Here is a 72,089-nt window from a genome sequence, read left to right on the forward strand (position 1 = left end):
TACATGATAATGTTTTCACTGCCTGGCCCTGTCAATCAAAGTTCAGAAAGCATGACAGTTTCAGAGATAGCTAAGTAATGGCTACGCCCTCCATTGCTCCTAGAGGCTAATTTGCATATATTAAAATAGTTTTTCTTAGCAATGCGGTCACATATGAACATGGGACCAACATAGATTCCATCAGCTGCCAAGCGCACATACAACAGGTCAGCCAGTTTCATTGGTACAAATCTCCTCACAGATGCTCTTTAAGATATCCTACAAAATTCTCGCTACCAATTCTCCCTTTATTATTATCTCTAGGTTGGAAGATATTAAACGACTTCAGAGGAAATAAAAAATCTGCAGACTGGCTTGAAGCTGACTGGGAATAGCAGCAGTAAATTGGAGAGCATGCAAGTGTGCTTTAATCTAAAGCAGGGATGCCCAACCAGAGGCCCTCCAGCTGTTGCAGAACTACAACTGTCAATATGCACTGATAGCTGTAGGCTTTTCAGGCATGCTGGGAGTTGTAGTTTTGCAACAGCTGGAGGCCTGCAGTTTGGGCATCCCTGATCTAAAATGTGTTTTGTCTTAGGAGTGTGATTTGATATTAAGTGATTTTAGATTCAAGGACTTTTTTGGGGCGTAATCTGGTAAATCTGGGGTAATCTGGTGGAGTATGTGCTCCATGATTTACAATGCAGTTAAGTGCACATGCTATGCATTGTATGCAGTCCTGGAACAGCAATTTGAGGGTGCATATTGCTGTGTAAAATGTGAGCAAATTGCACATTTACATAGAAGCATGTATCCTGTATCTAAATGAGTTAATTGCAACCCTGGGATACCTTGAGAGTATAGAAAGGGGTTTGCTTCCAGGGGCGGATTGGCCATAGACCTCATAGGGAAATTTCCCGGTGGGCCGATGGCCAGGGGGCTGCCTGGGCCCGCCTCACGGCCGACCAGTGGAAGTTTTTGAGGATGTATTTTGTGCTGCTGGCAGTATTTTGTGATGCAATATGATATTTTATTTGGCTCAGTTGGGTGGTATAATGTGCCACACTATGGGATTGCTGGCCCTGCCTTCCATCAATTCTAATCCAACTACAAAACTGGAACACTTTTAGTACATTTTCCAGGGCCACTTTAAAGGGGTATTCCCATTGCTACTTCATCCTCAATTGCTGCCAGCTAGCTGTTCACTTCCTGGTTTTCTGCTGCTAAGGCTGGACGGGCTTAGGCAGCTAGAGTGAAGGCCGGCCACACCTCCTTCTGACATCACACTGAGAACTCAGTCCTTGCATGCTCTTTCATCTGAAGAGTATGAGTCATTAGTCTGGCAGCCTGCAGTGTCTGTGAGGCCCCTCCCCTGCTGGGGAATCATCAGAGAGCCATGTGAAGTGAACTCAATGTACAGTAACACGTGGTTGTTCTGCACAGTTTTACACATAAACTCTCAGTCTGATCTTTTAGAAACCCATTCTGTGCATCAAAAACTATAATTCCATATTATACATAAGCTCAAAAGCTTTACCAACCCCCACCCACCAGCACGGATGCAGATTTGTTTCCATTACAGCTATAATCCAGTTGTGTATAAACCTTACACTATGTATCTTTATAGATACATATACAGCTCGGCGACATGTGTCTTCCAATCCCCTAACATCACTTTGGCTGAATGGCTTCCTATACAGCACTGCTACATCTTTATTCTACTCCCCCACTAGCACTGTGTCTGAAAAGCGTCATATACAGCTCTGCTACATCTGTCTGTTTATCTCTTCAACCATCACTGTCAGAACAGCCGCATATTCAGCTCTGCTACATCTGTTTCTCTCTTCCATCAGCATTGATGCTGACCCGCCACATATTCAGCTCTGCTACATCTGTTTCTCTCTTCCATCAGCATTGATGCTGACCCGCCACATATACAGCTCTGCTACATCAGTTTCTCTCTTCCAACAGAATTGATGCTGACCCGCCACATATACAGCTTTGCTACATCTGTTTCTCTCTTACACCAGCATTGATGCTGACCCGCCACATATACAGCTTTGCTACATCAGTTTCTCTCTTACACCAGCATTGATGCTGACCCACCACATAAACAGCTCTGCTACATCTGTCTATTCCCTTCCCCACTAGAACTATGGCTGAAAAGCAGCATATTCAGCTCTGCTACATCCATCAGCCCCCATCAGCCTCCATCAGCCCCCATATGCCTCAAATAGCCCCCATATGCCGCAAACAGCCCCCATCAGCCTCAATCAACTCCCACCAGCCTCAAACAGCCCCATCAGACTACATATGCCTCAAAAAGCCCCATATACATCAAATTGCCCCCATATGCCTCAAACAGCCCCATCAGCCTCATACAGCCCCCATTACACCCTTCATCAGCCTCATACAGCCCCCATCAGCCCCCATATGCCTCAAATAGCCCCCCATATGCCGCAAACAGCCCCCTAATGCCTCAAATAGCCCCCCATATGCCTCAAACAGCCCCCATCAGCCTCATACAGCCCCCATCACCCTCATACAGCCCCCATATGCCTCAAATAGCCCCCCATCAGCCTCCATCAGCCTCCATATGCCTCAAATAGCCCCCCATATGCCTCAAACAGCCCCCATCAGCTTCATACAGCCCCCATCAGCCTCATACAGCCTCATCACCCTCCATCAGCCCCCATCAGCCTCATACAGCCCCATCAGCCCCCATATACCTCAAATAGCCCCCCATATGCCTCAAACCGCCCCCCTCAGCCTTATCAGACCCCCCATATGCCTCAAATAGCCCCACATATGCCTACAGTCGCCCAAGTTCCTCAATCTGCCCCCAAAGTGCCTCCATCTGCGCCCCAAGTACTTCCATCAGCCCCCCAAGTGCCTCCATCAGCCTCCATTCGTTGGTGGAATTGGTGGTGCATGTAAAAAAAAATACTCACCCCTTCTGAAGTACTGTCCCGGTTCTCCGCTGTCTCTTAAACAATGTCCGGACTCTTCTCTTCCTCTCACGAACTGTTTGGGCGGCCGCGCATGTGCGGCTCTATATTAGACACGGCTCAAAGGAAAATAGATCAGCGCATGCGCGACCGGCCGGCGACATGCGCAATCACGGATAGAAGAATGGAGGCCGGCCACTAGATCACCAGGGAAAGATCTGCGCAAGCGCGGCCCATGGATGCGGCCGGTGAGTTGTGGCCGTATCCATGGGCAGCGCCAATCAACAAAGAATTGGAATTATAAGAATTTAAAGAGAATAGTAGTTTTTTTAAAGATATATATTTGGGAATAAGTTTATTGGGGGGTATTTGATTTAATAAATTAAGACGAAGAAGATGGTTATACCCCTTTAAGTTCCCAGTCTGCCCCTGTTTGCTGCTCATGGAACAGACACTAGATGGAGTAGATGAGGGGTGGTGGTGTGGAGGAACAGGAAAGTGAGGTAGCTAGCTGGGTAACAGAAGGCAGTAGAGGGGTAGAGGGAAGAGTGCCAGGGAGGTTCGCACTGATCTGACACACCCCAACAGGTTTTCAAAGTTGTTAGATGAGGGAAGTGTCAGTTCAAGGATAGCACTGCTGCAGCAAGTGTAGCAGGCGCAACACTGTGAAGTGCCTTTTGCGCTGTGGCATCAGAAGAATTCTGATATCTCTGACTTTTTAGTCTATCCAGACTGTCTATTACTCTGTAATTCCTCTAGCACCGTTCTATGGAAACAGTAGGTTTAAAGAGCACACCAAATGCTTTAAATATCTTCTTTATTAACTTCAACTTTTCTTTATATATAACACTGCCTCCTTCAAACCAGATAGTCCATGTACATTACACGTTTTGAAAGGATATCACAAAATGGCGGTATGCATAAGATGGTGGTTAAAATGTTCAATCTTGTCATTCAACATAAAATGGTGGATATATTTCTCTCTTCAGAATCTGTACTCTCACTTTAAGTTATATAAGCACTTTATGATCTCTCTGAGAGGTATATCTGAGGTCTAACTAATAGTTCTACTTGCTGAATCTGGTTGCAATTTGCAGTATTCAGTTAGCAGTAACTATTTGCAGATTGGTTAAGTATGATCTGGTATAGTTGTATGTAATTTGGATTGCAATATGGAATTTGAATTTGGATTGTGAACCTATAGTTTGCAGTTCTATGGTGGAACTATTTTGGCCTCTCTGCTTTCATAAAACACAGCTCTTAGTGCAGTGATGTCTGTTCAGCTCCTCTCCTCTGGTGTAATGACTCTGGGAATTTCCCACACAGGCTGTGCGTGAGGCTGGCTGTTATTGGTCAAAACTCTTGCTGTTTGTGAGGCTGGCTGTGATTGGTTAAGACTAGTGTTGAGCGAGCATACTCGGCCAAACTGCTGTTAGGCTCGAGCATCACTCTGCTTGGCACATAGCGGTACTCAGCTGAGTATCACATGTGCTCAAGCGCCATGCACGAGTCTCCTATGCAGCCAATAAACGTGCAGGTAAGTACTGCCATCACTGTAATGCCGTAGCCTTGTTGGTTACTGGCATTGCAGTAATTGGCTTGCCGAAACACGTGATCGGTTGCTATATAGCACCTGATGGCGCGTGTTCGGCTCATTATTAGTCAGGGAGAACTACGCTTAGAAACAGACAGATAGTATAGGGAGTGTGATCGCAATCTATTTAGTTGAAAAACGTTTCCAAGAACCAAAAGTCCTTTTAAGGACTATTATCTGTGGTGGCAGACTGGCAGCAATATAATATAGCCATATTTTTTCCCCCCATACTTTTCCATACTTTTTCTATAGAGGATGTCTGCAGTGACTTGGGACATCTGTGCAATACCTTGTATGTGTCAGGGCCAGAGATAGAAAAAAATATAAGTGAAATCTAGTATATTTATCCATACTTTTACATACTTTTCCTATAGAAGGGTGACTGCAGTAACTTCTGACATCTTTGCAATACCTTCTATGTGTCAGGGCCAGAGATAGAAAAAATAGAAATCTAGTATATTTTTTCCATACTTTTATGTACTTTTCCTATAGAAAGGTGTCTACAGTGACTTCTGAAATCTGTGCAATACCTTGTGTGTGTCAGGGCCAGAGATAGAAATAATATAAGTGAAATCTAGTATATTGTTTCCAGACTTTTACATACTTTTCCTATAGAAAGGTGTAACGGACCGTTTCAGCAGACAAGAGGTTAAAATCCGTTTAGGCGATATGCCCCTTTCTGAGAGACAGGCACAGCTACTGCAGAACACCAAACTCCCGAACTGGATACAAGATAGCACTCCAAATTGGAACCTTGCGAATAACTGCTAGCAGACGAACGGGAAAAGCATACAATCAGCTTACACTCCTGGCAATCAGTTTCTAACAGCATACATGGAATCCCCCCCAAATAACGAGACAAGGCTCCGTGTTGAGGGTCAAGCAGTGGTCTGACTGTACTTCAAGCGCAGCCTCTTTTTATTCACAAACCACAAACATAGTACTGCCCACAGGGTTTTAAAATACAACCAATCAGTATATTACAACACATACAATGTAAGTACAGCAACCAATCGTTCACGCCCCCAGAGGACCAGAAGGGAGACTGCGACACAGGACAGATACAACATATCCCCACAATGCATCATGGTTTCCTCCTCTCTGTCCCGGAGACAACCGAGGAGCAATCCAATTATCTCTCAGGACAAAGGGAAATCACCAATACACAAGTGGAGACAACAGGACAGACATCACCATTTAAACACACAATGGAACAATAGAGACACACCCAGCATATTCCTCCCCTCTGTCTATCCACCCACTATCTCCCAAGCTAACAAGTTACACTTATTATAAATTGTTACAACTTTGTGAGTTTACATTGTCCATACATATAACTGTCACAACCAGACAGCTGAGAAGCTCTGACAGAGGCCTTTCAGAACCTCCTCCTTGAGTTTTCTTTGTTGTGGTATTCAGTTCCTTATCTCGTTAGCCTCTCTCAGCTGTCATGTAGTTGGACTGATTGCTTCCCTTTAAATTCCTCCCCATAATGCTTTACTGGGCGGCTTATACTTCTTCCTGGAGTGTGTGTGCATGCTGATCCTGTTTCCCAGTCTGCTACAAAGTTAAGTGCTGTACATTTATCTGTTATTTTCTGTTTGCTGGATCCCAGGTGACCCTGACTCCCTCCGTGTCTGGTGTAGGGAGCCAGTGGTCGTGTCCCCTCACTATTGTAGGGTGTTCAGGGGTTATATAGTCGAGGTACGTGGATATGCAACCATCCACCTTTGGGATCTTTGCATAAGCTGAGCAGCCAGGGAAAGTGCTAGGTCTTGTGCAGGGGTCTCCCTTTTGGTTCCTTAGCTTTGGATCCAGTGAGTCATATATGCATGTTGCTTTGTCTTGCTTCCTGTACACCGTCCGTGACATTATAAGCCGCCAAAACCGTCTCAAGCATGGATACGGTTTCACTTTTGGCTGAACGCCTTCAGGGTCTTTCATTGGAGGTAGCTGATCTCCGCAGGACTTTTTCTCAGCTTCAAGTGACCGGTTCAACTGGCATTCATGGAGTTTGTTCTGAGCCTAAGATCTCGCTCCCGGATATGTTTTCCGGGGGTAGTGAGAATTTTGTGCGTTTTAAAGAGGCTTGCAAACTTCATTTTCGCCTTCTTCCCCATTCCTCTGGTGATGAGGAACGGAGGGTGGGGATCATTATATCGCTGCTCAGGGGTAACGCTCAGTCCTGGGCCTTTTCGCTGCCGGAGGAGGCACAGCCCCTCCGTTCAGTGGAGGAATTCTTTTTAGCCCTGGGTCAGATATATGATGATCCGGATTGTATTGCTCTGGCTGAGTCTAGACTACGTCTATTATGCCAGGGAAAACAATCCGCAGAGATATACTGCTCAGAATTTCGGAGATGGGCAGCTGATACTGGTTGGAATGATGCTGCACTCCAAAGTCAATTTTGCCATGGTCTTTCAGAGGGATTGAAAGATGCATTTGCCTTTCATGAAAGGCCTATTTCCTTGGACTATGCTATGTCTCAGGCCGTTCGTATTGACAGGCGTCTTAGAGAGAGAGGAGAGATCACTCCTTCCTGTCATACTCAATCCCAGGACAGTGCAGAGGTCCCATTCTGTGCGCAGGGGTCTCAGTCACTGTCAGCCCCTTCTGAGCAGGAGCCCATGCAGCTGGGGTTGATTGCTTCTGACAATAGAAGATTCAGCCCGCATGGGAGGGTTTGTTTTTGTTGTGGAGGTATAAATCATTTGGCAAATGTTTGTCCCTCTAGGAGATTCAGGCAGTTCTCTGGGAGTAATAAAAAAACAAAGAGGAAAAAATCTTTTAAAAATTATCCGTCTGTTACTATTGGCAGGGTTGAGGCGGAAATTGAAGGTTTTCCGTTTGCTTGTAGTTCTCGTTTTGTCCTGCCTGCTAGGGTGGCGCTAGAGAGCAAGAACATTTTTTTTGAGATTTTTGTGGATCGTGGAACAGCGGTCAATCTCATTGATCTCAATTTGCAATAACTCATGGTTTCCAGGTGTGCACTTTGGGAAAAGATATTCCTGTTTTTGCTATTGATTCCGCTCCACTTTCTCAGAAATCATTAAAGGGCATAGTTCACAATATCCGTTTAATTGTGATTGATGCTCATGTTGAGGATGTGTCATGTTTCGTCCTTAGCGGTTTGCCTACTCCTCTAGTGTTGGGGCTACCCTGGCTCACTAAACATAATCCCACCATTGATTGGCAAGCGAGGCAAATAAATGGTTGGAGTGACTTTTGCAGAGAGAATTGCCTCACGACATCTGTTTCTGAGGTTGCTACTAAGACTGTACCATCTTTTCTCTCTGAATTTTCGGATGTCTTCTCTGAGAGTGGAGTTCAGGATTTGCCCCCGCACAGGGAGTACGATTGCCCTATTAATCTCATCCCAGGCGCCAAGCTGCCTAAATCTCGTTTATACAATCTTTCCTAACCTGAAAGGATCGCTATGCGTGCTTATATCTCTGAGAGTCTGAGAAAAGGACACATACGACCCTCGAAGTCACCTGTTGCCGCTGTTTTTTTCTTTGTTAAGAAAAAAGATGGTTCTTTAAGACCTTGTCTGGATTTCAGGGAGCTGAACAGTATCACTATTCGTGACCCTTATCCGCTTCCCCTAATCCTGGACCTGTTTAACCAGGTTGTTGGGGCTAAAGTCTTTTCCAAATTAGATCTAAGAGGGGCATACAACCTGGTCAGGGTCAGAGAAGGAGACGAATAGAAGACGGCCTTCAATACCCCTGAGGGCCATTTTGAAAATTTGGTTATGCCTTTTGGTTTGATGAATGCCCCAGCCGTTTTTCAGCATTTCGTGAACAGCATTTTTTATCATTTGATGGGAAAATTTGTATTAGTGTATTTGGATGACATTTTGATTTTTTCTCCTGATTTCAAAACTCATAAGGAACATTTACGTCAGGTCTTGCTCATTCTGCGGGAGAATAAATTATATGCGAAACTGGAAAAATGTGTGTTTGCGGTTCCAGAAATTCAATTTCTGGGGTTTCTTCTCTCCGCTTCTGGTTTTCGCATGGACCCCGAGAAGGTCCGCACTGTGCTTGAGTGGGAGCTTCCTGAGAATCAGAAGGCGCTGATGCGTTTTTTGGGCTTTGCCAATTATTACAGGAAGTTTATTTTGAATTATTCCTCTATTGTTAAACCACTCACTGATATGACCAGAAAGGGGGTAGATTTTTCTTCTTGGTCGGTAGAGGCGCGTAAGGCTTTTTCTAATATCAAGGAGAGTTTTGCTTCCGCTCCCATCTTGGTGCAACCTGATATTTCTTTACCCTTCATAGTTGAGGTTGATGCTTCTGAGGTGGGTGTGGGTGCGGTCTTGTCTCAGGGTTCCTCTCCTGCCAAATGGCGACCGTGTGCCTTTTTCTCGAAAAAACTCTCCTCCGCAGAGAGAAATTACGATGTGGGAAATAGGGAATTGTTGGCCATCAAGTTGGCTTTTGAGGAATGGCGCCATTGGCTGGAGGGAGCCAGACACCCTATTACCGTGTTTACTGACCATAAAAATCTGGCCTACTTGGAGTCAGCCAAGTGTCTGAACCCGAGACAGGCCAGATGGTCTTTGTTCTTTTCGAGATTTAATTTTGTTGTCACGTTCCGCCCTGGAGTTAAGAATGTGAAGGCAGATGCCCTGTCACGTTGTTTTCCGGGAGGCGGGAATTTTGAAGACCCGGGTCCCATTTTGGCTGAAGGTGTGGTGGTCGCTGCTCTTTTTTCTGAATTGGAGGCAGAGGTGCAGGCAGCCCAGTCAGAGGCTCCTGATCTTTGTCCTCCTGGGAGGTTGTTTGTGCCTCTCGCTTTAAGACACAAGATTTTTAAGGAACACCACGATACGGTCCTTGCTGGGCACCCGGGGGCAAGAGCCACACTGGATCTCATCGCTCGGAGATTCTGGTGGCCTGCGCTTCGTAAGTCGGTTGAGGATTTTGTGGCAGCCTACGAGACTTGCGCTCGTGCCAAAGTCCCTCATTTACGGCCATCAGGTCCTCTCCTTCCCTTACCCGTTCCTTCCCGTCCTTGGACACATCTGTCCATGGACTTCATAACGGACCTGCCTCGTTCCTCGGGGAAGACTGTGATTCTGGTGGTGGTGGACCATTTTAGCAAAATGGTGCATTTCATCCCTTTTCCTGGTTTGCCCAATGCTAAGACGCTGGCGCAGGCATTTATTGATCACATTGTCAAATTGAACGGTATTCCTTCAGACATAGTCTCTGATAGGGGCACGCAGTTTGTTTCCAGATTCTGGAAGGCTTTCTGTTCTCGCTTGGGGGTTCGGTTGTCATTCTCTTCTGCTTTCCACCCGCAGTCGAATGGCCAGACAGAGCGCGTCAATCAGAATCTGGAGACATATCTGCGCTGTTTTGTGGCGGAGAATCAAGAGGATTGGTGTTCTTTTTTGTCCCTTGCTGAGTTTGCTTTAAATAACCGTCGTCAGGAGTCCTCTGATAAGTCACCATTTTTTGGTGCATATGGGTTTCATCCGCAGTTTGGGACTTTCTCGGGAGAGGGGTCTTCTGGTTTACCTGATGAGGACAGATTCTCCTCGTCTTTGTCATCTATTTGGCAAAAGATTCAGGATAATCTAAAGAGCATGAGTGAGAGATATAAGCGTGTCACAGATAAGAGACGTGTGCTTGGTCCGGACCTGAATGTTGGTGATCTGTTGTGGTTGTCTACCAAGAATATCAAATTGAAGGTTCCCTCCTGGAAGTTGGGTCCTAGGTTTATTGGGCCTTACAAAATCCTGTCTGTCATCAATCCTGTTGCCTACCGTCTTGATCTTCCTCAGACTTGGAAGATTCATAATGTTTTTCATAAGTCCTTATTGAAACCTTATGTTCAACCCATTGTACCCTCGCCTTTGTCTCCTCCTCCGATTATGGTTGATGGGAATCTTGAATTTCAGGTCTCTAGGATTGTGGATTCTCGTCTTGTCCGCGGTTCTCTTCAGTACCTTGTTCATTGGGAGGGTTATGGTCCTGAGGAGAGGATGCGGGTCCCAGTGACGGACATTAAGGTCTCTCGTCTCATCAGGGCTTTCCATAGGTCCCATCCTGAGAAGGTGGGTTCTGAGTGTCCGGAGTCCACTCGTAGAGGGGGGGGTACTGTCACAACCAGACAGCTGAGAAGCTCTGACAGAGGCCTTTCAGAACCTCCTCCTTGAGTTTTCTTTGTTGTGGTATTCAGTTCCTCATCTCGTTAGCCTCTCTCAGCTGTCATGTAGTTGGACTGATTGCTTCCCTTTAAATTCCTCCCCATAATGCTTTACTGGGCGGCTTATACTTCTTCCTGGAGTGTGTGTGCATGCTGATCCTGTTTCCCAGTCTGCTACAAAGTTAAGTGCTGTACATTTACATGTCTGGTGTAGGGAGCCGGTGGTCGTGTCCCCTCACTATTGTAGGGTGTTCAGGGGTTATATAGTCGAGGTACGTGGATATGCAACCATCCACCTTTGGGATCTTTTCATAAGCAGAGCAGCCAGGGAAAGTGCTAGGTCTTGTGCAGGGGTCTCCCTTTTGGTTCCTTAGCTTTGGATCAATAACTTACATCAATTTAAACAGTATAACTTGGGGACAAACCTATCCAAAATTCACTTGAATAGGTTCAGGGGTTTAAAAGTTAGTATGGGCCATAATCCTGGGGCAAGAGGCTTTTAAACAGGCCTCGCCAAAACCCAGTGGCGAGGTTGGTTTCACCACAAAAGGTATCTGCAATGACTTCTGACATCTGTGCAATACCTTGTGTGTGTCAGGGCCAGAGATAGAAAAAAATATATGTGAAATCTAGTATATTTTTTCCATACTTTTACGTACTTTTCCTATAGAAGGGTGTCTGCAGTGACTTCTGACATCTGTGCAATACCTTTTGTGTGTTAGGGCCAGAGATAGGAAAAATTTAAGTGAAGTGAAACTGCAGGCCCTCACATATAATGTTTTCCAGGGTCAGCTCACCTTATGATGATGACAGCAAAGTTTTGCCTGTTGGTACTCTGGCACGCATGGCTGACTTCATACGACCCGCGTGTTATACGCATTTTAGACAACTCGGATTACTGGTTGTTCACCCTTCTCGACCCCCGCTACAAAGAGATCTCATCTCTCATTCCTCTGGTGGAAAGGACAAGCAAAACTGTGCTATACCAGAAGGTCCTTGTTGAAAAATTGCTCCAAAGTTGATAGGGAAGACATCCAAATGGATCGTCACCATCACTGGGATGTGTGATTGCCTAGAAGTGATCTAGAGTCAACAAAGCGTCAGCAGGCACTCACCTACAAGCCCAGTCTCAGTAGCCAAGAGTCTGGTCAAAACAATCCTTACCATGACAGCGCACTGGGTGAACGTTGTGGAGGCCGGGAGCAAGTCGGCTGCCCTCCAATAGCTCCTCATTAACGGAAAGTGTACTCATTCCAATAACAGGGCATCTAAAGAGTACTGTATTGTTATTTATTGTCACTACCTCCCCGAGTCGGGAGTGGGTAATTGCCGCGCACCTGCTGCCTTCCTTGGACGCTTGTGCTTTAATAACTTGTCCCACCCACTCTGGGTGGTTCACAATTAGGAAAAAAAGGGGCAAGGCAATAACAGCCAATCAGATTTCACCTTGGATGTGGTAGCCATTTCTCAGGCTCCCTCTCTGGCATCGAACCCTGATTTTCCGTTACCCGAGATCACCATGGTAGGCGCAGAAAAGAACATCGAAAGTTGATGGTGCAGACATCTGAATGGATCGTCGCTGTCACTGGAACGTGCAATCCAAGAGGTTATCTAGAGTTACTAATGCGGCAGCAGGCCTCGCCCCCTAATGTTTTAGATGGTCAGATCATCAGGCCCTTGCTCCAAATGTTTTTGAGGGTCACCAGCAGGCTATCAATCATAATTTTTCAAGGGTGTGTATGATGCCCTCCTTTATGTGTAACAAAGGGTGTTTTGGAGTGCCAGTTCCTTGTCATTTTTGGCAGCCCTTTCACTTAGTGTATAGGCTTTATGAGGGTAGGAGTTCCACTACCTGAACAATTGTACTGAAATGTGAATGAGGCCGTCCATTATGTGATATACAGGTTGTATCGGAGTACCTCTTCCTTGTAATTTTTGGCAGTACTTGCACTTTATATATAAGTAAATATACAGGAAAGAATGTTTCTTAACAATTTTTCCTCAATTTTTTTTTCCGGTTTTGTGCGTATTATTGTCATTCTGTAAAAGTGGCGTACTACTTGGACAACATGGTTCCCAGCATTGACCTTGTAATCCAAGATGCATCCAGACATCCCCCATGGTTTCCGAACCATTTCAGTGGTGTTTACATCAATTTCTGAACTTTTCCTATGAACCAGGCACCCTCCCCTCTTCAGAGCAGGGGGTGCCTGGTTTAATGTTCGGGTTCTCCCATTGACTTCCATTATACTCGGTTGCTCGGTAGAGCACCCGAGCAACCCGATGTGTTCGGCCAGAGCACCTGAGCACCGGAGCACTTTGGTGCTCGATCAACACTCGTCAAGACTCCTGCCCAGCAACAACAGTTTAACTGATGTTTCCGCTGTGTCATTGAGCTTACCTTACATTATATAATGATTCTTAAAGGCATATTACCTTTTTTGCTTCTGTGAACACAATATACAGTATAACAGTTTTATGACATCCAAACATGAAGTCACTGTAAACAACTCTGCTTTTGTCTTTAACACACAAACATAGGAACTGTATTAAGGTTTTTACTTTTTCTTTATCAATCTCTTTTAGAGCTTTCTTCAATTCATTCTTCACTCCGACAAAATTAGATCCTTAGTCATATCTAAGCTTCTGATAGCACCTCTAATGACTATGAAACATCTCAAGGCGTTGATGAATGCGTCAGTTGAAATCCCTTCTATAATTTCCAGGTGAATTGCTCTGTAGCTTAGACATGTAAATATTAGTCCATATCTTTTGTTCTCCTTGCGGTTCTGTTTGGTGATGAATGGGTTAAAATAATCCATTCCGCTATAAAGAAATGGTGCTGATGGGTTTGCACGATCTGCCTGTAAATCTGCCAGTCTTTGTTCTTTGGTAGGTCTACGTGCCTTTCTGCAGACTACACATTTACTTATATACTGTGCAATAACTTTGCTTCTTTTCACTATCCAGTAACCACCTTCTCTCAATCAGTTTTGGGTAAAGCTTCTTCGTTAATGCAAGAATTTGTTGTGGTAGTGATCAATAATCAATCTTGTGAAGGTAGAGTTTTTGGATAGAATTGCTGGATGCTTCACTCTGCCAGCTGAAAATGATTTTCCAGTCTCCCTCCCATCTTCAGTATACCACCCTGAAGAACAAGATTAAGCTTGAACAATGGGTGGTTGTTTGGAAGCCTTTTAGGTTCTTGACTAAGTCTCTTCAACTTTTCACTGTAAAATCTCTGTTGAATGAGTCTTATAACTGTTTCTTCAGATTTCATTCTTTCTTCTACATTCAACAATTCCTTCTATCAGATTCCCTATGCCAAACGTTGAATTTGAGCTACTACATTTAAGACCGTATTCCATTTTGAACATCTGGCTAGTCTTCCAAGTATGTCATCTTGACACTTGGCAGCAGTGCTCAATGTTTATACGACTTTTACTTCTTGATCACCCATAGACAATTCTGTGTAACCTTTACAGGGTGTGACTTCCTTTTTCCAAAGGAACTCTGGGCCTGTGAACCAATTAGAATTTTTCAATTCTGTTACATTCAGGCGTCTTGAAGCATGATCGGCTTGGTTATGCTTTGTCCCAAATAACTGCAAAAAATGCACCAAAATGATACGCAACTGACAATACTAGCTAATTCCTCAGGCCGATGTTAAAAGCTGAGAAATTTGCCAATATCTTCCAGTCAGGAACATATCGGAGCCCCTCATGCACCACGTCACGGTGTCTCAGCACGCATGGGGTCCTATCACTCAACTGCCCGTGGTGTGTGAACAGGGTCTGAACAGTGCTAGAAACCAACTCACAGCCAAACTCTCACATGCCTCCATAGTTGTATCGCCAATGCACTGTGAGGTAGGCTAAAGCTGTGAGCCGCACCCACAACAGACCATGTCACACAGAAGCTACCAGGTGCAATAGAATGTTACCAACAAAATAAAGTGGCACATTCCATACACATATAGACTCACTGAAAAAAGTGGCCTAAACTGGTGAAAATGCTCCAAATCCAGATGGAATATGCCACTTTATTTTGTTTTTAACATTATTTTGCTCATGGTAGCTTCTGTGTCACATGGTCTGTTGTGGGTGCAGCTCACAGCTTTATCCTACCTCAAGGGGCATTGGTGATACCACTATGGAGGCATGTGAGAGTCTGGCTGTGAGTTGGTTTCTACACATTTTTTGCTGGGGATTGCCGTTGTCTGCGGACCGCATGCAGAGGAATTGCTCCCCCGGTTATAGACACGCTACAGTGTCTGGGTTTGGAGCATTTTCACCCGTTTAGGCCATTTTTTTTTTCAGTGAGTTTTTGGTTATGCTTTGTGTCAATGTGATGCCAATGTTACGGATTTGTTATTTCCAGAATTTTCTCAACTCTGTTGGCGACAAAGATATGGAATCTTTGCCCTTCGTTGTTTATATATCCTAGGACAACTTGTGAGTCTGTCCAAAAATATTCTTCATCTATTTTTAATTCCATTTCTTCTCTCAGAAACTTGCCTACTGATGCTGAAACAGCAGCTGTCAGTTCAAGTCTTGGTATTATCTGAATACTGGTAGGTGCAACTCTGGCCTTTCCCATAACCAGGGAACAGTGTATCCTTTCTACATCTATCACTCTAATGGAGGTGCACGGACCAGAACCATAACTACTGGCATCTGAAAAGTGATAAAGTTATATTTTCTTGCACTTTCCGAAATCATGAGGTACAAAACATCTGGGTATCCAAACTTCTCTCAAGTTTTGCAGGTCTCTTATGCAACTCTCCCACCTTTGCAACTCTCCCACCTTGGCCTCACATTTTCAGGTATGGGCTCATCCCATCTTCTGTCTGCATAATTCTTTATTTATTTATTTTGCTCTAAGGATTACTGGGGCCAAGAATCACAATGGATCATATATTGAAGCCACTGTGGAAATGGCCAATGGCCAATGGTTATATGTATATTATAGAGGAATAGGCATCCTCTTTGGAACTTAGCACTCCCCGCGCACCACCTGGTGCTTTTAATCAGAGTAACAATGGAGCTGGACACTCTGTGTTACAGTAGGTCCCATCTGCTGAGAGGCTACCTTGACGTCTGGTAGATGGGCCCAACATATTTTTGATCAATTATATGCGCTAAGAGCTTCTTCTCTGCTTAATAGTATTGGCATCATGTATTTGACCCTGTTCACACATTCGCCTGTTCACCCATTCTTAGTGCATTTAGCAGTGTGCTGCTACTTTTTTTGTTTTTCTACATTGTTGCTTGCACCTGCGATTGTCCCTTGAGGTGCTGTTCCGTTTTTCTTTTATTTGGAACTGTCCCTTGTATTGATTACATAGAGTCTAGAGACAATACACTTCATTTCCTTTGAAATGCAGTGTTCAAGAATGCTCTTAATTATAGCATGTAAACACATCCCACACCCTACCAGGTGTTGACACTATAAAGAAGACAGACAGGTATCACTTCAAAATAAACTAGCACCACTCTGTTGCCCTCTGATCTCTGATTAGAGATTACACCAAATAACTAGGATGAAAGGAACCTTGCATACATGATTGCAAACGGTAACTAAGCAACTAACTTAGCTAATATGTAAAGAATCCTTCCATGTATGCAAACAGATTGTATTGTCTAAAAAAGCTGTTTAACACAGTTTCATCTGGAGTTTCCCGCCATGATGTCTCATAAATGCATGTGCTATTGAATAAAGAAATTAGATGTTTGACCATACAAGCTTCAGTGCAGAGTGGTTGAATATCTCCCAGCTGGAAGAGAGAATATTCACTGTAAGGGTCCATTCACACGTCCACAATTTCATTCCGCAATTTGCGGAACAGAATTGCGGTCCGCATTTCCGTTCCCGAAAAAAATAGAACATGTCCTATTCTTGTCCGCAATTGCAGACAAGAATAGGCATATTCTATTAGTGCCGGCGATGTGCGGTCTGCAAAATGCGGAACACACATTGCCGGTGTCCGTGTTTTATGGATCCATGGATCCACAAAACACAGTACGGACATGTGAATGGACCCTTAGGGAGTGAAAGTTCACGGGTGGAGGTCTGGGATCTCAGTGTGGAGCTATCTCAAAGCCACCTCAGATGCGAACAAGCTTTCAGGCAATCCTTTTCATTCTGATTGGCCAGGTACTTCATACCATAATTGGCACAACCTGGAGACAATGCTGTTCCAAACAAGTGTACTTTCATTCTGTATTCTGCTGGCTCTGTTTCTGTATGTTCGTTCTCCCACCATAGGAACCTCAGGAAGTCTCTATCTTCATTCTTCACTATTGATGAACGGCAGGGGCAATATTCAAATTTGTGATATTTTGCAAATATTTGGGCGAATATTCAGCATATATTCGCAAATTCGAGAATTCGTTATCTCCAGTCATTATTTTCTTGATTGCGGAAATCGGCAATTTAAAAATGTGCAATAAAAATTTGCATTATGAAAATTCGCAATCAACACTACTCCTAAAGTCAAAGATATTGCAGCCTTCTCATTGGCCCATAAGCTGGAAGCAGGGAGGGATAATGTGTACTGATTGTAAAAAATCTTGAAAATTCAAAATTATGAATATATATCACTATATTCTAAATATTCGCTAATTCTTGAAGTGGCAATATTTGAGATAAAAAAATTGCAATTCGAATATACGTGATCAACACTATTCTTCACATGAAACTGGAGAAACATCTTTTCAACGTCACACATGACCGCTTCAGGATACTTTCTGAATCTACAGAGTACTCCAGGCAGAGTGTTTGTAAGAGCTGGTCCTTTTAGTAGATGATTATTCAATGCAACATCTGGGATGGCATTGCTGCATGCTTGCAGGAAGTCACCATACTCTTGGAGTCTTAAATTTTCTTTAGGACCTATTTTAGGACAGTTATTCAATTTCTCTCTAAAAGCTCTTTGTACTAAGAAAGGATGACCATTTCTTGCCTTTTATTTTTGCCAACCTTGCTTGTAGGCTTCACGTCTTTTCTATAGAAGTTACCTTCAAGAACTTTCTTTGCTTCCCAACAACATATCTCTGAAGGTAGAATAACTTGTTGACTGGACTGAAGCAATGATGCTCAATGATCATTTCAAAACTTGCCTTCCACTCTATGAACTTCAGTATGTCTCCTGAAAATATAGTAGGTTCTGGAACGAGGAAGTATAGCTAGGACTGTTCTCTGTGGACTTGCTGGGACAATGGTTTTAACATTCTCCTGAGCATTGCCGTGGCATCTAGAAATAGAATCATCCGGACTTCCAGGTCACTGCTGGGAACGATGTTGTCCGAGTAGTACGCCACTTTTACAGACTGACAATAATACGCACAAAACCGAAGATAAAATCGATTTTATAGGAAACATTGTTAGGAAACAAGAGTGCCACCATCCATATTCATGTTCACGCTGTCAACTGTTACTCCATGTGAGTCTGCCCCTGAATGTAACTCTGCAACCAATAAAGAAGTGTGAACATGAATTTAGATGGTGAGTGCGATGTACCTTTATGATCTTGCTTCCAATTGTATCCTGCTTTATCTTCGCACCCCGTTTTCTTGTATGGTCGGAAGAGGCCAGGACTGTGTTCCCTGATAATTCAGGTGACAGGACGGTGCCCTCAATATCTCTCGCTATATATTATATTGTTAGGAAACATTCTTCCCTTATATTTACTACTATATAAAGTGCTGCCAAAAATTACAAGGAAGAGGCACTCCGATACAACCTATATATCACATAAAGGAGGGCTTATTCACATTGTGGTACAATTGTTCAGGTATTAGGACTCCTACACTCATAAAGCCTATGCACTAAGTGAAAGAGCTGCCAAAAATTACAAGAAACAGGCACTCCACCCTTTGTTACACATAAAGGAGGGCATCATACACAGCTTTGAAAAATGATGATTGATGGCCTGCTAGTGACCCTGAAAAACATTTGGAGCAAGTGCCTGATGATCTGACCATCTAAAACATTATGGGCGAGGGCATGCTGCCGCTTTGGTAACTCTAGATAATTTTGGGCCAATCACACGTACCTGTGACGGCGACGATCCATTCGGATGTCTGCCCTATCAACTGTTATTTTAAGCGCCAACCACTGTGACCACGGGTAAGGGAGAATCAGTGTTCGATTCCGAAGAGAGAGCCTGAGAAACGGCTACGGTTACCACATCCAGGCAAGGCAGAATGCGGTCAAATTACCTATTAGGTATAATTAGGTGAGGGCCTACAGGTGAGCTGACCCTGTAAAAGATTGTAGGTGAGGGCCTGCTGGTGAGCTGACACTCTAAAAGATTGTAGGTGAGAGCCTACAGGAGAGGTGACCCTCTAAAACATTATATGCGAGGGACTGCAGGTGATCTGACCTTCTAAAAAAATATATGCGAGGGCCTGCTGCTTAGCTGACCCTATGAAACATTATGGTTGATGGCCTGCTGCTGAGCTGACCTCTTAAAAAATTATGGGAGAGTGCCTGCTGCTTAGCTGACCATTGAAAAAAATTACAGTGTTCAAAGCAGGCCGGGTCAACTGAATACTTCTATGGAAAAATGACAATGTATGTCACAGATAAATTTTTGAAGCGCACTCGTTACACTGCAAATGTGGCCCTGGTATGGTCACTGTCATAAGTGAACACCGTCTACGGAAAAATTATATTGTATGTCACAGATACATTTTTGAAGCGCACACGTTAGACTGAAGATTTAGCCCTGGTAAGGTCACTGTCAGAAGCGGACACCGTCTACGGAAAAATTACATTGTATGTCACAGATAAATTTTTTAAGCGCACACATGACACTGTAGATGTGGCCCTTGTATGGTCACTGTCAGAAGCAGATACCATCTACGGAAAAATTGCATGTATGTCACAGATAAATTTTTGAAACACACACGTTACACTGCAGATGTGGCCCTGGTATGGTCACTGTCATAAGTGGACACCGTCTACGGAAAAATTACATTGTATGTCACAGATACATTTTTGAAGCGCACACGTTACACTGAAGATTTAGCCCTGGTAAGGTCACTGTCAGAGGCGGACACCATCTACAGAAAAAAACACACTGTATGTCACAGTGTGACACTGCAGATGTGGTCCTGGTAAGGTCACTGTCAGAAGCAGACACCGCTACGGAAAAATTACAATGTATGTCACATATGCATTTTTGAAGCGCACACGTTACACTGTAGATGTGGCCCTGGTATGGTTACTGTCAGGAGCGGACACCGTCTACGGAAAAATTGCAATGTATGTCACAGATACATTTTTGAAGCGCGCGCGTTACACTGCAGATTTGGAACTGGTATGGTCACTGTCAGAAGTTGACACCATCTACGGAAAAATTACATTGTATGTCACATATACATTTTTGAAGCGCACACAATACACTGCAAATGTGGCCCTGGCAAGGTCACTGTCAGAAGCGGACACCATCTACAGAAAAAAACACACTGTATGTCACAGATAAATTTTTGAAGTGCACATGTTACACTGCAGATGTGGCCCTGGTATGGTCACTGTCAGAAGTGGACACCATCTACGGAAAAATTACAATGTATGTCACAGAAATTTTTGGGAAGCGCACATGTTACACTGCAGATGTGGCCCTGGTAAGGTCACTGTCAGAAACGGACATGCAGATGTGGCCCTGGTAAGGTCACTGTCAGAAGCGGACACCATCTATGGAAAAAATCACACTGTATGTCACAGATAAACTTTTGAAGTGCACATGTTACACTGCAGATGTGGCCCTGGTATGGTCACTGTCAGAAGTGGACACCATCTATGGAAAAATTACAATGTATGTCACAGAATTTTTTTTGAAGCGCACATGTTACACTGCAGATGTGGCCCTGGTAAGGTCACTGTCCTCAGCGGACACCGTCTATTGAAAAAGTACACTGGATATCGCAGATATTTTTGGGATGCTCACACTTTACACTAGAGATGTGGAGCGGAAAATGTAACTGTCCACAGCGGACACCGTCTATTGATAAAGTAAACTGGATGTCACTGATATTTTAGGGATGCACACACTTTACACAGGAGATGTGGCGTGGATAATTTAACTGTCTGCAGCGGACACTGTCTATGGAAAAGTACACTGGATGTCACTGATATTTTAGGGATGATCACACTTTACACAGCAGATGTGGCACAAATAATTTAACTGTCCACAGCAGACACCGTCTATGGAAAAAGTACACTGGATGTCACAGATATTTTTGGGATGCGCACACTTTACATAGGAGATGTGGTGCGGATAATTTAACTGTCCGCAGTGGGCTATTAGACGATATTTAGCGCAGGATGCGCTAAAAAATATATATTGCTGCTGTCACACACAATAGTCCTTAAAAGGACTTTTGGGTCTCTGAAAAATCATTTTTGCATAAAAATCTTCCTATTTCACTCCCTACACTGTTTGTCCCTTCCTATGCACAGCTTTCCCTAACACTGAGTAATTTAGCGCAGGTTGCGCTACAAACATATATTGCTGCTGTCACACACAATAGTCCTTACAATGATTTTTGGGTCTCTGAAACATTTTTGTATTAAAAAAAAAAATATTCAAATACACTCTCTATGCTCAGCTCTACCTGACTACGAATGAGCCGAACATGTGTCATCGGGTGGTATATAGCACCCGATGACGCGTTTGGGCCAACCAATCACTGTAATGCCAGTAGCCAACATGGCTACTGGCATTACAGCGAGGGCAGTACTTACCTGAATGTTTATTGGCTGTGTAGTTGGCAACAAACGTGCAGGGAGGAAACTCGAGCCTGGCGCTCGAGCACATGGGGTACTCGGCCGAGTACCGTCATGTGCCGAGCATTGAGCTTCTCGAGACGAACAGGTGTTCGGCCGAGCATGCTCGATCATCACTAGTGAGTGGTTTGCCTTTATGTAAAGTCCTGTTTAAAACCCACAGGATGATATAAATGAGGGAGTGAGGGTAATAAGCATACCTACCCTCCTCATGTGGAAAAAAAAAATATGCTCTATTATATAACCAAGAGTATTCAAATCTGAAAATAGGTTCCGTATATAGGATGATACTTGGAACTCTTGGCTTAATGTTCTTGACCCAGAAGATAGAAGTAATCATGGGCTCCAGTGTTCCACATTAAAATATATACTATTTTACTTTGGCTACATTTACCATGGCTATTGGGCAGGGGGTAGGGCGGATGGCAAAGGTAGGTACTGGAGGATTTTAAATTGATTGAATAGTTTTTTTTTTTTTTGTCTTACATAGTTTTTCTTATATATATATATATATATATATAACAGTACAGACCAAAAGTTTGGACACGCCTTTTCTTTATTTTCATGACTATGAAAATTGTAGATTCAAACTGAAGGCATCAAAACTATGAATTAACACATGTGGAATTATATACATAACAAAAAAGTGTGAAACAACTGAAAATATGTCATATTCTAGGTTCTTCAAAGTAGCCACCTTTTGCTTTGATTACTGCTTTGCACACTCTTGGCATTCTCTTGATGAGCTTCAAGAGGTAGTCACCTGAAATGGTTTTCACTTCACAGGTGTGCCCTGTCAGGTTTAGTAAGTGGGACTTCTTGCCTTATAAATGGGGTTGGGACCATCAGTTGCGTTGTGGAGAAGTCAAGTGGCTACATGGCTGATAGTCCTACTGAATAGACTGCTAGAATTTGCATTATGGCAAGAAAAAAGCAGCTAAGTAAAGAAAAACGAGTGGCCATCATTACTTTAAGAAATGAAGGTCAGTCAGTCCGAAAAATTGGGAAAACTTTGAAAGTGTCCCCAAGTGCAGTCACAAAAACCATCAAGCGCTACAAAGAAACTGGCTCACATGCGGACCGCCCCAGGAAAGGAAGACCAAGAATCACCTCTGCTGCAGAGAATAAGTTCATCCGAGTCACCAGCCTCAGAAATCGCAGGTTAACAACAGCTCAGATTAGAGACCAGGTCAATGCCACACAGAGTTCTAGCAGCAGACACATCTCTAGAACAACTGTAAATAGGAGACTGTGTGAATCAGGCCTTCATGGTAGAATATCTGCTAGGAAACCACTGCTACGGACAGGCAACAAGCAGAAGAGATTTTTTTGGGCTAAAGAACACAAGGAATGGACATTAGACCAGTGGAAATCTGTGCTTTGGTCTGATGAGTCCAAATTTGAGATCTTTGGTTCCAACCACTGTGTCTTTGTGCGACGCAGAAAAGGTGAACGGATGGAGTCTACATGCCTGGTTCCCACCATGAAGCATGGAGGAGGAGGTGTGATGGTGCTTTGCTGGTAACACTGTTGGGGATTTATTCAAAATTGAAGGCATTCTGAACCAGCATGGCTACCACAGCATCTTGCAGTCGCATGCTATTCCATCCGGTTTGCGTTTAGTTGGACCATCATTTATTTTTCAACAGGACAATGACCACAAACACACCTCCAGGCTGTGTAAGGGCTATTTGACCATGAAAGAGAGTGATGGGGGGCTGCGCCAGATGACCTGGCCTCCACAGTCACCGGACCTGAACCCAATCGAGATGGTTTGGGGTGAGCTGGACCGCAGAGTGAAGGCAAAAGGGCCAACAAGTGCTAAGCATCTCTGGGAACTCCTTCAAGACTGTTGGAAGACCATTTCAGGTGACTACCTCTTGAAGCTCATCAAGAGAATGCGAATAGTGTGCAAAGCAGTAATCAAAGCAAAAGGTGACTACTTTGAAGAACCTAGAATATGACATATTTTCCGTTGTTTCACACTTTTTTGTTATGTATATAATTCCACATGCGTTAATTCATAGTGTTGATGCCTTCAGTGTGAATCTACAATTTTCATAGTCATGAAAATAAAGAAAACTCTTTGAATGAGAAGGTGTGTCCAAACTTTTGGTCTGTACTGTATATATATATATATATATATATATATATATATTTATATATTTCTTTTGTAATGATGAAATGGAAATAAAAAAAGTAGTAAAATAAAATAAAAATACTGAACAATGTGTTTCCATGGTAAAAAAAAAAAAAATATAATATATATATATATATATATATATGCACAGGAAAAATGGCGGCACTGGAACACAATCAAAGAAAAAGAGGGTGCACGTCTCCAGGGGAACAGGCTCCTTACCCCAATGTGTAATCCAGAAAAGTAGGCGGCACTCCAAGAAAGATGACAAGTGAACTTTATTCACCCAGGTGGTGCAACGTTTCGGTTCCTCACTAGAACCTTTTTCAAGCAAAGTAACAACTGTATATAATGCTGTGACTTGAGTTGTTACTTTGCTTGAAAAAGGTTCTAGTGAGGAACCGAAACGTTGCACCACCTGGGTGAATAAAGTTCACTTGTCATCTTTCTTGGAGTGCCGCCTACTTTTCTGGATTATATATATATATATGTATATATAAATAAATATATCTTGATTTCGGAGTGAAAATCCTCTGTTTCCTACTTTTTACTAACATAGATTCAGTATGTTAAGAAGAAATAGGGGAAAAGGGAACAAAGTGTCACTTGCAGGATCAGATTACAAGATTACACAGCATTTAACATAGTAACATAGTACATAAGGCCGAAAAAAGACATTTGTCCTCCAGTTCGGCCTGTTATCCTGCAAGTTGATCCAGAGGAAGACAAAACAAAACCTGTGAGGTAGAAGCCAATTTTCCCCACTTTAGGGGAATAACAAATTCCTTCCTGACTCCAATCAGGCAATCAAAATAACTCCCTGGATCAACAACCCCTCTCTAGTAGCTATAGCCTGTAATATTATTACACTCCAGAAATATATCCGGGCCCCTCTTGAATTTCTTTTCCAACTACAGTAAATGAAGGAGTCATACTGGACAAAAAATTGCGAGATCTTGGTTATGTACTGGAGTCAATCCATGACAGTGCGTAATGATAATCAGTCATCTCTATTTCATGAAGCAGAAAATGTACATTTCTTTTTTTTTTTTTTTTATCATTTAAGGAAAGTAACGTAACAAGGTACATGCAAAGTAGCTTATGCGTCTGTCAGGACGCTGTAAGTGAAAGAGATGTTATACATTCTGATAATACATATGACATTGGTAGGGATGGTACATAAGACATATCCACAAACATACATTGAAATATGTATACAATCTGTTGTTGTAGAATATGATTTATAGCTCCCTAAGATTTGAGGTAAGATATTAAGTGGTTTGCTAGTTAGAGTAAAAATATGCATATTATACCATACGTGTTATTATAGGTACATAGATACAACCTGTAAGGTTAGTTAGGGTGTCTAAATTCGTGCCATAATCGCCATTGTTTTACGAACTTTTGGTGGTTGCGGGCTTCCCAAGAGGAAAGTTTCTCAAAGCGGTATAGTTGGTCAATTTTCTGCTTCCATTGTTCTAAGAGTGGAGTGGATAGCCAATATTTTGGCACTAATAGGCGAGCAGCTGTAAGCAGTTGTCTAAAGAGGAAAGGAAGGGGATGTGACTCGGTTGCATCATCTAAATTGAGTAGAGCCTTACAAGGGGACATCTGCACCGTTGTGTGGCAAATCTGGTTACTAATGTGAAAGATTTCTATCCATCAATTATTGATAAGAGAACAGTCCCACCAAATATGGAGGAAGGTTCTTCTATTGCTGAGATATCTCCAGCATCTGTCTGAGGCTGTGGTAGAGAAGAGGAAAGTTATTTCTGGTGTTTTATACCATCTAGTCAAGAGTTTGTATCCATTCTCCTGTATGCGGACACATCGAGACAATTTATGGGGAGATAAAAGTATGTCTGGCAATGTTGAGATAGAGAATTCCCGACCCAAGTCCCGTTCCCATTGCCGGATGAAGGCGGGTTTAACGAGTATGGAAGGTGTGTTTAATCTGTTATATAATTGTGAGATAAGCTTTTTTGGAGGATTTGGGTTAACAATGAGTGATTCAAGCAATACTAGTGGACGAAGGAGGTCGCCACTAGATATATGGTGGGAGATGAATCAGTGAAGATAGGAAATGGGGGACAGGCATTGATGGTGTGGGATAAGTTTCTTTTGGATTTCTTTAATGGGAATTATAGAACCTGTGGGCCCAAGGAATAAGAAGATAGAGGTGGTTGATTCCTTCAATTCACGTGGGGTACAGTCGGTCAGAGCAGGAAGAGCTGTTCCCAAAATATCCCTCAACAAAAGAAGAGGGGATGGGAATTGTATTGAGCAGTGAGAGGATTGAAGCCATTTCCACGCATTAAGGGTGCCTTGAATGATTGGGTATGGAGAGGAAGATATATTGGTTAAGCTAGCGTTTTCTAGAAGGAGCGAGCATAAAGTTTTATTCAGGAGCTCTTGTTCCATCGCCACCCATGGCTTAGGGTTGGAAGTTCTAAGTCATTCCTTCACTCTGGACAAGAGCACTTCCCTACCATTCCTGAGCCGCCGACATCAGCAGCAAGTTTCAGCTGTATGCTGACACTCTGCTGTAACCCTTTAGATGCAGCGGTGGCGGCATCCATGGGGTTAATAGAGGGAGGGGGCTCCCTCTCTCAACCATCGGGGCTGCCGCACTGTGATGACAGCGCCCAATGGTTGCCATGGCAACCGGACGCTTTGCAAAAGCAGGACATTTGATAGTGTTGTACTTTGCTGTGCAAAAGCATTGCAAAGTATAGTACAGTCATCAGCCCCACTGGATCTTCAAGTGAAAATAATAAAAGTAAAAATAAATAAATAAAAATGATTGCCTTTTCCTATAAAAAATGAAAAAGAAAAAAAATACACATATTAGGTTTCACCGCGTCCGTAAGAACAGTCTTTATAAATACATCACATGATCGACCCAGTACGATAAACACCATAAAAAATAAATTAAAAAACTGTCAAAAAAGCCATTTTTGTCACCTTACGCCACAAAAAGAGCAACACCGAGCGATCAAAAAGGCGTATGTCCCACAAAATGGTACCAATAAAACCGTCACTTCATCTCACAAAAAATGAGACCCTACTTAAGAAAATCTCTCAAAAAATAAAAAAAACTATAGCTCTCAGAACACTGAGACACTAAAACATAATTTTTTTATTTCAAATATGCCATTATTGTGTTAAAGTGAAATTTAAAAAAAAGTGTACATATTAGGTATTGGCGCGTCCATAACAACATGCTCAATAAAAGTATCACATGACCTAACCCCTCAGATGAACACAGTAAAAAAAAAAATCACAAAAAGTGAAACACCAAGCAATCAAAAAGGCATATGCCCCCAAAAATAGTACCAATAAATCTGGCACCTTATACCCCAGTTTCCAAAATAGGGTCACTTTTTGGGAGTTTCTACTGTAGGGGTGGATCAGGGGGGCTTTAAATGGGACATGGCATCTAAAAACCAGTCTAGCAAAATCTGCCTTCCAAAAACCATACGACGCTCCTTTTCTTCTGTGCCCTGCCGTGCGCCCTTACATCAGTTTACGACCACATGTGGGGTGTTTCTGTAAACCGCAGAATCAGGGTCATAAATATTGAGTTTTGTTTGGCTGTTAACCCTCAATGTGTTAAAGAAAAAAATGTAATAAAATGTAAAATCTGCCAAAAAAGTGAAATTTTGAAATGTATTCTCCATTTTCCTTTAATTCTTGTGGAACACCTAAAGGGTTAACAAGGTTTGTAAAATCAGTTTTGAGTAACTTGAAGGGTGTAGTTTCTACAATGGGGTAGTTTATGGTGGTATCCACTATGTAGTCCCCACAAAGTGACTTCGGATCTGAACTGGTCCTTAAAAAGTGAGTTTTAGAAATTTTCTTACAAATTTTAAGAATTGCTTCTAAACTTCTAAGCCTTCTAACGTCCTAATAAAATAAAATGACATTTCCAAAATGATACCAACATAAAGTAGACATATGGGGAATGTTAAGAAATAAATGTTTTATGAGGAATCACTTTCTGATTTAAAAGCAGAGAAATGGAAATTTTGAAAATTGCGAATTTTTCAAACTATTTGGTAAATTTGGGATTTTTCATAAATAAAGGTGAAATATATTGACTCAAATTTATAACTTTCATGAAGTAGAATGTGTCCCGAGAAAACAATCTCAGAATGGCTTGGATAAATAAAAGTGTTCCAAAGCTATTACCATATAAAGTGACACATGTCAGATTTATAAAATTTGACCTGGACACTGGGGCATCAATGACCCTTGGTCATGAAAGGGTTAAGACTGAGGCAGATGCTTGGGAGTACATTGCAAAGGTGGCTTGTACAAAGGGATCAGGTAGGCCAAATCCATATAGGACTTGTTGCAGGTATGTCCATTTGATTCTGTCAAAAGCTTTCTCCGCATCTGTACTCAGGAGAAAAAGAGGTTTAGAGCAGATGTTAGAATAATATACTACATTTATAACCCTGGACGTGTTGTCTCTGCCTTCTCTGCCATGCACAAAGCCCACCGCCCACCTGATCCCCATACACCAACAATAGGAGAAGGCCCGTTAGTCGATTTGCCAACATCTTTGCTAGTAATTTGAGGTCTATATTAAGAAGTGAGATCTATAGTTGGCGCATTGGTTAGGATTTTTCCCTTCTTTGGGTATCATGGTTATATGAGACATTGTCATATCTCTGGAAAGCTGTTTCCCTTGCAGTCCACGGTTACAAACCGAGAGCAGATGAGGGAGAATGTGTTGCTGGGAAGTTTCGCAGTATGAGACAGGTAGCCCATCTGGGCCTGGGCTTTTGCCATGGGGGGATTGTTTCAGAGCTGCAGTTAGTTCCTCTAATGTGAACGGGAAAGCTAATTTTTGATCTGTTGAAATGGTCGGTAATGTAAGTGAATCTAGGGAGGAATGGACCTTTGGAGTAAGTGTTGGTTGTATAGGGATTCATAGAATTCACAGAATTGGGTTCCTATTAGTTTAGAGGAGTAGAGGGGAGTTCCCTGAGGGGATTCTATTTGGTGGATATAATTTGCTGATCTTTTGTTTTTTACCCTACGCATCATAAATTTAGATGCCTTATCTTCATGTGGGAAAAATTTATGATGTGAATTTAGAAAGTAGCTGTGGAATATTACAGGAGAGATTTAATTTTTGCCCTAAGATTTGACAATTCTTGTGGTTGTGACTAGGGATTCTAGGGTTTGTATCTTTTTACAAAGGGAATCAAGCTTTTACTTCTTTCTTTTTTTAAGAATGATCCAAGGCTTATGAAATGTCCTCTAATATAGGGTTTGTGGGCATCCCAGAGGGATTGGTCTGATATCTCTGGGTGTTTATTCAAGGAGAAATATTCCTTAAGGAGATCAGAGATCCTCTCTCTAACAGTCTGGTTACCTAACAGGGATTCATTTAAACGCCATTTAAATTTTCCCGGGTTAAGTAGGGGAGCAGAGACCGACAGAAAGAAGGGGGCATGGTCAGATAGGTGGATGGAGCCTATTTTAGCCTCATGACAGAGCTGGAGATGTTCTTTGGAGACACATAAATAATCCAAATGTTGCTAAGTACCATGGACATGGGAATAAAAGGTGTAGTCAGCTGTTTTGGAGTTTAATGTGCGCCATACATGAATAAGGTGCAGATTCCAAAAGCCCTCTCTTATGGAGCGCAGAGCACTAATTGTAAGGGCCGATTTTCCGGGCTGATGAATCGAGTTGTGGGTTTAAAGTGGCATTCAAGTCACCTCCTACAACAGTTATGCCCTCAGCAAAGGTCTCAATAATAGGGAAAACTTTGGAAAACCAGGTCGATTGTCCAGATTCGGGGGCATAAAGATTGATTATGGTGTATGTTTGGGGACCTAGATAACCCTTAACCAGTATCTCCCTTTTGGGTCTTGCAGATGGGAGAGGTATTTAAAGGGAACCTTCCTCCGGAATCCAATACTCACCCCCCCAGGGGCATATGAGTCACCTCCACAGTGATACCACTGGGATTAGTGAGCGAAATATAGATTGGGGTAGTGATTGAATTTAAAATGCGTCTCCTGGAGGAGTAAGACACTGGCCCCAGATTTGCGTAACAATGTGAAGACCTGACTCCTCTTAGAAGGGGAGTTAAAGCCCCTAACATTGTAGGACGCAAACGATAGATCAACCATAGTGTCTTAAATGGTGGGGATTACCTTGCTGAAGCGTGTCTACTCCCCAGGTAAGCGCATTTTGTCCGGACATATTCTGGGTTGTCTGGACGGGAGAGATGGATGCCAGAGGGGTCCTCAACACATCTAGGTTTATTGAAAAGGATGAGACATGTACCTTAGCTGAAATATAAACAAAAGAACATGTAACAAGGGTCTAAACTTTTGAGTAACAACACCCATTGAAATGGGTTGCTCGAGTGTTTGAAGTTAGGGTTGCAAGGATGGAAATGGTTAATCAACCCTTTTGTGATCCTCTTAGCACTAGAAAAAGGTCTCTAAGATGAGGCGTTTAGACAGATGAATAGGAAGTCATAGAAGGCAGAGGGTATTTCAGGTAGGACAGGTGAGGGATGAAGTGGGGATAGGCTTAAGATCAGTGATGAAATACTGACAGTGTAAAGGTAGGATATGGTGAATAGGAGGGGAGGTAAGTCAGAGGGAAAGGTAAAGGTAGAGACTTATAAGCTGTCAAAAAGACTCAAGTGAGTAAGTTGCAATAATGAGACAAGTCTCTACGGGGTCAGCTGTGTGTTCCTCTGCTTGAATCTTTGTGTCTTCGGGGTACGTGGAAGTTCGAAAGGTGAGATTTTTGGTAGATCTGGCAGCTTGGTTATGTCTTGGTACAGCTCCCAGTTTTCTACTTCAGAGGTATCTGTAGATGGTCGTAGGCTCCAATTAAGTTACCAAATGTGGAGATGGTAAGTAGAGAACGTAAAAAAAATAAACTAATTTTCTCCTCTTGATCGCGTAGTTCCCGCTCTCTTCTTTACTTCTTTATTGATGAATTCCCGGCTAGGACCTGTGGTGATGTCAGATCACATTGGAGCATGTGATCTGACATCACCACAGGTTCTTTAGCCCACAGCTCATCATTAAAGAAGTAAAGAAGAGACCGGGAACTACGCATTCAAGAGGAGAAGGTGAGTTAATTTTTATTTATTTTTTTAACCCTCAATTGATCACCTACTAAGCATTCTGTATTCAGAATGCTATTATTTTCCCTTATAACCATGTTATAAGGGAAAATAATACAATCTTCAGAACATCAGAAGAAGATCGGGTTTGGGTACCAAACATGCGCGATTTTTCTCACGCGCGTGCAAAACGCATTGCAATGTTTTGCACCCGCCTCTTATCCGGGCCCAAAATATGACACCCGTGTGAAAGAGGCCTTACGCTCAAACATGTCCTTGACAGACACCTGACTGTGGGCAGATGAGCAGGAACTGCTCAAGGCGAGAGACGGAGTGGCGGATGGTTGAGAGGGGGCAAGGAGGACAGCAGTGGTTGACGTGGATGAAGATGCTGGACCAGGAGGAGGATGGCGGCTTTGAGTTTGTGTGCTGCTTGTACTCATGTGTTGAGCCCATAGGAGTTTGTGATGTGCGATCATGTGCCTTCGCAAAGCAGTTGTACCAAGGTGGGTGTTGGATTTCCCACGACTCAGTTTCTTTTGGCACAGGTTGCAAATTGCATCACTGTTGTCAGAGGCAGACACACAAAAAAAAAAATGCCACACGGCTGAGCTCTGCAATGACGGCATTCTGGTGGTGGCAACAGCATGCGTTGATTGGCGCGCTGTCTGGTTGACCCCGGGTGCCGATACATGCTGTCTGACTGTGCCACTAGCTCCTTGCGACGACCTCCCCTGCTTCCAACTCGTCTCCTCCTCCTCTCTGTCCCCCCATCAGAACTTTCCACCTGTTCTTCTTCTCTTCGAGCAGGCACCCACGTAACATCCACGGACACATCGTCATCATCAACCGCTTCACTTGTATCTGACAAATCAGCAAAGGAAGCAGCAGCGGGTACAATATCATCACCATCACACCGTACGTCCATGTGTGTAATGCTGCCTGACTGAGACATATCCCTGTTATCTACATCCTCTGACAATAATGGTTGCGCATCACTCATTTCTTCCAACTGAGGTGTAAATAACTCCTCTGACAGATCAAGTGAAACAGCTGTGGTGCTAGTGTTGGTGGTTGTGGCAGGCGGGCGAGTGGTAACTTGAGAGGTGCCTGAAGCTGAGCTGGAGGAGGATGGTGCGTCAAGGTTCCGAGCGGAAGCTGTAGAAGATTGGGTGTCCTGTGTTAGCCAGTCAACTATGTCCTCAGAACTTTTCGAGTTCAGGGTACGTGGCCTCTGAACACTGGGCATTATTCTAGGGCCAAAGGGAATCACAGCACCACGACCACGACGGCCCCTGCGGGGTGGCCTGCCTCTGCCTGTCATTTTTTTTTTATTAGTTAAGTTGTACTATGCGTGCAAGCTACTGTGACACCAGATATGAATTGGGCTGGTGACACTATGCACTTGCAGCTGGGCCTTAAACACACAAACATGCGTGTAACTAATTGCTAGTTATTCACAGTCAAAATTATTGTTTTTCTTTAAATATAATCAAATGCGACACCAGATATGAGTGGCACTAAAGTGACACTATGGACTTGCAGCTGGGCCTTAAACACACAAACAAGTGTGTGCAACGGACTGCTAGTTATTCACAGTCAAAATTGTTGTTTTTCTTTAAATGTAATCGAATGTGACACCAGATATGAATGGCGCTGAAGTGACACTATGCACTGGCACTGGGCCTTAAATACACAAACACGTGTGTGCAACTGACTGCTAGTTATTCACAGTCAAAATTTTTGTTTTTCTTTAAATGTAATCAAATGTGACACCAGATATGAGTTGCGCTGAAGTGACACTATGCACTGGCAGTTGGGCCTTAAACACACAAACACGTGTGTGCAACTGACAGCTATATATTCACAGTCAAAATTGTTGTTCGGACTAATGGTAAGGCAGTTTCCCGCATGGAAGAAGGATAATCCAAATGGGAAAGTCCATCTGTATGGGATCATGTTGGCCCTAAGCCATTCGGTCAGGGGCTTCAGGGACATGCATTTCTTGAGTGTTGAGGGTGAAATATCTTGGTAAATCGAGATGGAGGCCACCTCATATGTCAGGTCTTCATGATTTCTGGCGGCCTCCAAGACCGCTGCTTTGACTTGAAAATTGAGGAACTTGCATATCACAACCCTGGGTGCTTCAGACGTTTTGGGATTAGGTCGTAATGCTCTGTGAGCATGTTTAATGATTATGTCCGTCTGGTATTCCGGACCCAATAGGGAATTGCAAATCATGAGTACTGCCTCAGGGATGTCAGTTGCAAGGACAGTTTCGGGAATTCCCCTGAATCGCAGATTGTTCTTGATCCTCCAGGGCATTATGGAGGTTGTTAAGATAAGTGCAACATTTCTGTAAAGATGAGGCGGTAGCTATTTGATGATCCAGGACTGCGGCCTTGTGCATTTCTAAGGCTACTACCCGGTCTCCAATTTGATGCATGTCATGGCGATGTGCTGTGAGTTCAATCAAGACTGGCTTCATAGCTTTGCTGAGCGTCTGTTTCAAGAAGCGGCGAGTGATCGAAAGCGTCGTCTTGCTATGAGAGTCCTCTGTGTCACTCTCTCCTTCGGAGAAGTCAGCGGCGCGCTCGCTCACCTTGTGAGATGGGGTCGGCGTCATCTTGGCTTTGCGTGCCACCCGAGAAGCGGCAGCCTTTTAAATAAATGTATCCATATCTCTGTTATTGTTTGGAGGTTTGCCGATATTAGAGGTGTCACCGGATTTGGGGTGCCCAATCTTGTTTCGTCTGTTGGCTTATGTAGGCTGGTGTTTTATAGGCTCTTGTACGGAGAGCTCCTGACTATGCGGCCATCACAGTTCGGTGCAGGCTCTGCCCCCCAGAAAATTAACATTTCTAATGTGCCACTAGGTGCTGCGTTTTATGGGTTCACTACCATTTCTTTTTCTCATGCACATGTTGTGCTTCCTCTAAATAGAACACCATGTGGAAAAGAGTAGTGTTGATCGAGCATGCTCGGCCGAACATCAATTTGGCTTGAGCATCTCGATGCTCGGCACATGGTGGCATTCAGCAGAATACTGCATGTGCTCGCGCACAATGCTCGAGTTTCCTCCCCGCTACTCAGCGAATAAATGTGCAGGTAAGTACTGCCCTTCACTGTACTGTCGTAGCCATGTTGGTTACTGGTAGTGATGAGCGGCAGGGGCAATATTTGCAAATTCGAGATTATATTCTTGATTGCAAAATTCGGCAATGTTATATTCGCGTAATGCGTGCAAAATACAGGCGTGGGTCACTTATGCTACATTTCTCAAGCTGTTATAAGTTTCCTGAGACTGGAGAAAATGGTTGGCACAGCAGAACATTAGAATAGCTTTATATACAGATAGAGTGCTCCAATATATTTGTGCTTGCAAATTTTTGAGAATTAATGATGAGCATATTTTTTCGCAATACGTGCAACTTGTGACATCACAGCACTATGTCTGTGGCATGTATGCATGGACAGAGGAACCTATCAGCTACACTATAGATCAATCTAACCTACACTGACTATTTCCCCCTAACTATCTGAATTAAATATATAAGTTAACTGTCTAATGTAATAACACAAAGCACAGAGCACAGCAATGACACTGCTGTCTATTTCATAACTGCAATAAACTTTAGAAAATAGCTGCAGGGGAGGTTCTTATATAGTAAGGGGTAGGCAACTTTTCTATTGGTTGCTAGGGATGTTGCTAAGCTGTGACAAGGCCTTCTCATTGGCCCACAAGCTAGAAGAAGGGAGGGATGACCACCTGATGTGTATTGTGTTAAAAAAAAAAAAAAATTGTCATTACAAATATATAGCACTATATTCTAAATATTTTCAAAATCTCGAAGTGCCGATATTTGCAATAAAAATTTGTAATACGAATATTCGCGCTCAACACTAGTTACTGGCATTACAGTGATTGGCTGGCAGTAATACATCATCGGGTGCTATAAAGCACCCGATGACATGTGTTCGGCTCAGTGTTAGTCAGGGAGAGCTGTGCTGAAGAAGGGAAAGATAGTGTAGGGAGTGATTTTATATATTATTTTTAGGTTGAAAAACTTGTCAGAGACTCAAAAGTCCTTTTAAGGACTATTGTTGTGTGTGGCAGCAGCAATCAGGGCCGTTGCTACCATAAGGCAGACCAAGTGGCTGCCTTAGGCCGAACCCTGGGGGAGGGCGGAAAAATGTGACATGGAGGGGGAGAAATGTGACATGGAGGGCTGATGTGACATAGGGGGGTGATTTGACATGGAGGGGGAGAAATGTGACATGGGGGGCATGATGGCTTACATGGGGGCATGATGGCTTATATGGGGGGCTGATGAATGGGGGCTTATGGCTGACATGGGGGCTAATGGGTGGCATGATGGCTGACATGGGGGGCTAATGGCTGACATGGCGGCATGATGGCTGACATGGGGGGGCTGATGGATGGGAGCTGATGTCTGACATGGGGGTCTGATCTGAGGTCTGATTAACACTGGGGGTCTGATTGCTGGTCTGACCTCAGGTGTAATGAAAAAATATTTTTTTCTTATTATCCTCCTCTAAAACCTAGGTGCGTCTTAGAGGGCAAAAAATACGGTCCTCAAACCAGCAATTGTCTGAAGCAAAGAGAAGATACCAGGACCACACAGAGGAAAAGCCAGCTGGGGCAGACGGGACCAGAGCCAAGTGAGCTTGTGTTGGCAAAAATCCTTGCACCGGCCCTGGCAGCAATATACAGTACAGGCCAAAAGTTTGGACACACCTTCTCATTCAAAGAGTTTTCTTTATTTTCATGACTATGAAAATTGTAGATTCACACTGAAGGCATCAAAACTCTTAATTAACACATGTGGAATTATATACATAACAAAAAAGTGTGAAACAACTAAAAATATGTCATATTCTAGGTTCTTCAAAGTAGCCACCTTTTGCTTTGATTACTGCTTAGCACACTCTTGGCATTCTCTTGATGAGCTTCAAGAGGTAGTCACCTGAAATGGTATTCCAACAGTCTTGAAGGAGTTCCCAGAGATGCTTAGCACTTGTTGGCCCTTTTGCCTTCACTCTGCGGTCCAGCTCACCCCAAACCATCTTGATTGGGTTCAGGTCTGGTGACTGTGGAGGCAAGGTCATCTGGCGCAGCAACCCATCGCTCTCCTTCATGGTCAAATAGCCCTTACACAGCCTGGAGGTGTGTTTGGGGTCATTGTCCTGTTGAAAAATAAATGATGGTCCAACTAAACGCAAACCGGATGGAATAGCATGCGACTGCAAGATGCTGTGGTAGCCATGCTGGTTCAGTATGCCTTCAATTTTGAATAAATCACCAACAGTGTCACCAGCAAAGCACCCCCACACCATCACACCTCCTCCTCTATGCTTCACATGTGGGAACCAGGCATGTATGGTCCATCCGTTCACCTTTTCTGCGTCACACAAAGACACGGTGGTTGGAACCAAAGATCTCAAATATGAACTCATCAGACCAAAGCACAGATTTCCACTGGTCTAATGTCAATTCCTTGTGTTCTTTAGCCCAAACAAGTATCTTCTGCTTGTTGCCTGTCCTTAGCAGTGGTTTCCTAGCAGATATTCTACCATGAAGACCTGATTTACACAGTCTCCTCTTAACAGTTGTTCTAGAGATGTGTCTGCTGCTAGAACTCTGTGTGGCATTGATCTGGTCTCTAATCTGAGCTGCTGTTAACCTACGATGTCTGAGGCTGGTGACTCGGATGAACTTATCCTCCGCAGCAGAGGTGAGTCTTGGTCTTCCTTTCCTGGGGCGGTCCGCATGTGAGCCAGTTTCTTTGAAGAGCTTGATGGTTTTTGTGACTGCACTTGGGGACACTTTCAAAGTTTTCCCAGTTTTTCGGAGTGACTGACCTTCATTTCTTAAAGTAATGATGGCCACTCGTTTTTCTTTACTTAGCTGCTTTTTTTCTTGCCATAATACAAATTCTAACAGTCTATTCAGTAGGACTATCAGCTGTGTATCCACCTGACTTCTCCACAACGCAACTGATGGTCCCAACCCCATTTATAAGGCAAGAAATCCCACTTATTAAACCTGACAGGGCACACCTGTGAAGTGAAAACCATTTCAGGTGACTACCTCTTGAAGCTCATCAAGAGAATGCCAAGAGTGTGCAAAGCAGTAATCAAAGCAAAAGGTGGCTACTTTGAAGAACCTAGAATATGACATATTTTCAGTTGTTTCACACTTTTTTGTTATGTATATAATTCCACATGTGTTAATTAAGAGTTTTGATGCCTTCAGTGTGAATCTACAATTTTCATAGTCATGAAAATAAAGAAAACTCTTTGAATGAGAAGGTGTGTCCAAACTTTTGGTCTGTACTGTAGAGTTTTAGCGCAACCTGCGCTAAATTGCTAAAACTTTACAGACCCAAAAGTACTTTTAAGGACTATTGTGTGTGCCAGCAATATCTTTAGTGTATCCTGCGCTGAATGACATGCCATAGTTAGGCCACTGCAGACACCAACATTATCTGCACTACATCTTCTGTGTAATGTGTGCGCATCACAAAAATATCTGTGACATCAAGTGTACTTTTTCCGTAGACGGTGTCCGCTGCAGACGGTGACATTACCTGGGGTACATCTCCTGTGTTACGTTTCCACATTCCAAATACCTGTGACATTCCCTGTAATTTTATATCAGCCGCTCCTGACATCAGTGACATTACCTGTGGTATTTCTCCTGTGTAACGTTTCCACATCCAAAATACCTGTGACATTCCCTGTAATTTAATATTAGCCGCTGCTGACATCAGTGACATTATCTGCGGTATTTCTCCTGTGCAACGTTTCAACATCCCAAATACCTGTGACATTCCCTGTAATTTTTGATTAGCCGCTGCTAACATCAGTGACGTTATCTTCAGTATTTCTCCTGTGTAACGTTTCCACATCCAAATACCTGTAACATTCCATAAAATGTTTTATTTGCCACTGGTGACATCAGCGACATTATCTGCGATATTTCTACTGTGTAACGTTTCCTTATCCCATATACCTTTGTCATTCACTGTAATTTTTTATTAGCCGCTGCTGACATCAGCGACATTTTCTGCGGTATATCTCCTGTGTGACTTTCCACACCCCAAATACCTTTTTTATTTTTTTGCGCATACACTTACAAATCCTAAGCTACTGTACGTGTGACATACTTTCAAGCATATATAACATTTAATATGTAGAAGGTGAGCAGTAAGGGACAGGGAGTGGCCGTGATGCTGATGGTGCACTCAGAGACCGTGGCCCTGAGAGCGTTGAAACTGCGCCTGCTGCCAGAGCACAAAAAAAATAATCATACACGATACCTAGCTTCATGTCCAAGTTTGCAGGGCGGTGCAGGACAACGCTCTCGAAATCGAACCAGTGCGACCATGTTGTCGGTTGGATTGAAGCAGATCATGCTTCTAGTTGGTTAAGCACCACCCTGTATTTCACAAAGTCCAGTCTCAGTAGCCAAGAGTCTGGTCAACACAATCCTCACCCTGATCCTCCTTCCTCCCATCATGGAGAGTCTGGCCAAACAAGTGATCTCACACTCGGATATTCTGAGGAGCTCTTTTCAGCACTATTTCTTTCATTTGGGCCTCTCAACAAGTCTGCTTGAACCGGACCATGAGATCTTGTGTCTGATTCTTAAACTATTGCGCCTCCACAGTCAAAAGAAGATGACAGTGGGAAAGAGCAATTAGTGTTTCAGGAGGTGTATGATGATGATGGGACACAGTTGTCAATAAGTCAACGGCAATTAGTGTCTCAAGAGGTTGATGATGAGGATGAGACACAGTTGGCAATAACTGAGGTTTTTGTTAGGTCAACAAGTCAAGAGGATGAGCAGAGTGAGGAAGTGGAAGAGGAGGCGGTGGAGGATGAAGTCACTGACCCAACCTGGGAAGGTGGCAAGCTAAGCGAGGACAGCAGTACAGAGGGTGAGGGATCCACAGCACCGCAACAGGCTGGAAGAGGCAGTGGGGTGGCAAAAGGGAGAAGGCTGGCCAAACCAAACAGGCCCGCAACTGTTCAGTGGAGCACCCCCTTGCAGAAATCTCCCTTGCCGTGGGGTAGGTGTTCCGCAGTCTGGAACTTTTTAGAGGAAAGTTTGGACAAATTTTTTTTTTTAATTTGCTACTTGTGCCATACAAAAATTTGCAGGGGCGTGAACACTAGCAAACTCACCACCACCAGGATTATCCGCCACATGGCATCAAAGCATCGTAATAGGTGGGCCGAATGCCTGGGTCCACAATCTGTGTCTGAGGGTCACACCACTGCCTCCTCTTCCCCTGTGTTACATGCTGGCCAATTCCCTGTCAAAAGCACAGGCCCGGAAGCCTCTTGCCATGCACCTGGACCTTTGCAAGCACCATTAGCGTTCACATTCACTTTTGTGTCCCAGCTCAGCGTACAACTGTCCTTACCCCAGGCATTTGAACGCAAGCGCAAATACCCAGCCACCCATCCACAGGCCATAGCACTACATGCACAACTTTCCAAATTACTGGCCCTGGAAATACTGCCATTTAGGCTTGTAGACACTGAGGCCTTCCACAGCCTGATGTTGGTGGCTGTCCCTCGTTACAGAGTCCCCAGCCGCCACTATTTTTCACAGTGTGACGTGCCCGCCTAACACCAGCATGTCTCCCATAACATCACACGTGCCCTGACAAACGCAGTTATTGGAAAGGTCCACTTAACCACTGACACATGGACAAGTGCTTTTGGCCAGGGACACTACATTTCCCTCACGACACACTGGGTGAACGTTGTGGAGGCCGGGAGCGAGTCGTCCCTGGGATTGCACAGGTGCTACCGACATTAAGGATTGTGGGCCCTAATTCCATCAGGGTTTCCGCTACCACCTACCTTAGTGGCTCCAACCCCCACTTCTCCTCCTCCGCCTCGTCCTCCACTTCCACCTCAGAATTATCCTCTTGCAGCACCAGTCAGCCATCATTTGGTGGCTGAAAGCAGTGTAGCACAGCAGTGGGGAAGCGGCTACAGGCCGTGCCGAAGCTGATCTGCTTAGTTGACAAACAGCACAGCGACGCAGAGCTCTGGCAGGGGATAAGAGACCAGACTAAGCTGGGGCTCTCGCCACTTAACCTAGAATCAGACTTTGGAGCTCGGCATGCTCACACACATCCCATGCCTAGCCAACGTCTTTAAATTAGTGGTTCAGCGGTTTCTCAAAACCTTTTCCCAATTTGCCTGAGCTACTGGCAAAGGTGCACTGCGTGTGTGCCCACTTCTGCAAGTCATCAACAGCTACCGCCGGTCTTTCAACGCTGCAGCAGCACTTACAATTGCCAGTTCACGACTGTTGTGCTACGTGAGCCCTCGCTGGAACTCGACGTTCCACATGTTGGCCAGGCTTTGTGAGCAGCAGAGGGCAGTAGTGGAATACCAGCTGCAACATGGTTGTCGCCTTTTCAGTCAGCTTACGCTCTTCACAAGCGACGAGTGGGCATGGATGTCTGACTGAGGAATCCACACAGATGGTGAGTGCCGATAACGCTATTATCAGCGTCACCATCCCACTTCTGTGTCTACTCAAACGCTCGCTGCTCACAATTAAAGTTGACGCTTTGCATGTGGAAGAGGTGAAAATGGGGAAAGACATTACACAGGGTGATAGCCAGACCACCCTCAGTTCGTCTTCTCAGGGCAAATTGGATGATGAGGATGAGGAGGAGCAGGAGACGGTTGCCTCTGCTACAGAAGGTAGTACCCATGGAAGTTTAATTCCATCTGTTCAGCGTGGATGGGCAGAAAAGGAGGAAAAGAATGAGGAGATTTAGAGTCATCCTCCTGGTGATGACAGCAAAGTCTTGCCTGTTGGCACACCTGGCTGAATTCATGTTAGGCTGCCTTTCCCGAGACCCAAGCATTTTATGCATTTTGGACAACACCGATTACTGGTTGTTCACCCTTCTCAACCCCCGCTACAAAGAGAGCTTCTCATCTCTCATTCCTGTGGGGGAGAGGATGAGCAAAATGTTGCAATATAGATAGTCCTTGTGGAAAAATTGTTCTAAAAATTTCCAGCTGACAACGCTGGAGGCAGAGTACTTAGTTCATTGGGCAACCGAGGAGGGGAGACAAGGGGAACACACAGCAGTTCCAACAGAGGCAGGCCAGCACTCTCCAAAGCCTGGGACAGTTTCATGACACCCCGCCAGCATCCTCACCCTGATGTGCAGTCTAGTGTCACAAGGAGGGAAAGAGTTTGGAAGATGATGAAGAAGTATGTAGAAGACTGTGTCAGTGTCCTCAATGATCCCTCTGTGCCTTACAACTACTGGGTGTCCAAGTTGGACAGATGGCACAAACTGATGCGCTACACCTTGGAGGTGCTGGCCTGTCCTAGAGGCAGCGTTTTGTTAGAGCGGGTATTTAGTGCTGCTGGGGGCATAATAACTGATAAGCGCATCCGCCTATCAACTGAAAATGCTGACAAGTTGACTCTTATAACAATGAACAAGGCCTGGATTTCTTCTCTACTTTTCTACTTCTCTGACTTCTCCACTCCACCAGAGGAGAGCGGTTGAACACAAAGGCACTTTAAATGTGTTTTTTTCATAATGTACTGAATACACTGTATTCCCATGCACCCCTTCCACCACAAAACAGGGAATATGGTTTAATCTTCCTTTTCTTGTCCTCCTCATCCTCCTCTTCCATCATATCAACATGCTTATTAGTCTTCCCTTGCTCCTAATGTTGTAGAGGGTCAGCTCACCTGCAGGCCCTCACATATAATGTTTTAGAGGGTAAGCTCACCAGCAGGCCCTTACCCACAATCTTTTAGAGGGCAATCTCACCTGCAGGCCCTTGCATGTAACATTTTAGATGGTCAGCTAACCAACAGGACCTCACCTACAATCTTTTAGAGGGTCAGCTCACCTGCAGGCCCTTGCATATAATGCTTTTGAGGGTCAGTTCACTAGCAGGCCCTCGCCTATATTTTTTTCAATGGTTAGCTAAGCAGCAGACACTCGTTCATAATGTTTTCAATGGTCAGCTCAGCAGCAGGCATTTGCCCATAATTTCTTTAATGCTCAGATCAGCATCAGGTACTCGCCCCTAATGTTTTAGAAAGTCAGCTCTGCAGTCGACCCTCACCCCTAATGTTTTAGATGGTCAGCTTAGCAGCAGGCCCTCGCCTGTTTTAGAGGGTCACCAGCAGGCCATGAATCATAATTTTTCAAGGGTGTATGATGCCCTCCTCTAGGTCTAATGAAGGGTGTATTGGAGTGCCAGTTCCTTGTAATTTTCGAAAGCCCTTTCACTTAGTGCATAGGCTTTATGAGTGTATGAGTCCCACTACCTGATCAAATGTGAATGAGGCCCTCCATTATGAGATACATAAAGTATCTCATAAGTAAATATATAACAAAGAATTATAAATTCAACTGATAGGGTGGCTCACTCCCAATGATTCTGGGTAGGTGCGTAAACCCAGGAATTGAATCACCCTATTCAATAAATACAAATAAATACAATAACACTAGTGGGCAAGCACTCAAAACATAATGGAGCTGGCAATGTGAATGGAGCAATCAATATTTAATACTGCATCAATAAAACAAACAAAAATAATAAGCACAATAAAAATACAATGCAATACCAAGATAAATATGGCACAATATCAATAAAATTGTATTAAAAATAATCATTAAAATAATCGTAAAAATTATCGTATTGAGGCTTCGGAAGCAAGGAATTGTTCATGGTTATGTCCTTATTTGTGCATCTGGTGATTCCGCTAATTTCATGACAACCTGTATATAGCAGCTTAATTCGGTGGTGGCTTATATATATATATCGGCTCATGCATGCTATGGTCTAGCGTTCCAATTTGTATGTGAATTGTCTCAGAACCGTAGCCGCCATAAAGTGTCAATGTGCGGATAATAAAATCTTGCTCACTGAGCACTCACCCCACCTCACAAATGATCTTCACGCTGGCTGGTGTGCGTTCAGTGTGCACAAACTTGAAGCAGGTCTATGACCTGTGATGAGATCCGGCTGGCATGTAGTTGTTCAAACAGCTCTGTGTATGGCTCCGTATGTAATTCCAGCAAGACCTCGCAACTAGGGATGAGCGAACTCGAACTGTATAGTTCGGGTTCGTACCGAATTTTGGGGTGTCCGTGACACGGACCCGAACCCGGACATTTTCGTAAAAGTCCGGGTTCGGGTTCGGTGTTCGTCGCTTTCTTCGCGCTTTTGTGACGCTTTCTTGGCGCTTTTTGAAAGGCTGCAAAGCAGCCAATCAACAAGCGTCATACTACTTGCCCCAAGAGGCCATCACAGCCATGCCTACTATTGGCATGGCTGTGATTGGCCAGAGCACCATGTGACCCAGCCTCTATTTAAGCTGGAGTCACATAGCGCCGCCCGTCACTCTGCTCTGATTAGCGTAGGGAGAGGTTGCGGCTGCGACAGTAGGGCGAGATTAGGCAGATTAACTCCTCCAAAGGACTTGATTAACTGATCGATCTGCAGCTGTGGATCATTGAGCTGCTGATGCTCAATTGCTCACTGTTTTTAGGCTGCCCAGACCGTTTGTCAGTCACATTTTTCTGGGGTGATCGGCGGCCATTTTGTGTCTTGTGGTGCGCCAGCACAAGCTGCGACCAAGTGCATTTAACCCTCAATGGTGTGGTTGTTTTTTGGCTAAAGCCTACATCAGGGTGAAGCTGTCACACCAAGTGCATTTAACCAGCAATAGTCTGTTTATTTTTTGGCCATATACTACATCAGGGGCAAGCTGCGCCTGTCACCAAGTGCATTTAACCCTCAATGGTGCGTTTGTTTTTTGGCTAAAGCCTACATCAGGGTGAAGCTGTCACACCAAGTGCATTTAACCAGCAATAGTCTGTTTATTTTTTGGCCATATACTACATCAGGGGCAAGCTGCGCCCGTCACCAAGTGCATTTAACCCTCAGTAGTGTGGTTGGTCAAGCTATCACACCAAGTGCATTTAACCAGCAATAGTCTGTTCATTTTTTGGCCATATACTAAATCAGGGGCAAGCTGCGCCCGTCACCAAGTGCATTTAACCAGCAATAGTCTGTTCATTTTTTGGCCATATACTACATCAGGGGCAAGCTGCGCCCGTCACCAAGTGCATTTAACCCTCAGTAGTGTGGTTGGTCAAGCTGTGACACCAAGTGCATTTGACCAGCAATAGTCTGTTCATTTTTTGGCCATATACTACATCAGGGGCAAGCTGCGCCCATCACCAAGTGCATTTAACCAGCAATAGTGTGGTTATTTTTTGGCCATATCCCAGTCTAATTCTGTCACTAAATCCATACCGGTCACCCAGCGCCTAAATACTAGGCCTCAAATTTATATCCCGCTAAATCTCTCGTTACCGCTGTCCTGTTGTGGCTGGGAAAGTTATTTAGTGTCCGTCAAAGCACATTTTTTGTTCTGGGTTGAAATACAATTCCCAATTTAGCAATTTAAAAATTTAGTGGTTTCTGCTGTATCAGAGCTATTTGAAATCTATCCCTAAAAGGGTATATAATATTCAAGGTGCACATAGGGTCATTCAGAATAACTTCACACACCCGCTACTGTGCATTTCCAAGTCTAATTCTGTCACTAAACCCATACCTGTCACCCAGCGCCTAAATACTAGGCCTCAAATTCATATCCAGCTAAATCTGTCGTTAGTGCTGTAGCTGGGCGAGTTATTTAGTGTCCGTTCAAGCACATTTCTTGTTCTGGGTTGAAATACAATTCCCAATTTAGCAATTTCATAATTTAGTGGTTTCTGCTATATCAGAGCTATTTGAAATCTATCCCTAAAAGGGTAGATCATATTGAAGGTGCACATAGGGACATTCAGAATAACTTCACACACCCGCTACTGTGCATTTCCAAGTCTAATTCTGTCACTAAACCCATACCTGTCACCCAGCGCCTAAATACTAGGCCTCAAATTTATATCCAGCTAAATCTGTCCTTAGTGCTGTAGCTGGGCGAGTTATTTAGGGTCCGTTCAAGCACATTTCTTGTTCTGGGTTGAAATACAATTCCCAATTTAGCAATTTCATAATTTAGTGGTTTCTGCTATATCAGAGCTATTTGAAATCTATCCCTAAAAGGGTAGATCATATTGAAGGTGCACATAGGGACATTCAGAATAACTTCACACACCCGCTACTGTGCATTTCCAAGTCTAATTCTGTCACTAAACCCATACCTGTCACCCAGCGCCTAAATACTAGGCCTCAAATTTATATCCAGCTAAATCTGTCCTTAGTGCTGTAGCTGGGCGAGTTATTTAGTGTCCGTTCAAGCACATTTCTTGTTCTGGGTTGAAATACAATTCCCAATTTAGCAATTTCATAATTTAGTGGTTTCTGCTATATCAGAGCTATTTGAAATCTATCCCTAAAAGGGTATATAATATTCAAGGTGCACATTGGGTCATTCAGAATAACTTCACACACACCCGCTACTGTGTATTTCCAAGTCTAATTCTGTCACTAAACCCATACCTGTCACCCAGCGCCTAAATACTAGGCCTCAAATTCATATCCAGCTAAATCTGTCGTTAGTGCTGTAGCTGGGCGAGTTATTTAGTGTCCGTTCAAGCACATTTCTTGTTCTGGGTTGAAATACAATTCCCAATTTAGCAATTTCATAATTTAGTGGTTTCTGCTATATCAGAGCTATTTGAAATCTATCCCTAAAAGGGTAGATCATATTGAAGGTGCACATAGGGACATTCAGAATAACTTCACACACCCGCTACTGTGCATTTCCAAGTCTAATTCTGTCACTAAACCCATACCTGTCACCCAGCGCCTAAATACTAGGCCTCAAATTTATATCCAGCTAAATCTGTCCTTAGTGCTGTAGCTGGGCGAGTTATTTAGTGTCCGTTCAAGCACATTTCTTGTTCTGGGTTGAAATACAATTCCCAATTTAGCAATTTCATAATTTAGTGGTTTCTGCTATATCAGAGCTATTTGAAATCTATCCCTAAAAGGGTATATAATATTCAAGGTGCACATTGGGTCATTTAGAATAACTTCACACACACCCGCTACTGTGTATTTCTAAGTCTAATTCTGTCACTAAACCCATACCTGTCACCCAGCGCCTAAATACTAGGCCTCAAATTTATATCCTGCTAAATCTCTCGTTAACGCTGTCCTGTTGTGGCTGGGAAAGTTATTTAGTGTCCGTCAAAGCACATTTTTTGTTCTGGGTTGAAATACAATTCCCAATTTAGCAATTTCATAATTTAGTGGTTTCTGCTATATCAGAGCTATTTGAAATCTATCCCTAAAAGGGTATATAATATTCAAGGTGCACATTGGGTCATTCAGAATAACTTCACACACACCCGCTACTGTGTATTTCTAAGTCTAATTCTGTCACTAAACCCATACCTGTCACCCAGCGCCTAAATACTAGGCCTCAAATTTATATCCTGCTAAATCTCTCGTTAACGCTGTCCTGTTGTGGCTGGGAAAGTTATTTAGTGTCCGTCAAAGCACATTTTTTGTTCTGGGTTGAAATACAATTCCCAATTTAGCAATTTCATAATTTAGTGGTTTCTGCTATATCAGAGCTATTTGAAATCTATCCCTAAAAGGGTATATAATATTCAAGGTGCACATTGGGTCATTCAGAATAACTTCACACACACCCGCTACTGTGTATTTCTAAGTCTAATTCTGTCACTAAACCCATACCTGTCACCCAGCGCCTAAATACTAGGCCTCAAATTTATATCCTGCTAAATCTCTCGTTAACGCTGTCCTGTTGTGGCTGGGAAAGTTATTTAGTGTCCGTCAAAGCACATTTTTTGTTCTGGGTTGAAATACAATTCCCAATTTAGCAATTTCATAATTTAGTGGTTTCTGCTATATCAGAGCTATTTGAAATCTATCCCTAAAAGGGTATATAATATTCAAGGTGCACATTGGGTCATTCAGAATAACTTCACACACACCCGCTACTGTGTATTTCTAAGTCTAATTCTGTCACTAAACCCATACCTGTCACCCAGCGCCTAAATACTAGGCCTCAAATTTATATCCTGCTAAATCTCTCGTTAACGCTGTCCTGTTGTGGCTGGGAAAGTTATTTAGTGTCCGTCAAAGCACATTTTTTGTTCTGGGTTGAAATACAATTCCCAATTTAGCAATTTCATAATTTAGTGGTTTCTGCTATATCAGAGCTATTTGAAATCTATCCCTAAAAGGGTATATAATATTCAAGGTGCACATTGGGTCATTCAGAATAACTTCACACACACACGCTTCTGTGCATTTCCAAGTCTAATTCTGTCACTAAATCCATACCGGTCACCCAGCGCCTAAATACTAGGCCTCAAATTTATATCCTGCTAAATCTCTCGTTAACGCTGTCCTGTTGTGGCTGGGAAAGTTATTTAGTGTCCGTCAAAGCACATTTTTTGTTCTGGGTTGAAATACAATTCCCAATTTAGCAATTTCATAATTTAGTGGTTTCTGCTATATCAGAGCTATTTGAAATCTATCCCTAAAAGGGTATATAATATTCAAGGTGCACATTGGGTCATTCAGAATAACTTCACACACACACGCTTCTGTGCATTTCCAAGTCTAATTCTGTCACTAAATCCATACTGGTCACCCAGCGCCTAAATACTAGGCCTCAAATTTATATCCCGCTGAATTTGAATACAATACATTGGGCCAAATAATATATTTGTTGTTGTGGTGAACCATAACAATGAGAAAAACATCTAGTAAGGGACGCGGACGTGGACATGGTCGTGTTGGTGTTAGTGGACCCTCTGGTGCTGGGAGAGGACGTGGCCGTTCTGCCACATCCACACGTCCTAGTGTACCAACTACCTCAGGTCCCAGTAGCCGCCAGAATTTACAGCGATATATGGTGGGGCCCAATGCCGTTCTAAGGATGGTAAGGCCTGAGCAGGTACAGGCATTAGTCAATTGGGTGGCCGACAGTGGATCCAGCACGTTCACATTATCTCCCACCCAGTCTTCTGCAGAAAGCGCACAGATGGCGCCTGAAAACCAACCCCATCAGTCTGTCACATCACCCCCATGCATACCAGGGAAACTGTCTCAGCCTCAAGTTATGCAGCAGTCTCTTATGCTGTTTGAAGACTCCGCTGGCAGGGTTTCCCAAGGGCATCCACCTAGCCCTTCCCCAGCGGTGAAAGACATAGAATGCACTGACGCACAACCACTTATGTTTCCTGATGATGAGGACATGGGAATACCACCTCAGCATGTCTCTGATGATGACGAAACACAGGTGCCAACTGCTGCGTCTTTCTGCAGTGTGCAGACTGAACAGGAGGTCAGGGATCAAGACTGGGTGGAAGACGATGCAGGGGACGATGAGGTCCTAGACCCCACATGGAATGAAGGTCGTGCCACTGACTTTCACAGTTCGGAGGAAGAGGCAGTGGTGAGACCGAGCCAACAGCGTAGCAAAAGAGGGAGCAGTGGGCAAAAGCAGAACACCCGCCGCCAAGAGACTCCGCCTGCTACTGACCGCCGCCATCTGGGACCGAGCACCCCAAAGGCAGCTTCAAGGAGTTCCCTGGCATGGCACTTCTTCAAACAATGTGCTGACGACAAGACCCGAGTGGTTTGCACGCTGTGCCATCAGAGCCTGAAGCGAGGCATTAACGTTCTGAACCTGAGCACAACCTGCATGACCAGGCACCTGCATGCAAAGCATGAACTGCAGTGGAGTAAACACCTTAAAACCAAGGAAGTCACTCAGGCTCCCCCTGCTACCTCTTCTGCTGCTGCCGCCTCGGCCTATTCTGCTGCTGCCGCCTCGGCCTCTTCCTCCGCCTCTGGAGGAACGTTGGCACCTGCCGCCCAGCAAACAGGGGATGTACCACCAACACCACCACCACCACCTCCGTCACCAAGCGTCTCAACCATGTCACACGCCAGCGTTCAGCTCTCCATCTCACAAACATTTGATAGAAAGCGTAAATTCCCACCTAGCCACCCTCGATCCCTGGCCCTGAATGCCAGCATTTCTAAACTACTGGCCTATGAAATGCTGTCATTTAGGCTGGTGGACACAGACAGCTTCAAACAGCTCATGTCGCTTGCTGTCCCACAGTATGTTGTTCCCAGCCGGCACTACTTCTCCAAGAGAGCCGTGCCTTCCCTGCACAACCAAGTATCCGATAAAATCAAGTGTGCACTGCGCAACGCCATCTGTAGCAAGGTCCACCTAACCACAGATACGTGGACCAGTAAGCACGGCCAGGGACGCTATATCTCCCTAACTGCACACTGGGTAAATGTAGTGGCAGCTGGGCCCCAGGCGGAGAGCTGTTTGGCGCACGTCCTTCCGCCGCCAAGGATCGCAGGGCAACATTCTTTGCCTCCTGTTGCCACCTCCTCCTTCTCGGCTTCCTCCTCCTCTTCTTCCACCTGCTCATCCAGTCAGCCACACACCTTCACCACCAACTTCAGCACAGCCCGGGGTAAACGTCAGCAGGCCATTCTGAAACTCATATGTTTGGGGGACAGGCCCCACACCGCACAGGAGTTGTGGCGGGGTATTGAACAACAGACCGACGAGTGGTTGCTGCCGGTGAGCCTCAAGCCCGGCCTGGTGGTGTGTGATAATGGGCGAAATCTCGTTGCAGCTCTGGGACTAGCCAATTTGACGCACATCCCTTGCTTGGCGCATGTGCTGAATTTGGTGGTGCAGAAGTTCATTCACAACTACCCCGACATGTCAGAGCTGCTGCATAAAGTGCGGGCCGTCTGTTCGCGCTTCCGGCGTTCACATCCTGCTGCTGCTCGCCTGTCTGCGCTACAGCGTAACTTCGGCCTTCCCGCTCACCGCCTCATATGCGACGTGCCCACCAGGTGGAACTCCACCTTGCACATGCTGGACAGACTGTGCGAGCAGCAGCAGGCCATAGTGGAGTTTCAGCTGCAGCACGCACGGGTCAGTCGCACTACAGAACAGCACCACTTCACCACCAATGACTGGGCCTCCATGCGAGACCTGTGTGCCCTGTTGCACTGTTTCGAGTACTCCACCAACATGGCCAGTGGCGATGACACCGTTATCAGCGTTACAATACCACTTCTATGTCTCCTTGAGAAAACACTTAGGGCGATGATGGAAGAGGAGGTGGCCCAGGAGGAGGAGGAGGAGGAGGAAGAGGGGTCATTTTTAGCACTTTCAGGCCAGTCTCTTCGAAGTGACTCAGAGGGAGGTTTTTGGCAACAGCAGAGGCCAGGTACAAATGTGGCCAGCCAGGGCCCACTACTGGAGGACGAGGAGGACGAGGATGAGGAGGAGGTGGAGGAGGATGAGGATGAAGCATGGTCACAGCGGGGTGGCACCCAACGCAGCTCGGGTCCATCACTGGTGCGTGGCTGGGGGGAAAGGCAGGACGATGACGATACGCCTCCCACAGAGGACAGCTTGTCCTTACCCCTGGGCAGCCTGGCACACATGAGCGACTACATGCTGCAGTGCCTGCGCAACGACAGCAGAGTTGCCCACATTTTAACCTGTGCGGACTACTGGGTTGCCACCCTGCTGGATCCACGCTACAAAGACAATGTGCCCACCTTACTTCCTGCACTGGAGCGTGATAGGAAGATGCGCGAGTACAAGCGCACGTTGGTAGACGCGCTACTGAGAGCATTCCCAAATGTCACAGGGGAACAAGTGGAAGCCCAAGGCCAAGGCAGAGGAGGAGCAAGAGGTCGCCAAGGCAGCTGTGTCACGGCCAGCTCCTCTGAGGGCAGGGTTAGCATGGCAGAGATGTGGAAAACTTTTGTCAACACGCCACAGCTAACTGCACCACCACCTGATACGCAACGTGTTAGCAGGAGGCAACATTTCACTAACATGGTGGAACAGTACGTGTGCACACCCCTCCACGTACTGACTGATGGTTCGGCCCCATTCAACTTCTGGGTCTCTAAATTGTCCACGTGGCCAGAGCTAGCCTTTTATGCCTTGGAGGTGCTGGCCTGCCCGGCAGCCAGCGTTTTGTCTGAACGTGTATTCAGAACGGCAGGGGGCGTCATTACAGACAAACGCAGCCGCCTGTCTACAGCCAATGTGGACAAGCTGACGTTCATAAAAATGAACCAGGCATGGATCCCACAGGACCTGTCCGTCCCTTGTCCAGATTAGACATTAACTACCTCCCCATAACCATATATTATTGGACTCCAGGGCACTTCCTCATTCAATCCTATTTTTATTTTCATTTTACCATTATATTGCGAGGCTACCCAAAGTTGAATGAACCTCTCCTCTGCCTGTGTGCTAGGCCTAAATATATGCCAATGGACTGTTGCAGTGGTGGCTGACATGAAGCCTGATTCTCTGCTATGACATGCAGACTAATTCTCTGCTGACATGAAGCCAGATTGTCTGTTACGGGACCTCTCTCCTCTGCCTGGGTGCTGGGCCTAAATTTATGACAATGGACTGTTGCAGTGGTGGCTGACGTGAAGCCTGATTCTCTGCTATGACATGCAGACTGATTCTCTGCTGACATGAAGCCAGATTGTCTGTTACGGGACCTCTCTGCTCTGCCTGTGTGCTAGGCCTAAATATATGCCAATGGACTGTTGCAGTGGTGGGTGACATGAAGCCTCATTCTCTGCTATGACATGCAGACTGATTCTCTGCTGACATGAAGCCAGATCGTCTGTTACGGGACCTCTCTGCTCTGCCTGTGTGCTAGGCCTAAATATATGCCAATGGACTGTTGCAGTGGTGGGTGACGTGAAGCCTCATTCTCTGCTATGACATGCAGACTGATTTTCTGCTGTCATGAAGCCAGATTGTCTGTTACGGGACCTCTCTGCTCTGCCTGTGTGCTAGGCCTAAATATATGCCAATGGACTGTTGCAGTGGTGGGTGACGTGAAGCCTCATTCTCTGCTATGACATGCAGACTGATTCTCTGCTGACATGAAGCCAGATTGTCTGTTACGGGACCTCTCTCCTCTGCCTGTGTGCTAGGCCTAAATATATGCCAATGGACTGTTGCAGTGGTGGCTGACGTGAAGCCTCATTCTCTGCTATGACATGCAGACTAATTCTCTGCTGACATGAAGCCAGATTGTCTGTTACGGGACCTCTCTCCTCTGCCTGGGTGCTGGGCCTAAATTTATGACAATGGACTGTTGCAGTGGTGGCTGACGTGAAGCCTGATTCTCTGCTATGACATGCAGACTGATTCTCTGCTGACATGAAGCCAGATCCTCTGTTACGGGACCTCTCTCCTCTGCCTGTGTGTGTGCTGGGCCTAAATATATGCCAATGGACTGTTGCAGTGGTGGCTGACGTGAAGCCTCATTCTCTGCTATGACATGCAGACTGATTCTCTGCTGACATGAAGCCAGATTCTCTGTTACGGGACCTCTCTCCTCTGCCTGTGTGTGTGCTGGGCCTAAATATATGCCAATGGACTGTTGCAGTGGTGGCTGACGTGAAGCCTCATTCTCTGCTATGACATGCAGACTAATTCTCTGCTGACATGAAGACAGATTCTCTGTTACGGGACCTCCCTCCTCTGCCTGGGTGCTGGGCCTAAATATATGCCAATGGACTGTTGCAGTGGTGGCTGACGTGAAGCCTCATTCTCTGCTATGACATGCAGACTAATTCTCTGCTGACATGAAGACAGATTCTCTGTTACGGGACCTCCCTCCTCTGCCTGGGTGCTGGGCCTAAATATATGCCAATGGACTGTTGCAGTGGTGGCTGACGTGAAGCCTCATTCTCTGCTATGACATGCAGACTGATTCTCTGCTGACATGAAGACAGATTCTCTGTTACGGGACCTCTCTCCTCTGCCTGTGTGTGTGCTGGGCCTAAATATATGCCAATGGACTGTTGCAGTGGTGGCTGACGTGAAGCCTCATTCTCTGCTATGACATGCAGACTGATTCTCTGCTGACATGAAGCCAGATTCTCTGTTACGGGACCTCTCTCCTCTGCCTGTGTGTGTGCTGGGCCTAAATATATGCCAATGGACTGTTGCAGTGGTGGCTGACGTGAAGCCTCATTCTCTGCTATGACATGCAGACTAATTCTCTGCTGACATGAAGCCAGATTGTCTGTTACGGGACCTCTCTCCTCTGCCTGGGTGCTGGGCCTAAATTTATGACAATGGACTGTTGCAGTGGTGGCTGACGTGAAGCCTGATTCTCTGCTATGACATGCAGACTGATTCTCTGCTGACATGAAGCCAGATCCTCTGTTACGGGACCTCTCTCCTCTGCCTGTGTGTGTGCTGGGCCTAAATATATGCCAATGGACTGTTGCAGTGGTGGCTGACGTGAAGCCTCATTCTCTGCTATGACATGCAGACTGATTCTCTGCTGACATGAAGCCAGATTCTCTGTTACGGGACCTCTCTCCTCTGCCTGTGTGTGTGCTGGGCCTAAATATATGCCAATGGACTGTTGCAGTGGTGGCTGACGTGAAGCCTCATTCTCTGCTATGACATGCAGACTAATTCTCTGCTGACATGAAGACAGATTCTCTGTTACGGGACCTCCCTCCTCTGCCTGGGTGCTGGGCCTAAATATATGCCAATGGACTGTTGCAGTGGTGGCTGACGTGAAGCCTCATTCTCTGCTATGACATGCAGACTAATTCTCTGCTGACATGAAGACAGATTCTCTGTTACGGGACCTCCCTCCTCTGCCTGGGTGCTGGGCCTAAATATATGCCAATGGACTGTTGCAGTGGTGGCTGACGTGAAGCCTCATTCTCTGCTATGACATGCAGACTGATTCTCTGCTGACATGAAGACAGATTCTCTGTTACGGGACCTCTCTCCTCTGCCTGTGTGTGTGCTGGGCCTAAATATATGCCAATGGACTGTTGCAGTGGTGGCTGACGTGAAGCCTCATTCTCTGCTATGACATGCAGACTGATTCTCTGCTGACATGAAGCCAGATTCTCTGTTACGGGACCTCTCTCCTCTGCCTGTGTGTGTGCTGGGCCTAAATATATGCCAATGGACTGTTGCAGTGGTGGCTGACGTGAAGCCTCATTCTCTGCTATGACATACAGACTGATTCTCTGCTGACATGAAGCCAGATTCTCTGTTACGGGACCTCTCTCCTCTGCCTGTGTGTGTGCTGGGCCTAAATATATGCCAATGGACTGTTGCAGTGGTGGCTGACGTGAAGCCTCATTCTCTGCTATGACATGCAGACTAATTCTCTGCTGACATGAAGACAGATTCTCTGTTACGGGACCTCCCTCCTCTGCCTGGGTGCTGGGCCTAAATATATGCCAATGGACTGTTGCAGTGGTGGCTGACGTGAAGCCTCATTCTCTGCTATGACATGCAGACTAATTCTCTGCTGACATGAAGACAGATTCTCTGTTACGGGACCTCTCTCCTCTGCCTGGGTGCCGGGGCCTAAATATCTGAGAATGGACTGTTCCAGTGGTGGGTGACGGGAAGCCAGATTCTCTGCTATGGAACCTCTCTCCAATTGATTTTGGTTAATTTTTATTTATTTAATTTTTATTTTAATTCATTTCCCTATCCACATTTGTTTGCAGGGGATTTACCTACATGTTGCTGCCTTTTGCAGCCCTCTAGCTCTTTCCTGGGCTGTTTTACAGCCTTTTTAGTGCCGAAAAGTTCGGGTCCCCATTGACTTCAATGGGGTTCGGGTTCGGGACGAAGTTCGGATCGGGTTCGGATCCCGAACCCGAACATTTCCGGGATGTTCGGCCGAACTTCTCGAACCCGAACATCCAGGTGTTCGCTCAACTCTACTCGCAACGCATCTGGGGATATACTGATGCTTTGAAAGACTCCATTAAGCATGGCCATGCAATAGAAATACTCTATGAACGAGTTTAGCGATTTATGAAATGATCTTTCAGCTACACTCGAATATTATGTGAGAAGAAATTCAGGCTGGTGATTCTGTATCCAAGTTCTCGCGGGAATTACATATGGAGCCATACACTACACGCCAGCCGGACCTCATCACAGGTCATAGTCCTGCTTCAAGCTTGTGCACACTGAACGCACACCAGCCAGAGTAAAGATCATTTGTGAGGTGGGTTGAGTGCTCAGTGAGCAAGATTTTATTATCCACACGTTGACACTTTATGGCGGCTACGGTTCTGAGACAATTCGCATGCAAATTGCAACGCTAGACCATAGCTTGCATGAGCCGATATATATAGGCCACCACCAAATTAAGCTGCTATATACAGGTTGTCATCAAAATTAACGGAATCACCAAATACACAAATAAGGACATAACCTTGAACAATTCCTTCCTTCCGAAGCCTCAATACAATTATTTTAACGATTATTTTAATGATTATTTTTAATACGATTTTATTGATATTGTGCCATATTTATTGAGATTATATTGGTATTGCAGTGTATTTTTATTGTACTTATTATTTTTGTTTGTTTTATTGATGCAGTATTAAAGATATTGTGCCATATTTATCGCGATTATAATGGTATTGCATTGTATTTTTATTGTGCTTATTATTTTTGTTTGTTTTATTGATGCAGTATTAAATATTGATTGCTCCATTCACATTGTCAGCTCCATAATGTTTTGAGTGCTTGCCCATTAGTGTTATTATATAACAAAGAATGTTTCCTAAAAATTTTTCCTCTAAAATCGATTTTATCTTCGGTTTTGTGTGTATTATTGTAAGTCTGTAAAAGTGGCGTACTGCTTGGACAACATTGCTCCCAACAGCGACTTGGGAGTTCAAGATGCATCCAGGCATCCTCCACATGCTGTTACTGAACCATTTCAGTGGTGTTTCCATCAATTACTGACCTTTCCCTATGAAACAGACACCCTCCTCTGTTCAGCGCAGGGGGTGCCTGGTTTAATGCTCGGGTTCTCCCATTGACTTCCATCCCGAGGTGTTTGACCCGAACACCCGTGTTTTTTGGTGCTCGATCAACACTAGTAAAGAGTGGCATTGCAAGCATAAACATCAATGAGCAAATCATAAGTAATTATCATTATGTAAGATTTCCAAAGCCTCTATATGTTTAATCCATGTAAATAACACGGTGGAGAGTGTTATTTCTAATTATGGATTGTACGGTGTCATTTTGTGTTTTATCTAAACAATTACTTTTTTTTTCTATCCATTTCATTATTAATATTTTTATCATTCACCAAGAACACTCAGCTGCTCATCCAAATAAACCAAGTTAACTCTATTATTATTCACTAAGCCTTAGCAAATGTGTTTCTATTCAATTACCTGCAGTCTTGCTCCTGTCCGATGTTATGCTGAAATGGTGATGTCATAAATGTCATCTCATTCACTCTGCAGAGGCGCATGGAAGGAGACATGAACAGAATTAAAATCCACCATTTATTCCAGAGTGAATATTACTTAATTACAGTCTATGATATAATACACAGTGCATTGTGATCTGGGGTTTCTTTGCTTAATGGGATGCATCCCTTGCTGCAAATTATTGAGTGCTCCTATAAGCTATTTATTTAACCTCATTTTGCACAAGGCTGAATTCCCTATTCAGAGGCACACATCTTTATTAACGCCGATCCATAAAGAAATCAAGGGACACAAGTCTTATTTCAAATTACAAAAGCATTGCAATTAGCAGAGCTGTAGCTAGAGGCTCTATCAACAGAACTAATCCTCAGACTAGATAACCGATGAATTTCAATAGTCTCACTTTTTTTTTTTACTATATGCAAATATTAAACTTCACAAATGATTCAAAATGGTACATATCCTTTACGTGAATAGAAGCATACACTACCTGCCTGCTATTCCATCTCACTCAAAGCAATTTGTATCTTCTAAACAGATGCAAAATATTATAGCTGATAGAATGATACAGTGATTTCAGATCCCCCTGATCTTCTGGAATGGAGTGCAATACAAGCAGCCATTTATCCCGCTTTTTTGCTACATAAATACATACCACAAATGGTTTTGATGAGTCTTTTGACTTGATGCAAATCATTCTAGGCATTTATCCTCCATACATAGCTGTGTGATTCCTTTTTGTTACTGCTCTGAATGTGTGTCAGCGTAAAGTATAATTTCTTCTATGTTTTTGAAAAATCCCAGGCAGACTTTGATGTCAGCAATCTCTTAAGTGGTTTTAAAGCTCTATATATCTATCTATATACAGTAGTGAAGGTAGGCCACACCTTTTTTTTTCCCTCAGAGCACACCCTGGGCCTTTTGGAGTCTTCTGCCTGATGGTAGTTTGGGTGCTTTTGACAGTGAACAGTTAGCAGGGTGCAAGGCAGGTGCAGGGCTGGATATAGGCAGTATTGCAATGGTGATGCATGGCTATAAAAAGGTTAGTGTTGGGGTAGCAAACTGAGTGTTCTTTACTAAGGTTGTTTAAGCAGTTCATAGGCAAATCCATTGGTGATGTTACTACCTCTGACAAAGTTAGAGGTAGGTGGAGAGTCCTTAAAAATGATTTCAGGGATTTAGGTCAAAAGCTTAGGGGAAGGACCTCAAAGGTAGTATTTTCCAAAATACTGCCTGTACCACGAGCCCTACAAGAAAGGCAGTGGGAGATTGGGGGATTAACAAGTGGCTCAAGAACTGGTGCAGGAAGGAGAGAGTTTGGGTTCCTGTAGAACTGGGCCGACTTCTCTATCGGCTACAGGCTCTATCGTAGGGACGGGCTGCACCTCAATGGGGAAGGGGCAGCTGTGTTGGGGAAGAAGATGGCTAGAAGGTTGGAGGAGTGTTTAAACTAGGGACTGGGGGGGGAGGGTAATTATGTTATAGAATGGGAAGATAGTGCAGATAGAGACCGGGGGCAAGGTAGTGAGACTGGGGGAGGAATGGAAGGAGGGACTAGAACAGTTCAGAAGGAAAGGTGTAGGGTAAAAAATATACATAAACCTCTCAAATGTATGTATACTAATGCCAGAAGCCTGACTAATAAAACTGGGGAGCTGGAATTAGTGATGTGTGAGGAGAACTATGACATAGTGGGAATAACTGAGACATAGCTGGATGATAGCTATGACTGGGCAGTTAATGTACAGGGTTACAGTCTGTTTAGAAAGGATCGTCAAAACTGGAGAGGGGGAGGGGTTTGCCTTTATGTAAAGTCTTGTCTAAAGCCCACACTCCGTGAAGATATAAGTGAGGGCCATGAACATGTGGAGTCACTGTGGGTAGAGATACATGGAGCTAAAAACAACAATAAATTACTAATAGGAGTTTACTATAAACCACCTAATATACCAGAGTCCACAGAAAATCTACTACTAAACGAGATAGACGAGGCAGCAAATCATAATGAGGTGGTTACTATGGGGGACTTCAACTACCCAGATATAGGGAAACTGAAACTTGTATATCTCATAAGGGAAACAGGTTCTTGGCAATAACCAAAGACAATTACCTCTCCCAACTGGTTCAGGACCCGACTAGAGGGAAGGCCATACTGGACTTAGTATTAACCAATAGGCCTGACAGAACAACAGACGTGCAGGTTGGTGGACACCTGGGAAATAGTGACCATAAAGTAATAACCTTCCAATTATCATTCAAAAGAGCGTTTCTACAGGGAGGAACAAAAATACAAAATTCAAAAAAGCTAAATTTAGCCAACTAAGAGATGCCGTAGGCCTAACTAACTGGGACAAAGTCACACAAAATGGGATATCTTTAAAAACATCCTAAAATTTCATTGTGAGAGGTACATACCATATGGGAATAAAAGGTTAAGGAACAAAAAAAAAACAATGTGTATAAATAGAAGTGTAAAAAAAGCAATAAATGACAAAAAGAAAGCATATAAATCACTAAAACAGGAGGGTAGCACGGAAGCAATGAAAAACTATAAGGAAAAAAATAGAACATGTAAAAAACTAATAAAAACGGCCAAACTAGAGACTGAGAGATTATTTTTTTTTTTTTCTCTAATGTATTCACTGAGGAAAATAAACTGTCAGATGACTTTCAGAATGTAAAAATAAATTCCCCATTAAAAGTGTCCTGTCTGAACCAGAAAGAAGTACATCAGTGACTTAAAAAGATTAAAATAGACAAATCGCCAGGACCAGATGGCATACACGCCCATCCTAAGGGAATTAAGTAATGTCATAGCCAGACCCTTATTTCTGATATTTGCGGACTCTATACTGACAGGGAATGTCTCACAGGATTGGTGCATGGCAAATGTGGTGCCAATATTCAAAAAGGGTCCAAAAACAGAGCCTGGAAACTATAGGCCGGTAAGTTTAACATCTGTTGTGGGTAAACTGTTTGAAGGTTTTCTGAGAGATGCTATCTTAGAGCATCTCAACGGAAATAAGCAAATAACGCCATATCGGCATGGCTTTGTGAGGGATCGGTCAAGCCAAACTAATTTAATTAGTTTCTATGAGGAGGTTAGTTCTAGACTTGACAGCGGCGAATCAATGGATGTCGTATATCTGGACTTCTCCAAAGCATTTAACACTGTACCACATAAAAGGTTAGTATATAAAATGAGAATGCTCGGACTGGGAGAAAACATCTGTTTGTGGGTAAGTAACTGGCTCAATGATAGAAAACAGAGGGTGGTTATTAACCAGCTCCCGACCGCCTAACGCAGGGATGCATCCTGCGGGCGGTCGGTCTGTTCCTCCTTGACGCACCGGTGCGTCATCTCACGAGACGCGAGATTTCCAGTGAACGCGCGCTCAGAATCGGAAGGTAAACTAGTTGATCTACAGCCTGCCAGCGGCGATGTGATTTTTTTAACCCTTGAAAGGTATATCAGACGCTGTTTTGTTAACAGCGTCTGATATATCTGCTACCTGGTCCTCTGGTGGTCCCTTTTGTTTGGATCGACCACCAGAGGACACAGGCAGCTCTGTAAGTAGCACCAAGCACCACACTACACTACACCCCTCCTGTCACTTATTAACCCCTTATTAACCCTTGATCACCCCATATAGACTCCCTGATCAGCCCCCTGTCATTGATCACCCCCCTGTAAGGCTCCATTCAGATGTCCGTATGTGTTTTGTGGACCTGCGGAGCTGCAAAACACGGACACCGGCAATGTGCTTTCCGCATTTTGCGGATCCGCACATTGCCAGAACTATATAGAAAATGCCTTTTCTTGTCCGCAATTGAGGACAAGAATAGGACATGTTCTATAGGCTCTACAAAAAAGCAGTTCAGTCCGCCCCACTGCAGTGACAGGATTTTTTTTTCTGATCACTGCAAAAACACAGTAAAATCGCTGCAGCGCTATAAAGATTACTTTTGAGGGGCATGGCGAGTTCATAGAAGATTTTTTGGCACAAGTTAGCGGAAATAGATATTTGTGACAAAAAATAAAATCTCACATGAATTTACCATACCCCTGACGGAATCCAAATGCGTAAAACTTTTTATAGACATTTATATTCCAGGCTTTTTTTCACGCTTTAGGTCCCCTAAAATGCAAGGGCAGTATAAATACCCCACAAGTGACCCCATTTTGGAAAGAAGACACCCCAAGGTATTTTGTGAGGGGCATGGCGAGTTCATGTAAAATTTTATTTTTTTGTCACACGTTAGTGGAATATGAGATTTTGTAAGAGAAATTAAAATAAAAAATTATTTTCCGCTAACTTGTGCCAAAAAAAATATATTCTAGGAACTCGCCATGCACCTCACGGAATACCTTGGGGTGTCTTCTTTCCAAAATGGGGTCACTTGTGGGGTATTTATACTGCCCTGGCATTTTAGGGGCCCTAAAACGTGAGAAGTAGTTTGGAATCCAAATGCGTAAAAAATGCCCTGTGAAATCCAAAAATTACTAATTGGAATTTGGGCCCCTTTGCGCACCTAGGCTGCAAAAAAGTGTCACACATGTGTTATCGCCGTACTCAGGAGAAGTAGGGCAATGTGTTTTAGTGTGTATTTTTACATATTCCCATACTGTATGTGAGAAATATCTCTGTAAATGACAACTTAAAAAAAAAAGTATACAAAGTTGTCAATTTACAGAGATATTTCTCTCACACAGAATGGGTATTTTTAAAGATACATCCTAAAACACATTGCCCTACTTCAACTGAGTATGGCGATACCACATGTGTGACACTTTTTTGCAGCCTAGGTGCGTAAAGGGACCGAAAGTCCAACGAGTACCTTTAGGCTTTACAGGGTTGCCCACAATTTAGCCCCGCCCAAAATGCCAGAGGGGCATAGTGAGTCCGTGAAGGATTGAACTTTTTGTCACAAGTCAGTGGAAAGGGAGACTTTGTGAGAAAAAACAAAAACAAAAAAATTTCCGCTAATTTGTGCTAAAAAAAAAAACTTCTATGAACTCGCCATACCCCTCACGGAATACCTTAGGGTGTCTTATTTCCAAAATGGGGTCACATGTGGGGTATTTATACTACCCTGGCATTTTAGAAGCCCTAAAGCGTGAGAAGAAGTCTGGAATCCAAATGCCTAAAACTGCCCTCCTAAAAGGTACTCATTGGAATTTGGGCCCCCTTTGCGCACCTAGGCTGCAATAAAGTGTCACAAATGTGGTATCACCGTACTCAGGAGAAGTAGGGAAATGTGTTTTGGGGTGTATTTTTACATATACCCATGCTGGGTGAGAGAAATATCTCTGTCAAATGATAACTTTGTATAAAAAAATGGGAAAAGTTGTCTTTTACAGAGATATTTATCTCACACAGTATGGGTATATGTAAAGATACACCCCCAAAACACATTTCCCTACTTCTTCTGAGTACGGCAATACCACATGTGTGACAATTTTTTGCAGCCTAGGTGCGCAAAGGGGCCCAAATTCCAATGCATTTGGATTCCAAACTACTTCTCATGCTTTAGGTCCCCTAAAATGCCAGGGCAGTATAAATACCCAACAAGTGACACCATTTTGGAAAGAAGACATTCCAAGGTATTCCGTGAGGGGTACGGTGAGTTAATGTAAAAATGTATTTTTTGTCACAAGTTAGTGGAATATAAGACTTTGTAAGAAAAAAAAAAAAATATATATATATATATCATTTTCCGCTAACTTGTGACAAAAAATAAAAACTTCCATGAACTCAATATGCCCATCAGCGAATACCTTAGGGTGTCTACTTTACGAAATGGGTTCATTTGTGGGGTGTTTCTACTGTCTGGGCATTGTAGAACCTCAGGAAACATGACAGGTGCTCAGAAAGTCAAAGTGCGTAAATTCACATTTTTGCACCATAGTTTGTAAGTAGGGATGAGCGAACCCGAACTGTATAGTTCGGGTTCGTACCGAATTTTGGGGTGTCCGTGACACGGACCCGAACCCGGACATTTTCGTAAAAGTCCGGGTTCAGGTTCGGTGTTCGTCGCTTTCTTGGCGCTTTTGTGACACTTTCTTGGCACTTTTTGAAAGGCTGCAAAGCAGGCAATCAACAAGCGTCATACTACTTGCCCCAAGAGGCTGTCATAGCCATGCCTACTTTTGGCATGGCTGTGATTGGCCAGAGCACCATGTGACCCAGCCTCTATTTAAGCTGGAGTCACATAGCGCCGCCCGTCACTCTGCTCTGATTAGCGTAGGGAGAGGTTGCGGCTGCGACAGTAGGGCGAGATTAGGCAGATTAACTCCTCCAAAGGACTTGATTAATCGATCGATCTGCAGCTGTGCATCATTGAGCTGCTGAAATTCAATTGCTCACTGTTTTTAGGCTGCCCAGACCGTTTGTCAGTCACTTTTTTCTGGGGTGATCGGCGGCCATTTTGTGTCTTGTGGTGCGCCAGCACAAGCTGCGACCAAGTGCATTTAACCCTCAATGGTGTGGTTGTTTTTTGGCTAAAGCCTACATCAGGGTGAAGCTGTCACACCAAGTGCATTTAACCAGCAATAGTCTGTTTATTTTTTGGCCATATACTAAATCAGGGGCAAGCTGTGCCTGTCACCAAGTGCATTTAACCCTCAATGGTGTGGTTGTTTTTTGGCTAAAGCCTACATCAGGGTGAAGCTGTCACACCAAGTGCATTTAACCAGCAAGAGTCTGTTTATTTTTTGGCCATATACTACATCAGGGGCAAGCTGCGCCCGTCACCAAGTGCATTTAACCCTCAGTAGTGTGGTTGGTCAAGCTGTCACACCAAGTGCATTTAACCAGCAATAGTCTGTTCATTTTTTGGCCATATACTACATCAGGGGCAAGCTGCGCCCGTCACCAAGTGCATTTAACCCTCAGTAGTGTGGTTGGTCAAGCTGTCACACCAAGTGCATTTAACCAGCAATAGTCTGTTCATTTTTTGGCCATATACTACATCAGGGGCAAGCTGCACCTGTCACCAAGTGCATTTAACCCTCAGTAGTGTGGTTGGTCAAGCTGTCACACCAAGTGCATTTAACCAGCAATAGTGTGGTTATTTTTTGGCCATATCCCAGTCTAATTCTGTCAGTAAATCCATACCGGTCACCCAGCGCCTAAATACTAGGCCTCAAATTTATATCCCGCTAAATCTGTTGTTACCGCTGTACTGTTCTGGGTGGGCAAGTTATTTAGTGTCCGTCAAAGCACATTTTTTGTTCTGGGTTGAAAAACAATTCCAAATTTAGCAATTTCCTAATTTAGTGGTTTCTGCTGTATCAGAGCTATTTGAAATCTATCCCTAAAAGGGTATATAATATTCAAGGTGCACATAGGGTCATTCAGAATAACTTCACACACACGCTACTGTGCATTTCCAAGTCTAATTCTGTCAGTAAATCCATACCGGTCACCCAGCGCCTAAATACTAGGCCTCAAAATTATATCCCGCTAAATATGTCTTTACCGCTGAACTGTTCTGGCTGGGCAAGTTATTTAGTGTCCGTCAAAGCACATTTTTTGTTCTGGGTTGAAATACAATTCCCAATTTAGCAATTTCATAATTTAGTGGTTTCTGCTGTATCAGAGCTATTTGAAATCTATCCCTAAAAGGGTATATAATATTCAAGGTGCACATAGGGTCATTCAGAATAACTTCACACACACGCTACTGTGCATTTCCAAGTCTAATTCTGTCAGTAAATCCATACCGGTCACGCAGCGCCTAAATACTAGGCCTCAAATTTATATCCCGCTAAATCTGTTGTTACCGCTGTACTGTTCTGGCTGGGCAAGTTATTTAGTGTCCGTCAAAGCACATTTTTTGTTCTGGGTTGAAAAACAATTCCCAATTTAGCAAATTCATAATTTAGTGGTTTCTGCTATATCAGAGCTATTTGAAATCTATCCCTAAAAGGGTATATAATATTCAAGGTGCACATAGGGTCATTCAGAATAACTTCACACACACGCTACTGTGCATTTCCAAATCTAATTCTGTCAGTAAATCCATTCCGGTCACCCAGCGCCTAAATACTAGGCCTCAAATTTATATCCCGCTAAATATGTCTTTACCGCTGTACTGTTCTGGCTTGGCAAGTTATTTAGTGTCCGTCAAAGCACATTTTTTGTTCTGGGTTGAAATACAATTCCCAATTTAGCAATTTCATAATTTAGTAGTTTCTGCTGTATCAGAGCTATTTGAAATCTATCCCTAAAAGGGTATATAATATTCAAGGTGCACATAGGGTCATTCAGAATAACTTCACACACACGCTACTGTGCATTTCCAAGTCTAATTCTGTCAGTAAATCCATACCGGTCACCCAGCGCCTAAATACTAGGCCTCAAATTTATATCCCGCTAAATCTGTCGTTACCGCTGTACTGTTCTGGCTGGGCAAGTTATTTAGTGTCCGTCAAAGCACATTTTTTGTTCTGGGTTGAAAAACAATTCCCAATTTAGCAAATTCATAATTTAGTGGTTTCTGCTATATCAGAGCTATTTGAAATCTATCCCTAAAAGGGTATATAATATTCAAGGTGCACATAGGGTCATTCAGAATAACTTCACACACACGCTACTGTGCATTTCCAAGTCTAATTCTGTCAGTAAATCCATACCGGTCACCCAGCGCCTAAATACTAGGCCTCAAACTTATATCCCGCTAAATCTGTCTTTACCGCTGTACTGTTCTGGCTGGGCAAGTTATTTAGTGTCCGTCAAAGCACATTTTTTGTTCTGGGTTGAAAAACAATTCCCAATTTAGCAATTTCATAATTTAGTGGTTTCTGCTGTATCAGAGCTATTTGTAATCTATCCCTAAAAGGGTATATAATATTCAAGGTGTACATAGGGTCATTCAGAATAACTTCACACACACGCTACTGTGCATTTCCAAGTCTAATTCTGTCAGTAAATCTATACCGGTCACCCAGCGCCTAAATACTAGGCCTCAAATTTATATTTAGCTGAGTTTGAATACAATACATTGGGCCAAATAATATTTTTGTTGTTGTGGTGAACGATAACAATGAGGAAAACATCTAGTAAGGGACGCGGACGTGGACATGGTCGTGGTGGTGTTAGTGGACCCTCTGGTGCTGGGAGAGGACGTGGCCGTTCTGCCACATCCACACGTCCTAGTGTACCAACTACCTCAGGTCCCAGTAGCCGCCAGAATTTACAGCGATATATGGTGGGGCCCAATGCCGTTCTAAGGATGGTAAGGCCTGAGCAGGTACAGGCATTAGTCAATTGGGTGGCCGACAGTGGATCCAGCACGTTCACATTATCTCCCACCCAGTCTTCTGCAGAAAGCGCACAGATGGCGCCACATCACCCCCATGCATACCAGGGAAACTGTCTGAGCCTCAAGTTATGCAGCAGTCTCTTATGCTGTTTGAAGACTCCGCTGGCAGGGTTTCCCAAGGGCATCCACCTAGCCCTTCCCCAGCGGTGAAAGACATAGAATGCACTGACGCACAACCACTTACAGTATGTTTCCTGATGATGAGGACATGGGAATACCACCTCAGCATGTCTCTGATGATGACGAAACACAGGTGCCAACTGCTGCGTTTTTCTGTGCAGACTGAACAGGAGGTCAGGGATCAAGACTGGGTGGAAGACGATGCAGGGGACGATGAGGTCCTAGACCCCACATGGAATGAAGGTCGTGCCACTGACTTTCACAGTTCGGAGGAAGAGGCAGTGGTGAGACCGAGCCAACAGCGTAGCAAAAGAGGGAGCAGTGGGCAAAAGCAGAACACCCGCCGCCAAGAGACTCCGCCTGCTACTGACCGCCGCCATCTGGGACCGAGCACCCCAAAGGCAGCTTCAAGGAGTTCCCTGGCATGGCACTTCTTCAAACAATGTGCTGACGACAAGACCTGAGTGGTTTGCACGCTGTGCCATCAGAGCCTGAAGCGAGGCATTAACGTTCTGAACCTGAGCACAACCTGCATGACCAGGCACCTGCATGCAAAGCATGAACTGCAGTGGAGTAAACACCTTAAAACCAAGGAAGTCACTCAGGCTCCCCCTGCTACCTCTTCTGCTGCTGCCGCCTCGGCCTCTTCTGCTGCTGCCGCCTCGTCCTCTTCCTCTGCCTCTGGAGGAAAGTTGGCACCTGCCGCCCAGCAAACAGGGGATGTACCACCAACACCACCACCACCTCCGTCACCAAGCATCCCAACCATGTCACACGGCAGCGTTCAGCTCTCCATCTCACAAACATTTGAGAGAAATCGTAAATTCCCACCTAGCCACCCTCGATCCCTGGCCCTGAATGCCAGCATTTCTAAACTACTGGCCTATGAAATGCTGTCATTTAGGCTGGTGGACACAGACAGCTTCAAACAGCTCATGTCGCTTGCTGTCCCACAGTATGTTGTTCCCAGCCGGCACTACTTCTCCAAGAGAGCCGTGCCTTCCCTGCACAACCAAGTATCCGATAAAATCAAGTGTGCACTGCGCAACGCCATCTGTAGCAAGGTCCACCTAACCACAGATACGTGGACCAGTAAGCACGGCCAGGGACGCTATATCTCCCTAACTGCACACTGGGTAAATGTAGTGGCGGCTGGGCCCCAGGCGGAGAGCTGTTTGGCGCACGTCCTTCCGCCGCCAAGGATCGCAGGGCAACATTCTTTGCCTCCTGTTGCCACCTCCTCCTACTCGACTTCCTCCTCCTCTTCTTCCACCTGCTCATCTAGTCAGCCACACACCTTCAACACCAACTTCAGCACAGCCCGGGGTAAACGTCAGCAGGCCATTCTGAAACTCATATGTTTGGGGGACAGGCTCACACCGCACAGGAGTTGTGGCAGGGTATAGAACAACAGACCGACGAGTGGTTGCTGCCGGTGAGCCTCAAGCCCGGCCTGGTGGTGTGTGATAATGGGCGAAATCTCGTTGCAGCTCAGGGACTAGCCAGTTTGACGCACATCCCATGCTTGGCGCCTGTGCTGAATTTGGTGGTGCAGAAGTTCATTCACAACTACCCCGGCATGTCAGAGCTGCTGCATAAAGTGCGGGCCGTCTGTTCGCACTTCCGGCGTTCACATCCTGCTGCTGCTCACCTGTCTGCGCTACAGCGTAACTTCGGCCTTCCCGCTCACCGCCTCATATGCGACGTGCCCACCAGGTGGAACTCCACCTTGCACATGCTGGACAGACTGTGCGAGCAGCAGCAGGCCATAGTGGAGTTTCAGCTGCAGCACGCACGGGTCAGTCGCACTACAGAACAGCACCACTTCACCACCAATGACTGGGCCTCCATGCGAGACCTGTGTGCCCTGTTGCGCTGTTTCGAGTACTCCACCAACATGGCCAGTGGCGATGACGCCGTTATCAGCGTTACAATACCACTTCTATGTCTCCTTGAGAAAACACTTAGGGCGATGATGGAAGAGGAGGTGGCCCAGGAAGAGGAGGAGGAGGAAGAGGGGTCATTTTTAGCACTTTCAGGCCAGTCTCTTCGAAGTGACTCAGAGGGAGGTTTTTGGCAACAGCAGAGGCCAGGTACAAATGTGGCCAGACAGGGCCCACTACTGGAGGACGAGGAGGACGAGGAGGAGGTGGAGGAGGATGAGGATGAGGATGAAGCATGGTCACAGCGGGGTGGCACCCAACGCAGCTCGGGTCCATCACTGGTGCGTGGCTGGAGGGAAAGGCAGGACGATGATGATACGCCTCCCACAGAGGACAGCTTGTCCTTACCCCTGAGCAGCCTGGCACACATGAGCGACTACATGCTGCAGTGCCTGCGCAACGACAGCAGAGTTGCCCACATTTTAACGTGTGCGGACTACTGGGTTGCCACCCTGCTGGATACACGCTACAAAGACAATGTGCCCACCTTACTTCCTGCACTGGAGCGTGATAGGAAGATGCGCGAGTACAAGCGCACGTTGGTAGACGCGCTACTGAGAGAATTCCCAAATGTCACAGGGGAACAAGTGGAAGCCCAAGGCCAAGGCAGAGGAGGAGCAAGAGGTCGCCAAGGCAGCTGTGTCACGGCCAGCTCCTCTGAGGGCAGGGTTAGCATGGCAGAGATGTGGAAAAGTTTTGTCAACACGCCACAGCTAACTGCACCACCACCTGATACGCAACGTGTTAGCAGGAGGCAACATTTCACTAACATGGTGGAACAGTACGTGTGCACACCCCTCCACGTACTGACTGATGGTTCGGCCCCATTCAACTACTGGGTCTCTAAATTGTCCACGTGGCCAGAGCTAGCCTTTTATGCCTTGGAGGTGCTGGCCTGCCCGGCGGCCAGCGTTTTGTCTGAACGTGTATTCAGCACGGCAGGGGGTGTCATTACAGACAAACGCAGCCGCCGGTCTACAGCCAATGTGGACAAGCTGACGTTCATAAAAATGAACCAGGCATGGATCCCACAGGACCTGTCCGTCCCTTGTCCAGATTAGACATTAACTACATCCCCTTAACCATATATTATTGTACTCCAGGGCACTTCCTCATTCAATCCTATTTTTATTTTCATTTTACCATTATATTGCGAGGCTACCCAAATTTGAATGAACCTTTCCTCTGTCTGGGTGCCGGGGCCTAAATATATGCCAATGGACTGTTCCAATGTTGGGTGACGTGAAGCCTGATTCTCTGCTATGATATGAAGACTGATTCTCTGCTGACATGAAGCCAGATTGTCTGTTACGGGGCCTCTCTCCTCTGCCTGGGTGCTGGGCCTAAATTTATGACAATGGACTGTTGCAGTGTGGCTGACGTGAAGCCTGATTCTCTGCTATGACATGCAGACTGATTCTCTGCTGACATGAAGCCAGATTGTCTGTTACGGGACCTCTCTCCTCTGCCTGGGTGCTGGGCCTAAATTTATGAAAATGGACTCTTACAGTGGTGGGTGACGTGAAGCCTGATTCTCTGCTATGATATGAACACTGATTCTCTGCTGACATGAAGCCAGATTGTCTGTTACGGGACCTCTCTCCTCTGCCTGGGTGCTGGGCCTAAATTTATGACAATGGACTGTTGCACTGGTGGCTGACGTGAAGCCTGATTCTCTGCTATGACATGCAAACTGATTCTCTGCTGACATTAAGACAGATTCTCTGTTACGGGACCTCTCTCCTCTGCCTGGGTGCTGGGCCTAAATTTATGAAAATGGACTCTTACAGTGGTGGGTGACGTGAAGCCTGATTCTCTGCTATGATATGAACACTGATTCTCTGCTGACATGAAGCCAGATTGTCTGTTATGGGACCTCTCTCCTCTGCCTGGGTGCTGGGCCTAAATTTATGACAATGGACTGTTGCAGTGGTGGCTGATGTGAAGCCTGATTCTCTGCTATGACATGCAGACTGATTCTCTGCTGACATGAAGCCAGATTCTCTGTTACAGGACCTCTCTCCTCTGCCTGGGTGCTGGGCCTAAATATATGCCAATGGACTATTACACTGGTGGCTGACATGAAGCCAGATTGTCTGTTACGGGACCTCTCTCCTCTGCCTGGGTGCTGGGCCTAAATTTATGAAAATGGACTCTTACAGTGGTGGGTGACGTGAAGCCTGATTCTCTGCTATGATATGAAGACTGATTCTCTGCTGACATGAAGCCAGATTGTCTGTTACGGGACCTCTCTCCTCTGCCTGGGTGCTGGGCCTAAATTTATGACAATGGACTGTTGCAGTGGTGGCTGACGTGAAGCCTGATTCTCTGCAATGACATGAAGACTGATTCTCTGCTGAAATGAAGCCAGATTGTCTGTTACGGGACCTCTCTCCTCTGCCTGGGTGCTGGGCCTAAATTTATGAAAATGGACTCTTACAGTGGTGGGTGACGTGAAGCCTGATTCTCTGCTATGATATGAAGACTGATTCTCTGCTGACATGAAGCCAGATTGTCTGTTACGGGACCTCTCTCCTCTGCCTGGGTGCTGGGCCTAAATTTATGACAATGGACTGTTGCAGTGGTGGCTGACGTGAAGCCTGATTCTCTGCTATGACATGCAGACTGATTCTCTGCTGACATGAAGACAGATTCTCTGTTACGGGACCTCTCTCCTCTGCCTGGGTGCTGGGCCTAAATATATGCCAATGGACTGTTGCACTGGTGGCTGACTGTCATGGAACCATGAACCAGACGTACAACAAGAGATAAGTGGAAAATAAGAAGGTTTTATTGAAGAGCAAGCCGTAAGCAAAGTCCGAACGGATGGCTAAACCGAAGCAGGGTCTTGCGGAGACAGAGGTCAGGAACCAGAAGGGTAGTCAGACGAAGCCAGGAACAGGAACCAACGGGGTAGTCAGACGAAGCCGGAATCAGGAACCAACGGGGTAGTCAGACGAAGCCGGAATCAGGAACCAACGGGGTAGTCAGACGAAGCCGGAATCAGGAACCAACGGGGTAGTCAGACGAGGCCAGGATCAGGAACCAGAAGCAGCAGCAGTCTTGGAAGCATGTGAACACAGGAGGACCAAGCAAGGAACTGAAGCCACAGACCTCCTATATATATGAGCTGGGCATCCAGCTCCTCCCAGTGGGAAGGAGGAGCCGCAGGGTGGGAGGCTACAAGAAAACCCAGAAACCAAGATGGCCGCCAGCACATGTCAAACGAAGGGAACAGCAAGGAGGTAAGACCATGACAGTACCTCCCCCTCAAGGGCCCCTCCTCCGCGGAGTAAGGAACGGTTTCTGAGGGAAGCGTGCGTGGAAGGCTCGGAGCAAAGCAGGAGCATGGACATCTGCGGAGGGAACCCAGGAACGCTCCTCTGGACCATAACCACGCCAATGGACCAAAAACTGCACCCGGCCGCGGACCAGGCGTGAGTCCAGGATATTGCTCACCTCATACTCCTCACGATTGCCCACTTGGACCGGACGAGGCCGAGGAATCGAGGAAGTGAAACGATTACACACCAGTGGCTTCAACAGGGAGACATGAAACACGTTGGAGATCCGCATGCCAGGAGGAAGCGCAAGGGCATAGGCTACCGGGTTTACCCTGCGAAGCACTCGGAAGGGACCAACAAAGCGAGGCGCCAGCTTGGGAGTGGGCACTCGAAGGTTGAGGTTGCGGGTGGACAACCATACGCGGTCTCCGACCTGGTAGGAAGGAGCGGGCGCTCGTCTGCGATCAGCCTGGAGTTTCTGGCGCTGCGCAGAGACCTCAAGGGACCTCTGGATCTGTACCCAAGAAGCACGTAGGACGGAAAGGTGATCCTCCACAGCCGGAATATCCTGGGGAGAGAATACCTCCGGTAACACGGCAGGTTGGAACCCATAATTGGCCATGAAGGGAGACGTCCCAGAGGAAGAGTTCACCGCCGTGTTCCTGGCAAACTCAGCCCAAGGCAGGAGGTCAACCCAATTGTCTTGGTGATCGGAGACATAGCAACGAAGGAATTGCTCCAAGGCCTGATTGGATCGTTCTGCGGCCCCATTGGACTGAGGGTGGTAGGCCGAGGAGAAAGAGAGATGAATCCCCAACTGGGAGCAAAAGGCGCGCCAGAACCTGGACACAAACTGACTCCCCCGATCCGACACAATCTCCTTGGGCAAACCGTGCAACCGGAAGACCTCCCTGGCAAAAATCGAGGCCAACTCTTGTGCAGAGGGTAACTTCTTGAGAGGAACACAGTGGCACATTTTGGAAAACCGATCCACAATCATGAGAATGACCGTATGGCCTCGGGATGCAGGGAGGTCCACAATGAAATCCATCCCCAGGTGTGACCATGGACGCTCCCCGGTGGCTATGGGTTGCAAAAGGCCCAACGGAAGGTGCCGAGGGGACTTACTCTGGGCACAAACGGAGCATGCCGCTACATATGCGGCGATGTCGGAACGTAGAGAAGGCCACCAGAACAGACGTGAAACCGCCCAGGACAGCTGATTCTTTCCAGGGTGCCCCGCGGCCTTGGAGTTATGGTAGGTTCGCAACAACCGAGTGCGCAACTCCTCAGGCACAAAACATCTGCCGTTGGGTCTCCCAGAGGGAGCA

Source organism: Bufo gargarizans, chromosome 2 (assembly GCF_014858855.1).
Source record: "Bufo gargarizans isolate SCDJY-AF-19 chromosome 2, ASM1485885v1, whole genome shotgun sequence".
NCBI classification, from domain to species: domain Eukaryota; kingdom Metazoa; phylum Chordata; class Amphibia; order Anura; family Bufonidae; genus Bufo; species Bufo gargarizans.